The sequence below is a fragment of the Vigna radiata genome, chromosome 6 (genome assembly GCF_000741045.1).
Source record: "Vigna radiata var. radiata cultivar VC1973A chromosome 6, Vradiata_ver6, whole genome shotgun sequence".
NCBI classification, from domain to species: Eukaryota; Viridiplantae; Streptophyta; class Magnoliopsida; order Fabales; family Fabaceae; genus Vigna; species Vigna radiata.
The window spans coordinates 30,502,491-30,567,596 of NC_028356.1; the positions used below are offsets into that span (position 1 = coordinate 30,502,491).

The 65,106-nt window shown below is 30.4% G+C and overlaps 3 protein-coding genes across 3 annotated transcripts; all 3 read right to left on the reverse strand.

Annotated features, from left to right (window-relative positions):
- Positions 1-9,052: 9,052 nt before the first annotated feature.
- LOC106764471 (probable indole-3-pyruvate monooxygenase YUCCA4) lies at positions 9,053-12,013 on the reverse strand. The gene is made up of 4 exons (XM_014648752.2): positions 11,111-12,013; positions 10,476-10,724; positions 10,245-10,367; positions 9,053-9,530 (listed from the first exon to the last, which is right to left on the reverse strand). Exons 1-4 carry the CDS (start codon positions 11,726-11,728, stop codon positions 9,315-9,317), a joined length of 1,206 nt encoding a protein of 401 aa, XP_014504238.1. The 5' UTR covers positions 11,729-12,013; the 3' UTR covers positions 9,053-9,314.
- A 20,151-nt stretch (positions 12,014-32,164) lies between these two features.
- LOC106764010 (ABC transporter G family member 39) lies at positions 32,165-42,623 on the reverse strand. The gene is made up of 24 exons (XM_022782433.1): positions 41,834-42,623; positions 40,683-40,803; positions 40,513-40,601; positions 40,315-40,399; positions 40,017-40,176; positions 39,848-39,924; positions 39,687-39,740; positions 39,513-39,603; positions 39,120-39,421; positions 38,751-39,032; positions 38,257-38,573; positions 37,703-37,863; positions 37,518-37,621; positions 37,258-37,414; positions 37,068-37,172; positions 36,822-36,976; positions 36,207-36,539; positions 35,799-36,089; positions 35,595-35,678; positions 35,024-35,157; positions 34,372-34,599; positions 33,899-34,070; positions 32,821-33,075; positions 32,165-32,579 (listed from the first exon to the last, which is right to left on the reverse strand). The coding sequence occupies exons 1-24, from the start codon at positions 42,151-42,153 to the stop codon at positions 32,322-32,324; spliced, it is 4,335 nt and encodes a 1,444-aa protein (XP_022638154.1). The 5' UTR covers positions 42,154-42,623; the 3' UTR covers positions 32,165-32,321.
- Positions 42,624-45,676: 3,053 nt separating this feature from the next.
- Positions 45,677-53,979, reverse strand: LOC106764732 (pleiotropic drug resistance protein TUR2). The gene is made up of 24 exons (XM_014649090.2): positions 53,539-53,979; positions 53,121-53,241; positions 52,933-53,021; positions 52,739-52,823; positions 52,444-52,603; positions 52,243-52,319; positions 52,122-52,175; positions 51,948-52,038; positions 51,550-51,851; positions 51,174-51,455; positions 50,708-51,024; positions 50,473-50,633; positions 50,296-50,399; positions 50,040-50,196; positions 49,833-49,937; positions 49,581-49,741; positions 49,056-49,388; positions 48,353-48,643; positions 48,163-48,246; positions 47,928-48,061; positions 47,423-47,650; positions 47,134-47,305; positions 46,688-46,942; positions 45,677-46,115 (listed from the first exon to the last, which is right to left on the reverse strand). The coding sequence occupies exons 1-24, from the start codon at positions 53,856-53,858 to the stop codon at positions 45,858-45,860; spliced, it is 4,341 nt and encodes a 1,446-aa protein (XP_014504576.1). The 5' UTR covers positions 53,859-53,979; the 3' UTR covers positions 45,677-45,857.
- Positions 53,980-65,106: the final 11,127 nt, after the last annotated feature.

Sequence of the window (65,106 nt, forward strand, 5' to 3'; positions counted from 1 at the left end):
TCCTTTTCACAATAAATAACGGATAATATCATATTTTATTTTTATAAGAAAATATTTTAAATAATAAGAACATAACTATAAACATACCTTCTACTCAATGAAATTAAAAAAAAATATATAATTATGAGATGAAAATAAATTGAACTTTTACTTACAGATTTTCTTAAATAAGATTTTAAATTGAAATTTGTGGAGAAAGTAAATTTGTACTCTATCAATAGTAAGATAAATAGGAAACTATGATTTTCCTTCTTCCTTTGTTGGTTTATTTTATTTTTTGAACATTTTAATAATATATAGATAACAGATTGAAAAGAAAAGACATGAAAAAGCTTTAAATAACACAAACCAAGTTCAATCTTTATCATGTCCCAAACATTCTTCGTCATTATGAACAAATAATGACTGAAATATAGGCCAAAAATTATATATAAAACTACATATATAATAATGCATTTAAATTACATATTGAAATGAATATTATATAAGTAAAAATGTAAAAGAATTGAATTGAGAGAGAAGAAAAATAAAAAAAAGAATAATATATTAATTTTGGGTACAGAAAGGAGGTGCATTGATAAGTCTTTCTCCTTTGTGTGTTGTTTATGTCAGCCAGCTTAACACACATCTCTTCTGCAAAAACATCACTTTTCACTCTTTAGGGACCCTTCTGTCATCCCCACCTCATCCATCACTTTTCCATAAATTTAAATTATTATTTACAAATTTAAATTTATTTTTTACATATCTAAAAATAATATTCATAATTATTCTAGAGAGAGAGAGAGATTGGAGAAGGTGTTTGTTTGTTTGTGGGAGAAGTTGCAGAGAATGACAGAGTTGATAGAAGGGAGAAGAAGTAGGGTATAGGATGCACATGCATGCATGCTGCATCATACACACACAGAGTATAAGAGAATAGATTAATGGTTGATTATAGTTTCGCATGCATTAGGTTTCTGTCTGATTCTCATCTGATACCATCAGTGCCCATGCATGTCATCTCATGCCAATCTTTACTTTGCATAGATACGCTCCCTCTTCTTATATGCATCGAACTCTGCACCTATCTATCATTTTCTTTTCTCTCTATAATGATATATTTAGGTAACATTTTTTTAACAATATTTGAATATTATCAATATCATTTATATATCATTCTGTGATTGGTCCATGGTAGTATTTATGATTATTATTATTGATTGTGAAGTAATTTTGGACCAACCACAGAATGACATGTAGATTATGTTCAAATATTGTCAAAAAAATATTGTCTAAATACCATTATATCCTTCTTTGTATTATCATTTCACATTCAAAAATATTATTTAATTTAGGTACAAATATATATATAAGATATCACTACTAAAAACAAAATCTGTAAGAGGTTGATCTTAAGTGAATAATATCTTTACATAATGATATCACTACTATTTCACACCACAAACACTATTTCTTTTTTATTTTTTTCTCCTTCATTTTCAATAATATAATGTTTTCGTTAAGTTATCATTCTGTTTTAAACTTATAATTATGGACAAACGATCCTCTCAGATTATTTAAAATGAAAATACATGATACGAGATTTTGAATTTTTTTATAGTTCTTAATAAGTTAGACTATTTTGAATTTTTTTTTGACAACTTTTGTTTCAACTCAAAATTTTATTGAATTTATTAATAATTTGTTTTACTTGTTTATTTGAAAAAATTTATTTTAAAATAACAAAAAGAAAAATATTTTTATAAGAAAGAATATGAGGGATGTAAATAATATAGGAAGTTTCAATCAAATCAACGTGGAGTTGTTGAAGAAAGAAGACGCGAGGGAAATCGCGTGGAAGAGTTAGAAAAAAGATGATGTCATCAAAGCATGCATAGAAAGAGAGAGTTAAGAAATGAAGCTATCAAATCAAATCAACACATTGTCCTCGTCGGATATGTTGGAATCATTTTTTCTTTTCTTTTCAAGTTAGTTTTAACATTTTCGATTTTAGAATTCAAATACAAAAGTATGGTTGAAAGTTTAAATATACATCTGGGTGTTATATTAATTTTAATAAAAGTAAGAAAATTGAATAATATATTAGAAAAAGGTTTTATAAAATTTTTGTTTTAAAATTATATATTAAAGTAATGTTCAATTTTAATATAGATTAGTCTCATGTTTCATTGATTTTGTATCTTCTCATTTTTAGAATTTTAAAATGATGTGACACACTATAGTTAACAACCTCAACTTATAACGTTGTTAGTTTTGGAGGACGAAAAAATTATGATTTCTTTAAAGATAAGGATTAAAATGTAGTTTAATTTGAAAGGACTAAAATATAGTCTAGTTTGAAAAAAGGACTAAAATCAAATTTACTTGATAGTTTAGAAACTAAAAATATATTTAACCTTAATATTAATAATAATAATAATAATAATAATAATAATAATAATAATAAATATTTGAATGTGGATGAAATTTCACTTCTCAAAATCATCTTAAATCATGTTAATTTGTAGAGATTTCTTTTAACCTGCATAAAATAATCTTCATTAAATAAGTTTTTTTTTTATAATGAAAGTTGCATGTATGTAAAAATGAGCTTACATAAATTAATTTCTATTATACTAGCACAATACTATGCTTTTTTTCCAATTCCTTCTTCTCATCTTCTAAAACTCTTAGTAACAATATTAATTTTAATTAATCTAATGTTTTTTTTTCTCTTCCTTTATTCTAAACTAGTTCTAATATAATGTTGTCTTCAAATTTCTTATAGAATTCTCAGATGGTCCAGTGACACTTTGTTTTTTATTTATTTGTTTTTGTTTATTAATTGCTTATGCATTTATAAAAACAGACTTGCTTTTATCGTCCATGCCATCTTCACTTTTACTATGTCATTGTCATTCATAAAGAAAGTGAGGATCTCATAGGTTATTTTGTGGCTTTATGCTCACAAGGTTTTCATATCTTATAAAACTTATAATAATTATTATATTGTTCGATTAATCTTGGACCACACGAGGTCCAAGGTTTTATCTCTTAAAGATAGTGAAATTCTTTAATAGTATTTAAAGGAGAACTGAACATAGCTTAGTTGGAGTGAACTGTAACACCCCAATTTAGGATGCCACCTATAAGTAAAAGAACGCGTATTGATTTGAAAAATATAATTCTGATACCATAACGAACATAGTGAAAATTTTAAAACTTTATTACGTTGTCGTGAAATTTAATAAAGCTTGCGAAAATAATAATCAATCTCAATGCAATTTTAAATAACAATACTAAAAGTCATCAACATAATTTATTTAAAATAAAAACGTTTGAAAACCCTGAAAATAAATTTTCACTCGCCTCTCGATCTACGTAACATCAATATCATCAACAATATCCTTTATAACATCATCTGCTCCCGTATAAATACGATCATTGCAGGTGGAAACCATCACCACAAATACAAGGGTGAACTAACATCATCAACATAAAAAACACATATTATAATACAAATTTATTAAACTATACGCTCATAATATCAAATCAATTTCACAACACAATAACACATTGTTAATCCAAACTCTAGTCCAAACAAATCACGACATCACCACCAATCACTATCACTTTATGTCATCTTCCATACTCCAACACACGGAACCAGTTCACCAAAACCAAGCCTATACACCAATGCAGGACTTTCCCGTTCACCAAAACGAGGCTCACACACCAACACGGGTCTTGCCTGTTCACCAAAACAAGGCCTATGCACCAACATAGGACTTACTTGTTCACCCAAATAGGGTATGCTCACCAAAGCAAGAACTTTATCGTATCACGGCTAAAGAGTACTTAAGATGACATATACTCCATTGTCTCAACATAGGCAACGTAGCAACATGGCTTATCAGAAAACAGTAAGGTAAAACAAATCAACCAACACTGCAAACACTCTAAACAACTCGACACTAAATCACAACAACTCAGTCATACATGAAATCATTAAATCCCATCACACACTCTTCAATCCAGTCATAAAACATCAAGATAACAAGGTATGAAATATGGAAATCAACTATGGAAATACATACACATCCCGAATGCATACTGGAACAACTTGACCATGTTTTCAACTACATAATAATTATCCAAAACATGACTGTCTAGGCATATATCAACATCATTACATATACATAACCCGACAAGCCCATAACACGTGTTATACTAACCCTATAACGACCCAGCAAAACCAAAAACCACCCCTACACAACTTGGCACTTACCTAAGATTATACATTACACTAAAACACAACCCGGTCATAGAAAACAATAATCCACAAAAAATCATATAATACACAAAACCATGTCTCTTGTTCATGCAGCTCGTAAAAACCCTGAAACCCCAAGAACTATTCATATAAAATTACGAATACAAGGATGGTCATAACTCAATGAAACACATGCAATACAATGACATTTGGATAAAACAAACTCGACAATTATGAGTAGTATCATACAACCTTGTGGCACACACAAGGTAACATGGACATGAACACATTCACAAATCCCCAATTAAAATCATAGAAGGTTACAAACCTATTCTACTCAATGTAACACATGCAACATAATAATGTTTGGCTTGAGAAAAATAACTTGACAATCATGATGGTCATACCAAGCCTCACATCATACACAAAAAAAAAGAATGAACATATATTCACATGTAATTACTCAATCATAGGCATTAAATACTAACTCCCTTTATCTCTACTCCAAGCAAACCTTTATCCCTACTCAACCTCTAACCCTTTCAACTTCTAGACCTTGGGTACCTGAAAGCCCTCTCTTTTTCTCTAAAAATTTCATTAAGGTGGCTAGGTTTTAATTATGAGGCTAAACCTCATCAATTTATTATTTATACACTCAAACTAGGCCAAAATTGGTCACCCTTCTACCCATGAGTCTAAAAACATGTACTTAATGGTGATAACGTTTTGCACCTTTTAAAAATAGGCCCTTCTAGACAATTACATTGAGTTCCCATATAGCTCTGTGTGAACCAATATAAAAATAAGTTTTAATATTTTTTATCTTTTGTTGTGTTGTAAACGCTTTCTAAACTCCTTAAGTGCTCAACTTTGCAAACCGTCAAACTCTTACAAACAACGTCTAACACTAAATTGCAAAAAGTTTACAAATCGTCTAATTCTTACAAATAATGTCTAACACTAAATTGCAAAAAGAAAAAAAATTAAACTCATTCAATCCTCCTATTCTAAAGCTTATGTATCATTTTACATACAAATGAAGTACGTGTGAAAAATATGTATTTGAATATACATAGTACAGTTCTGAATATGTTTAAATTAAAGAATAGAAGAAAATGGAAGAAAAGAAAAAGTACATAATAATATTATTTGGATTGAGAAGAAAAAATATATAAAAAATGAGATAAATATTTGTAAAGATTTAATAACATATTTAAAAAGTAAGATAAAAGCGAAGAAAAAGGAAATCTCATGAATGTTATCGAGTATCATTTTAATAACAATGATTTCATTATATTATAAGAAAGTCATTTTTATTTTATAAAATATTTAATATCATGAAACATTGTAATAAAATAAGAAAGTGTAGAAAAAATGATATTATATAAGTATTGAGAATGATAATAGATTTAGGGGAATGTTAGAATGATTAAGAAAATGGAAAATTAAAAGTAAGAAAGAGCAATTAATATTAGGGAAATCCAGTTTCCGAAAGAAGCGATATATCTCTCCCACACGTTTTCCCAAAGTAATGGTTTTCACTGTTGAAAGTTTTCTTTGAAGCATTGAAAGTGTGACGAAAGGATTTGTATGGTCACAGTGAGAACACCAAAATCAGACCCTGCACCTCTCTGTCTCAAACTTGTCATCTTTGTGTGAAAATCAGCTGCCACGCACGTGCACCCCAAATTTATACACATTATTAATTATCTTTATTATTCTTCTTAAGCAGCTAAATAATCCATTTTGAAGGAAAAAAACCATATATATGAATATCTTGATTATTGGTAAGTCATATTTTTATTTATTTTTCTTGAAATTATAAGAATTAGAGCTAATTAATAATGTCATTACCCTGTATATACATCGAAAAAGAAGAATGGAGTAAGGGAAATCAAAAGTGTATGAATTTGAATAGTCTTAATTTATCCAAAATTTTGGAAACATTAAAGTACATATCTAATAATACTTACAAACATAGATGAGTGACTCACAAATACATACATACTTGACTTTATATATTGGTTGATTGGTTTTCAATACTAGTTTATTTTCTAGTTATTCTACTAATGCAACTAATTTTTTTTTGTCATTGTTTATAAGTCTCATTGATAGCTAATTGTCATTATATCTATAGATTATATTGTGTGATTTTGTTTGCTACACTAAAAAAATCCACCAATGAAATCATAAACTTATTATAAGGACAAATTTAATATTTCTTCAATTTATAAAGTTTAAATATATTATTTATAAACTTTCGAATAATGTGTTTTTTCTTTTCTCATTTTAGTATAATATAGGTAAGACGACTAGTTTAAATGTTTTTACTACATAATGTATTGGATAAGAGTTATTATATGTGAGGATATTATTATTTTTAATATGAGATAATCTATTGTAACATTTTTCTAAATTTATATTTAATTTTATGAGTAAAATGTTCCAACTATTTCAAGATGAAACTCCATTGTACCATGATAATATGTTGTAGAAAATATAATAAGGGGTATATTATTTTTTTTAACACATATAGTATAGTTGAGTTTATTATATTGTTTGAAAAATTAGACGAGTGAAGTTAAATTAGACATTTTATTAAAATATTAGGTGTAATTTTTTATTTATTTTATATTGTATATAAATATTAGTGAATGATTTTGTATTATATGGGTTTTATGTATTACAATATCAGACTCGATTGAAGGTCATTTAAATCAATCTTGATTTAATGTTAATTCTATTCGATCACGAATGACGATCGATCCAAGTTGGCCTTAGTTAAAGGTCTGTCCAAGTTGACCTTAGTCAATGGTTAACCTGAATCGATTCTAACCAAAGATTGGTTTGAGTCGATCTCGACAAAAGGTCGAACTGAGTCAGTCCTAATCAAAAGATGAATATAATCGATCTTATCTTAACTGAAGATCAAGCGAATAAGCCTAAATCATATAAACTTAATAGTAAAGTATACTAAATCAATATAATTGGAATTAATCTAATATACAAAATTATTTGATCTTAGATTTAATCCAATTTAAATTAAATTAAAAAAATCCAAAATTATTTGATTTAGTTAAAATGGATCTAAGTAATAAATCTAATATATATTTTTAATCTAGATTCGATATAGATTGCATTTTAAAATATCCATACCCAGTCTTAAGATGAATTTTATACTCCATTAGGAAAAGGAAAAAAAAAAAGTTGTTGAATTAATTCTTAATTCTTTTTATTATGTTTTGATAGAAGTATATGTTCCTAAGACAAACTACATGAATTTATGAGGAGCGGAAAAGATGAATGCTAACATTAACAAAAGACAAACTACATTATCATTATTCTTTCACTAAATTAATTAATTAATTAATTTCGCCAGTATTTTTCTTTCAATATTAACTACGTTTCATCTTTTGATAATTTTCTCCTTTTCAAGTAAATTTTGAATTGGTACGACTTTTTTCGTTTTTAAATAGCCTTGAGAATAATTTAAAACTTATTGAAACGTCTCACAAACCTTGTTATGCATTAAAATAAATGAAATTTAATATAAAAAATTAAAAAGATATTATAATAAGTAACATATATGGTATTATTTCACATTCACAACTTTTTTTTATACAACTACACACTTTGATAACCAAGGTACCCTTCCATTTATGAATTTTTTTTATAATGTTAGTAAAACTTTTGTAGTTAGAAAAGTGTATAATATTGCATGTAAAGGTAATTTGATATTTCTCTTTTTTTTCCATAATTTATAAAGAAGCTTAGTCATGAATTGAAGGTCTAGTTGAAGGTCAATCGAGAGAGTCTGATCGTAGGTTGATTGAGTCGTTTTGACAAAGATAGGCCGAGTCCGTTCGATCAAAGGTCGATCAAGTTGACCTTGTTGAAGGTCAATTGAGTAGATTCAATCGAAAGCTGACTAAGTGAAGTCCTACTAAAGGTCGATCGAGTCAAATCCAATTGAAAGTCATCAAAGTCAATTGTAATTGAATGTTAGCCCTATTCGCTCTTAGAAAGGTCGACCCAAGTTGGTCTTTATCAAAAATCGACATCCGTCAAAAATTGACTTGAGTGATTTCGAAAGAAGACTGGTCTAAATTGATTTAATATGAAAGTTAAAATGAATCGACAGTCGAATTAAATCAGAATGACTCATATTTAATAGACTAAATAATATGATATATTAAATCAATATCATCATTGGATATAATCTAATATTCAAAATAGATTCAATTTTAGATTAAATATAATTTTAATTAGATTGAAAGAAAAAATTGATTAATCTAACTAAAATAGATATGCATTTTGAAAAATCCATACCCAACCTTAAGATGAATTTAGTACACTAATAATAGTTTTATTAAAAAATGGTAAAACAAAGTTGTTGAATTAATAATTTTTGTTATGTTTTGATAGAAGTATATGTTCTACAATTAGTACTAAGGCAAACTACCTAAATTTGTTAGAACTCGTTAATCAATGCTAACAAGACAAACTACATTATCATTATTGTGTCACTAAATTAATTAATTAATGTTAACTATGTTTTGACCTTTTGAAAAATTTCCACCTTTTCAAGTAACTTTTCAATTACAATTTTGTTTTCAAATTACTCTTATAAATAATTCTACACTTTTTAAAACATCTCATAAACCTTCTTATGTAACATATATAATATTAAAACTGAATATAAAAAATTAAAAAGATATTATAATAAGAAACATATATAGTATTATTTCACATTCACAACCTTTTTTTATACAACTACACTTTGTTAACCAAGATACCATTCCATTTATGAAACTGTTTTGTACAAAGCAAGTAAAGCTTTTAGTAGTTAGAAAAGCGTATGCTCCTAAAGATACAAAATTGCATGTACATGCCAGCTAAAGAGAGGGGTAAAAAGGTAATAGCAAAAATAATTAAAATAAAACAAAAAATAAAAACTAGCCTAATTGCACAGGTAGTAATTCCTAACTTGTTATTTCTCCTTTCTCCAATTTTTTCTTTTTTTTTTCAATAAAAAAAAAGTCTGATTTTTTTTGGAGTCTTATGAAGTGAGAAGGATGATATGTGAATTGCATTGATTCTTGTTCTCTACGGTTCTCCACTGCGAGGCTATGTCTTCAGCGATCTTGATTGCATCACAAGATGTTCCTTGAATGCCTCTTCTGGTGAACCCCACCGTATACAATCCCTGCTCCCCTTTCCACCCATGGGGAAAGGGTGTTTTCGGCATTCCATCCTCAGTGAAAAAATCACAACCCTAAAGTAGTAAAAAAAAAGTTCAAGTTTTTCATACACATATATATAATCACCCACAAAACAAAAAAATAAATACAATAACTAAAAATAGAATCTTGCATAATAACTTTTAGGAATATGCATGCATACCCTTTACACTTTACCCATTACCCAAAAAGCAGAAAGAATTTGATTAGTGAATAATTAGAAGCAAAAGTTTCACCTTTTGAATAGAAAGATCAATTTTTTATAATATTTGGTTATGCATAATAACTTTTAGGAATATGCATGCATACCCTTGATCCTTTACCCATTACCCAAAACGCAGAAAGAATTTGATTAGTGAATAATTAGAAGCAAACCCTTTACCCTTTACCCATTACCCTTTACCCATTACCCAAAACGCAGAAAGAATTTGATTAGTGAATAATTAGAAGCAAAAGTTTCACCTTTTTGAACAGAAAGATGAATTTTTTATAATATTTGGTGATGATGTTTCACATCAAAAAAACGTCACTATGAGAGCAGAGTTATTTGTTTTTAGTAGAATGGTTTTGTGATGAAGAAAAAGGGAGAGGTAGAAGGAAGCAAAGACAGCGATTTGGAATGAAGAAAAGAAGAGATTTGTAGGTTTATGCAGTATGCATGTGTCCCAAATCCAGACAGCGACATGTCATGAGTGGTTCATGATAATAAGATAGCACTAAAAACGCAACACAACAGATAAAATTCTAACCTTAAGCCAAGCAGGCACGTTGCTCTTGTACCCTGTTGCCAATATTATAGCATCAAATTCCTTTTCTTGTCCATCCATAAATTTCGCACCTTTTCTAGTTATCTCCTTCACACCTTCCATCACCTGCACCCATCATCATCAATTCTCAAAATTTAACACTCACAAACATAATTCTCATCAATCAACAAAATGGGGTCATTTCATTTTGCACCAATTTTTCAAAGCAGATACCTTTATGTTGCCACATTTGATCTGTGCAACTTGACCCACATCAAGGACTGGGGTTTTCCCTGTGGCTAGTTTCAGCTCTATTGGGCCTGTTTTAGGCCTTTTGATGCCATAGTGATTTGTGTTTCCCAACATGAAGTTGGTCACAAGTAAGAGAATTTTGTCTACAACTTTGATGGGAAACCACTTGTAAAGAGCCATGGCTATGCCAAAAGTTGAGAAGCCAAACATCTCCCTAGGAAGGACATGCACCTTGCATCATTTAAACCATGCAACAAAGTGAGCAAAGACCACTCCCTCAAAGTTGATCACTAGTTACCCAAATGGGAAAAAAACATAAATGACGTCAATTTCAGACTGGAACAGTCACACACACACTCACTCATCATTAAAACTAAAAACCACCCATTTCTCCAAAAAAGTGATTTTTATCCATGTTTTTTAATCAAAACCCAAAATTTCACTTCAATAAACATTTACCGAGTCTCACAATACAACATAAGATTTATTTTTTCATAAACATTTACTGTCACAAAAATGAGCTGAGTTGTAGAAGGTTATGTTTTAAAGTTTGCAAAATGATTTGGTTGTCAGGTGCTGATTGAAAAGTTTATGAGTAGAAAGGAGGGTGAACTTACTGTGTTCCTTGCAACCATGTAAGGGGAGGCATTGTGTCTGCAAAGGTCTAAGCTAACTTCCATTCCTGAATTGCCACAGCCAATGACGAGAACCTTCTGGTTTGTGTACTCAGAGCCAGACTTGTAGACACTGGTGTGAGCAATGGAGCCAGAGAAATGGTCCATGCCATGAATTCTAGGAAGCACAGGCTCAGCATTCTCCCCGGTGGCCACGACGAGCCAAGGAGAGAGAAGCTGACAGTGCTGAGTCCTAACGAGCCAAAGCTGAGAGGCTTTATCAAAGTGAGCAGTTTCGACTGTTTGGTTGAACCTGGGGTGGATGTTGAAGTGTGAGGCGTAGGACTCCATGTAGGATATGAACTGGTACTTTGTGGGGTACTTGGGGAAGTTGTGGGGAAAACCTTTCAAGGGAAGCTCGCAGAACTGCTTTGGGAGGTGGAGTTTGAGACGGTCGTAGGTTTTGTGTTGCCAAAGAGAGGCTATGCAGTTGCTTCTCTCAAGAATCACGAAAGGGACTTTGTGCTCCGAGAGACACGCAGCCACGGCTAGGCCTGAAGGACCGGCACCTATGATGATAGGTCCATGAACATGTTCTTGTTGGGGTTTGCAAGAACCCATGTAGATAGATAGGTGTATTTGTGTGTTTGTGTGAGAGAAAAAGAGAAAGAACAAAACAAGAAGAAAAGGTGAGAGTTTTGAAGTGGTGACTGAAAAGTGAAGCCAAACCTCGTTCTTGTGGGAATTTAAAGAGTGTGAGGTGGGAAAGTGGAAAAAGTGAAAATTATAAAAAGATTTGAATGCATGGGAAAAAGAGAGAGAGAGAGAGTGTTTGATTTTTGTTTTTCTTTTCTCTTGTTGGTGTGTTATGGAGGCGTAAAGTTTAAGGAAAGGATTTGATTCTCTTTCTCTCCAGGCTCTTTCTTCTTGTTTCTAGGCAGAAGCCATAGGTGAAAAAATGGGTGCCAATGTCATACACTATAATATAATTGGTTGATGGTTTCTTGAATATGCAAAATAGAAATTATGATGAAGGATGCATGTTTCATTTTGAAAGTTTAATTTTACTATGGAATGATATATTGAAAGGGAGTTGCACATCGCTCACATCATTAGATTGAATTTTTGTCTTGTTTTTTAACTTTGTCACGCTTTGTCAGGACTCTGTAGTTTCTGTGGTCCCTTTTATTTTACAATTAAAACCTTGTATTCTATCTAGGACTATCATCAGAGGCACCCCTTTTCAATAAGGTAGGATTATCAAAAGTTACAACAAAGACATTAATGTTTTCATTTGTTCTTTACTGAGATGATGGTAAAAGGTTCAAGCTTTGGTAACTGTGTTTATATGACTGCTCAAGGTGGTAGTTCTATACTAATACTACTAATTAATATTGTGCATGTGTGTTCACTGGGTTTAAAATAATCTTAATGGTGAGATGATGCTATTAGTTTTCTTTAATATATTATAAAACATCAACATCAATCAACATAAAAGACAGAAAGAATAGGAAAAACTTAAAAAGAGAATCCAAATTCTTTGTATAGTCTGTAAAATGTGTACACATATATAGATTAAGAAAAGCATAGTTAGAAATAGTGGAAGGTGATGATAGTGTGACATATGGAGAATGGAGATGTTGGAGGGATTGAAGGTTCCAAAGTGGAAAAGAGAAAGAGAAAAGAAGGTGTTTATGTGTAGTGTTGTGGTAGATGAAGAGGAGATTCTAATGGTAGGCACAATCAAAGTTGCTGCTGCATGCTGGGAAACACCGTGGATACTTCCTTTGTGCGACAACCGTCTCCTTTTTCTACTTCACTTTTTATATATATATTTTTCATTCATCAATCCCTATAGTTTCACTATCAAATTTCTTCAAATTAACAATAACATGTTATACTAAAACTCCCACATCGGTACAAAACTTCATTCTTTGGATTCCATTTCTTTTCATATTCAGGAGTTAGGTAATTATTTAAATCCCTTTCATCTTTTATATTTATATACTTTTTCCTATGTTCTAATTTAGGTAAAAGTGTACCCTTCGTTAAGACTTTCAATTTTATTGCTTTTTCTCTTAAGTTTCTGTATTCAATATATGGTGGAATGTGGATGTAAGTGTTATATATTTATATTTATATTTATATTTTTGGTTGAGTTTTTATTAGATTTTATATATTTTTTTTAATTGAAAACATGTTAATATATAATAATTTGATGACTTTCATGTTATCATTTATAATGACTAAGGGATGGATGTTGTTACTATCTTCATGTAAGTAACCATAATTATTTCTTGTTATTTAATGCAAGTTATAAAAGTTATTTATTATTTTTATATTAATTACATGAAGATTAATAAGTAAGAGAAATTTTGATCAATAATTTTGGATTCAAAATAATATCTAAGTTCTATACAAAGGTATTATATTATAAAGTTCATTCTCTATGGATAGCAAAGTATTGAATGAGTTTCTGTTTTACCTTTATCTTACACACGAAAAAAAAAATATAGAATAATTTCATCCATTTTGATCACTAACAACACTAATCCGGATTTTTCTGTAAGAAAAATAACTTCAAAAAAAAATGGTGGATCTAGCTAAGGTGTTAAGGGTAATAATAACAAAATAAGATATCATTCATATTACATGGATAACAAAAAAGTTACACAACCTGAACTCAATTGGAAAACATAAAATTTTGTCTATCCAATAGATAAAAAAAGTTTTAATAAAAACTCGATTGAAAATTTCAATATTTGTAAAAGACTAAAACTTAATTAAGCTTTTTTTAAAAAAAAAACATAATTTTTTTTGTTGGATATCAAAATATCTTATTCTAGAATATTTTTAAGGATTTAATATATGAAAGATGCATATTTTTTAAGGTTGGATATCAAAAAGAACATACACATATAAAAAACAAAACATAATTGTATAAATCTTAAAATAGAGTACCACGTAACAATTTCCTAAATGTCTAGTAATTATACAACAACATATTCAAAATTTCATGACAATTGTAACATCTATTATTTTCATAAATATTGAAAGAGAAAATACATTACTTTCAAATAATGAAAGAGAAATTGTAAGGACCTGAAAAATATAAGGTTATTGGACCTTATGTTCAGGTCCATAAAACTAAGGATAGTCTTAGAAGAGACTTTTCTAAAGAGACTTTTCTAAGTCTGAATTCATTTTAGTTTAAACTTTTTCTTTCTCTAGAACTTGGAACTTCAGGTTCTCTACATTCTCTCTACCTTTTCTCTAAAAATATCACTTCGCTGAACCGTTCAATCTTTGAATAGGAGGTGTTCAAACGTCCACCGTGTCAAGGGCTTCGTAACGGACCGAACAATTTCTAGTTCTAGCGGTTCGTGATATGTAGGTCCTGTGAGTTCATCGTAGTGTAGGTTACTGTAGGGCATCTTCAGTGAGTTGTACGGTGCAACATAAAGGTAAGGGGAGCTGATTATATTTTTAAAATTGTTTGTTTGATATGTGTGTAGGTTAAATTTCTGAAACAGTATGTTGTTCGAATTAAATGTTATATTTTGTGCTTGAGTGGCATGTGTTATGACATTGTAATTGTGCATGTAAATTGTGATGTTTGTAAGCTATTTAGAATGGAATAGGTTGCTGAAAAGATTCTCTGTTTGGAGTAGTTATACATGTGAATGCTGCTGGATCAAATTCTAGTGAGAAAACCAAGTGCTTGGGCTGTGTTCTAGGTTAGTAAGGGGAGTAGGGTAATGACTTTGAGTAATTGTGGTCTGGAGTGCGTTTGGAGTATTGAGGCATTTTAGAGGGATTAATTGTAACTTGTTGAGGGCACTTTGTTGGTAGGATAGAGGAATCTTAAAAATCGAAGTTGGCACATCCCTGATCATAGAACAACCCTAGTCTGATCTAGTCAGTTGTGACTAGTCATATCTGCTGGCCTTCATGGTGAGTTTGATGCGTCAGACATTTGATTCTTCTCCGATGACCAATTAGGCTAGTAAGAAGTGTTTAGGGGTAAGGATTTTGTGGTGATAGTAATTAGATAGGTAGTCTAGCAAATAAGAGGCTATTTATGGTTGTTTGAAGGGAAGTGAGAGGGTAATTTTGAGAATTTGGGGTATGGGGCACATTTGGTTTGTTTGGGCAGTTTACACAAGTCAATTGTGACTTATTAAGAATATAAAACTAGACTAAAACACATTAGAAATGGTGGAATTGAATTAGAGCCCCTATGTCATGAGATTGGGTGCTTTAGAGTTGAATTCAAGCATAAACCACTTTAGAATCATTGTATAGTTGTTAAAATCCATCTAGACAAGTTTAAATAGGTCCATATCATGAATTAGGAGTGTTGGAAGTTAGGTTGGAGGGTTAGAATTTGTTGGAGGGGTGTGAGTTGCATGATTATGCAGAACTGGCGTTCTGCAGATCATGCAGACTCGCTATGCGAATGGTTTTGCATAGTGAGTCGCTCCAAGGAGGAGTTCTTTGTTTGGGGTCTCTCGTTATGCGAGTTGGTGCGCTATGCGAGAGACCAGAGGTTTGGAGCCTCTGCCAGACTAATTCGCAAGGCGGGCATGATGCGCTATGCGAATTACCTGAAGTTTGTCACCTCTGCGAAGTAATTCGCAAGGCAAAACTTAGGCGTGCGCTATGCGAATCATCTTGATTTCGCTGTGCACATCTGGTGCGCTTTGCGAAAAGCTTTATGTCTAGTTCACTTTCTTTTGTTCTGTTTGATGGGATGATTAGTGATTGTTGATTGGTTTGTGAAGTATGCTTTGATGTTTATAGTGTTGAGTCATGACATCTAAACAAGTATGTTGGTTGTAGTTAAAAGTGTTTGATTGTAAGGTAAATGAAGTACGATTCAAGTTGTATACCAAGTTTCAAAGTGTAAAATCTCTTGGTGAGATTCTTAGTGTTTTAGTATGAAAGTAGGAGCACAGTCTTGTGAGTCTTGTAGAATCTCTTGGTGAGACGCTCCAATGGTCTTTCTTCTCACGTAGAAAGGATTGAACCATGTGGTGAGGAGTAGCAGGAGTTCTTAGTCTTGTGGGCTTCCAGTATGTCTCAAGGGCCGAAATATAACATGTATAGGATGTATGTTTTAACCTGTTGTGACTGAATTTACTCTTGTATATTATATGTTGTTATTGCATGTTTTTTTATATAATTAGCTCACCCTTACTTGTTTATGTTGTGCCTTGTTTGTGTATGTCTTTCTTTTGCGATGATCATCCACTTAGATGGGAGCAAATGTCGAGGAGGTGCCCCTGGAATAGGCATTAGAGGAAGATGACACCGTAGCCTAGTCTCCTTAGGCTTCTTGGTCTTTTATGTTATTTTAAAATACTTTAGTACTCCAAGTTTTTAATTCTTAGCTTTTAAAGGATGACTGTAATCCTATTACTCTGTTGTACTTAAAGTTTAAAAATTATGGCGATGTTGGATGACTGTAAGCTTAATACTTCACTTACAAAGTCCTTAACTGCTTTATGATATAACCTATGGTGACGTCTTTATTTATATACATGTATGCTATATATTTGGGACGTCACATAAAGTACCTCGAGATATAAGTAAATTTGATAGATATCAAATAGTTTAAATAGTTGACAAAAAATAGAAAATAAAAATGTGTAGTAAAATAATTGTTGTTTAAATAAAACGAAACTAAAAAATGAATTTTTTTTTGTTATATTATCTAATAAGTTAGGACTTACATTATTAAACACTTAAAATTAATAATGAGACACTCTCACATGACAAGAAATAAGTAAAAATAAAAAAAGAAACATAACCGATATATATCTTAAAAATTATTTAATTTATTGAAATAAATGTTCAAATGTCGAATGAAATCACGTAAAAAAAAAGTGTAGCTGAGATTGTGACGAGAGATGAACTATTTTTAAGATATGAGTAACTTGGTGGGTATTATTAACGAGTCGATAAATTGAAAAACAAAATTGTGTAGTTAAAAATATTTTTTAATATATTTTATATTGTAATTTTTAATAAAGTTTAGTTCATAAAGAAAATGTTAAAAAATATGTTGGTAGCTCTCTTCTTTTAACTATGTTTTTTGCTTAATCTTAAAAGATGTATTTTTAAATAATTAGTGATTGGTAAGTTTAGTCACACTAAAAAAAATGTTTTAAGATGAACTTATTACACGCATTTGTATGACAGAAATTAATTGTTAATATGTAACACAGCTTATTAAATTTGAAGTCTTATAATACAAGTTGAATATCACTTACTTTATTTTCAGTCATATTACCAAATCTTTTAGTTCAATGGTAATTTTTTTTAAAATGGTGGATTCTAGTCATTGGTAGAAAACACATCAGCATCTTCCATTATTAACTTTGTTTTATGCGAAATTATATTTAAAGTACAAGGTTCCATGTACAATTTTTTAATGTTGAGTCTAAAATGAACCTTTTGGAGCTAAATCCAAGAAAAAACATTTTGTTTTCTTCCCGTGTTGCATTAATGCATTCAAAAGGTTCAAAAACTTCAAACCCCCATACGACAAAAGAAGGAAAAACAAATTGCTTTTAGGTATTTGTTGCATTTTAAACCTTCAATTTTAGCTAACTAGATTTGATATATATATTTAGATTATGTTTAATGATTTGGTAAGAAATAATTTTAGGATAAAATCTCAAATAGATTCTTATTTATTGGTTTCTTCAATTGAGAAATTAATTTTGAAAAATTGAAATAAATAAAGTCTTGTGGTTAAATTGGATAAACGTTGTTAAGTTAGCATATATATGACATGTTGACGGTAGTATTTTATTTTAAATGACGTAGTAAGGGTTTATATTTCCATGAATTTTAGTTTTTCTATAATTAAAGAAATTGAGAAAAGTTAATTAAATTAAATTGTTTCTGAAAATTAGGGATTAGGGATTTTGTTTGTTTTAATTACACTCAGTTCTTTTGTTCAAATTAAGATTTGTAAAAAGGAATTAGAAGAAAATGAGTGCTTTTTAAATTAAGATTCCTTTAGAATCGGAGTTCGTCTTTCTCGCCACCGATCTATCATAGAGAGAAACTAGAGTTAGAAAGAGACGGAGAAAGAGAAATAACGTAACTAGGGTTTTTATTTACGATCCTCGCCAAACTCCATTAAACCAAGTTCGCGTTTTCACCACGAATCCTTCATCGTCATCACGCAGCACTGCCTCGACATACCTACAACCATATTTGTTACCCAGAAAACCCAAAACATAATAAACCCAGAATCGCGCCAGCCTCCAAAATCGTGATTATCTTTTTCGTGCTTCATGGACGCAACCTGCAAGGAATTCAGAACACCTAAATTAGAAACCCTAAATGTGAGCCTTCATTGCGCCATCAACATTTGCATCCTCTTTAACGCAAAAGAACGATGAGCTTGGAAAGTGAGTCACGTCTTCTCCTCCAACAATTTTGTGAAACTTTTATCAGTCCATTCATTTCTCACTTTTAAACTAAATAATTTCAAAGTTGTTGACAAGTATGTAAAGTCGAAGCATCCTAGATAAAACTCTTTCTTTGAATCATTCTTAACAGAATCATATAAATGAGATCTTCCAAAATTTTCTTCACCATCATGTACCGTGTCATCTAAATGATCATTCATTCATTCGCCCACATAATTTGTTCCTCGTGACATTATATGCTAATGTAGTACTTCTCCATGCCAATGAAAAAAGGAACAAAATATGTCTTGTTCACAGAGCTTGAGTGTTTTTGAACACATTGCAAGAACTCAGAAACTTTCCTTTCATATTGTTCATTGATGCAATGCTCATCCATCTAGCTTCGATCTATACTATGTTTAAAAATTTAATCAAAAATAAAATGTCAAAAAAATTGTCTAACTTAAAAACAATTCAAGAATCATGACACATACAAGAATCAAGACATTGCAATGTATATCGAAACCAAGAAACTAACCTTGTTTAAGAGGAGTTGTTGCCAACAATGGAGAATGGAGAACTTGTTGTTGTCGTGGTTCGAAGGGGTGAAGATTCAATGTTGCACAAAAACACAAAATCAATCAGACAACAAAAAAAGAAATTAACCAGGGTAGTATATTACCCAAAACTGACATTTGTTCTTCCTTGCACTCATTAATGAAATTGTTGGTTCACCTCGAAGTAGTGGAGTTTTAACTCACGTTCAAAACGTTGATGCTAAACGAAAAAACGATATCAATCACTCAAAATTGAAGAAAAATCTTAACCAAGATAGCTAAAACACATACATTAGAGTTAAGTTACACGAAAGTAACATTTGTTCTTCCTCGCATTCGTCAACAAAGTTGTTGGTTTAAGTAGCAGAGAAAGCGTAAAGAAACAGTATGGTTGGCACTGTTTTACAAATTTTTATAGACCATATGATGTCGGAGCATGTAGACTTTGATGTCTTATACTCCTTTGATGTTTGTTTCTAGGTTATTTGATGTATTACATAGCTAAATTTTCACTTTCGTGCCTAACATTTTAATGAATTTACCACATTTAGTCATTGGATCACTAACCACCGATGTCTAAATTAGTACTTTAGCAACTCAAATGTCTTTTCAGTTCGGTTTTAAATAAATGCAACACAAACATATGACATTAAAGTGAGGAATTTTGACATCAAAGGGGTATATGACGTCACAGGGTTATGTATTCGACATCTAGAAGGCATTTTTTATTTATAATAATGCTACTAGTTATTTTTTACGTTGGTTGTTTTGTAGTCAGACATTGAATGTGTGACATTAAAGATGTATTTTGGACTAATAGTATAATTGCTATTTAACTTTTCATATAATTTTTTTTCTTGAATATCTAGTTTAAGTTGCTTTTGAAACATAATTCATGATAAATAAGATAATTGTATACATTATAGAACAATTAATGGACCATGTTTATTTGGTTTATCCATTTTGTCATACATTCCCATGACGTAAGTATGCAATATGAGAAGTAGCTTTCTTATTATATAATTGATTTATGGTATAAAAAGTAGGTTTCATTAGTGCAGTAAAGGGAAACAACAACGATTACTTTCGCCTATAGGCAGTGGTTCTGCAACAAAGACATATACAGGTGCGACAAAAATGGGTCGGATTTTCCCTTAATTCTTAGGTAATGAGGCATTAGGGTGTTTTTTTTTCAGACTTTAGGCCTTGGTTTATATTGAATTGAACAGTTCTCACTCTCGCCGAATGGTTCTCTCCCTCACCGAGCTCTAGCCGCGTCATCGCCATTCTTTTGTTGTCATCACAGTGCCCTTGTCGTGCCCTCACCTCACCATCAAGTGCCCTTGTCGCGCCTTCGCCTCACCACAGTCGCCTCTCCCAAGTTGGTTGTCTACGAGAAAGGAAGAAGAAAGAAGCTTAAAGCAAGTTTGTTGAGGAAGTCTTAAAAATGGTACAGAAAAGGTTAGGAATAAAACCGCTCGAGATAAATGGCAGAGAGAGATTGGAAATAGAACCTTTGAATAGGGTTTGTTGAGAGAAACCAACAATAGGAAAAAAAAATTGGTGTTTCCCCTCTCTGCAATACCAACCTAGAACTAGTGAGAAAGGGGGAAGAAGATAAATGGCAGAAATAATAGATTGGGAGTAGAACCAAACACCACCACTCCTGTAGAGAATCAATCAAACAAAAAACAACTTAATCGAAATCAGTAATAGGGGAGGGAAGGAAGCTTCCTCCTTTGCCACGAATTAGAACAGAGAGAAGAAGAGGAACAAGGACCCTAGGTTGGAGAGAATAACTTCTTTAGACCATGCGTGAGAAAATGTGTTCGCATTTTTTGAATTTGAACTTACGTAGGGGCTATTACCTCAGTTAAGTAAAAGACCAAGACCGAACCGTCCGGTTACCTAGGCTGAACGGTCCTATAAGCCTTGGTTCACGCCTAAACCGAGGCATATTAATGCCTTGGAACATTTAGTTCCAGAGAAGGTCACCTGTCTGACAGGACATACCGTTTTGGTTCATAGCAGAACCGAAGTTTAACGGTCTTATTGCCTTTGTCCCCAAACAACTAAGGCAGTATTAGTGGACAAAATGAACTTGGAATGTTCAGTTACTGCCTCGGTTCATAGCAGAACCGAAACCGAACGATTCTATTGCCTTTGTCCCCAGGCAATCGAGGCATATTAGTGTTAGGAATGTTCGGTTACTACCTCGATTCATAGCAAAACCAAAACTAAACAGTCATATTGCCCCTGTCCTTAGACAACTGAGGCATATTAGTCCTTGGAACATTCGATTACTGTCTCAGTTTATAGTAAAACCGAAGTCGAACGATCCTATTGTCTTTGTCCCCAAATAACTGAGCCTATAAATTTTCCACAACTATGAAAGTGCCATCACATTTTTATATTCTTCGATTTTTACAAAACAAAAATCACTAGTGCAAAAACTTTGTTTAAGGTCACCCCTTAGACGTCAGTTTCGTGAAAATCCGATGTTTATTACTGCACGGTGGCATTATCGTAAATAAATTGCAAAACTAGACGTCAATTTCGATGTCAGGCAACGTCTATGACATCATAGACGTTGCACCTGCCGCAAACTGACGTTCAATTGCCTGAGGTATGTGATAAGACAGTCCATTAACGTCGGTGTTTCAGGGGACCGACGTCTACTAGGTTGCAATTAATGCTGCCCATCAAATTCCCAGGAGCTTAGACGTCGGCTAGCAAGGGCACCGACGTCTACGTCACTGACAGGAAATCAAACGTCAATCGGTTCAGCTTTAGACGTCGAATAGACGTCGGATCCCGTGAAAAAGCAACGTCGATTGGGCTACAATTAATGTTGTTCACCTAATGCCCTAGGCAATTAGACGTCACGTAGTCAATTGCCGACGTCTAAGGCCTGTCTGGAAGGCGGGAAGACAAAAATTCTTCAATGTAGACGTCAGTTCTGAGGGGCACCGACGTCTACGTTCCTGTATTTTCACCAAATTCGAGGGTTTAAGATGTCGGCTGTGAGGGGCACTAACGTGAACTACCCTGACAGGAAACCAAAACGTTAATCTTTTCAGCTTCCTAGACGTCGGTTTCTGGAGCAACCGACGCCCCATTTCATTTTAAATAGACCGCGGACTCTTCTCATCATTCAGTTTTTGGTCGCGTCTTCATCTCTTCTCCTTTTTCTCTGCTTCTCCTCTTCTTTTACTCGCTTGCGCACCTCTACTTTTTATCTCTTGCGGCATTGCATTGTCGTTTCTCATAACGTCATTGTCTTCGTCCTCTCCTTTTTCTCTCTTGCATCCCAGGTGCGTGGTTTTTTTTTATGCTTACTGTTTAAACTTTCTTTAGTTTTTTATCGATTATCTTGTCGTTCAACTGATTAAAATTTGCTTTCTTTGTGTTGTGTTTTAGTGTAGTTTTGATCCTCTCTTTGGGTAACATAGTGCAACATTCTCCCTTTGCTGGTTTCCTCACAAGAAGAGTGGCGATCTTTTGAGTTTTCTAGTTCTTCCGACCCAAAATGGAACTTGGGTCCTTCTCTACTTCTAGACACCGTAATTTTTTTCTATTGCGGTTAAATAATGGGAAGTAGTCATGGACCCAGGTTCGGTTTTGGGTTGAAAGCACTAGAAGATTCAAAAGACGCAAGCTTTTTTTGTGGGAAAACTAGCGAGAGGAGAGTGTTACACAATGCTACCGAAAGCCTGAATCAAAACTGCATTAAAACACAAAATTGTTGTTAGACGTCGGTTAAAGCCATGTCCGACGTCTATAACAACATAGACGTTGGTTAGTGTCATTTTAAACCTCTTTATATATTCATGTTGACATCGGTTTAATCAAGGTGGACGTCTATATAGAGTAATTAGACGTCGGTGTGAGTATAAGCAGACATCTATATAGACATCGGTGGATATTGTTAACCGACGTTTTTATGGACGTCGGTTCTGAGGAATTGCGACGTCCCATAGACGTTACCCGTATAGAAGTTGGATGTGAAAGTGATGTTAAAAGCCCAAATTAATCGACGTTAAACAGCGTTTTTGCACTAGTGAATGTATGATAAGGTAGAAAAATATAGCCTATCAAACCTCGGTATTAAGCCATTCTTTCAAATTTAAATTAATATGTTATGATAAGAAGTAAATTTTATTTTTCATTCAATTCTACAAAATTTAGTTATAAAATAAAATTTATATTTATTTATATAATACGAATTGATATTATATTTAATCTATATAAATTTTTTAATATTTTATAAAATAGTAACAAAAAAAGTAAAATAAATTATATATGTTTTTTGATCTCTACCTAATCTCTTTAATGGAGACACATAGAAAGAATCTACATAGTCATAAATAGTAAAAGGAAGAAAAGAAGACAAACATGATAGATACACATATTCAGAACCTAGGATCCTAAACAACTTGCATGCACGTAAGATAGAGCATGGGAGCTAGAAGATAAGATCTAAATAATGAAAAAAGATGAAAAAGTATACATAAAAGGCAGAAACATGTGGCTATACATGTGTGACAATATAAAGCCTATTAATCTAAGCTAGTAGATGTTCAGAGCATGCAGATATAAATAACCAAACTATAATAATAAATGAAGAAATGAAATCCGTGTACCATTGCTAGCTTTCAATCTACCACCAAAATACCATATATCATATCATTTTGGATACGGGGATCTATAGGAACAGCTAATTGGATTCACTAGGTACAAAATCTACTTTTTAAATTATATCCACGTACTCCCAGGGTGGAATATATGTTGTTTTTTTATTATGAAATTATTATTATTTTTATATTTTATATTGATTTTAAGTATAACTGATTTATAAAGTTTTTTTTTTATTATAAAATTACATTCACATTCACTTTCTTTTTCTATATTCATTTCATTAATAACTTACATAAAAAATCTTACAATATTTATAGAATTATCTCTATTTCCTTGTTAAAATTTCAAAATTTACTTATAAGTATTTTAACTCTTTTGTTGATATACTATTAATTAGTTTTCTCTTACAATGTGTTTACTTTGAGGAAGAGGATTTAAGGGAGAGAAAGTAAATGGATTTGATAATAAATTGTGTGTTGTTTTATAAAAGAAACACAAACAAGTACACTTGATGTTCCACCCTAATTGGGTCAAAGTCATCCAAATAGCAAACCTTTGACTGACAAAAGAAAGTGGTGTTGTGATTTCACTTTCCCTCATTTTATATAATTATTTTATCAACCAAGTTATTTAAAAGGAAAGGGTTTAAATTGAAATTGTAATGAGGAGCATGAGACTTTAGAATCAAAGAGACATATATAATACAAGTTATATATAAAATTAATTTACATATAATATATTCAATTCAAAATCATAAATAAAAAACGAGACAAAAGAATTCTTAAGATATATTATAGTGTATCATGATCCTATCAATCATTGATAAGAATTTGAATGAGAGTTTGGTAATGGAAGAAAGCATAAAAAAAAAAGCAATTTGATGCATGCATGGACATGGAAAGAGGAGGTGTAGAAGAGATAAAATAAAATAATAAAAAAAAAAAAAAAACACGTGAAGGGAATTTACAAGGGGAATATATGCTGCGACACTGAACACATGAACGTAGTGTAGTTGTTAGCCATAGTTGATTCTGGCACGTTGATGCTAACAAGTCCTCATGTATTGAAAAGGGTCCCCCACTCTGTTTTTTTCCCATATCTCAAAGTAAGTAAGTTGTCCCTTCTTTCATAGATATATTTTATAATTTTATAATTTTATAATTTTAAATAAATTTTGATTAATGATTAAAAGATGTATGACGTATTATATTTTTGGGAAACGAGCTTTTTTGTTGACTCCCTCTCAGGCTTCTGCAAAACTATATAGGTAATCCATACAGTCACATCAACGTAATTGTTATGATTAAAACATCACACTTCCTCTGTGCCATAAGGACGCACGACTCGTTATACACACCAATCTATATCATCGTCATTTTTCACTTTTCAAAACTCATCACCATCCATTCCTACCATCATCAATGTTAATTTATTTTAATAAAAAATTTATTATTTGTTAATTATATCATATGATAGAATATACACGTTATATACCAACATTAAACCATTTAAAGAAAATGTAAAAAAAATCACTATTTGATATTATATATATATATTGGGAAACTTTCATTCTTTCTCGTAATTTCATGAATAGATTGTACTCTTCAAAGATAAATAAGAGTGACAAATTGAGGTTTCCGCGTGTGCAGATGAGAGGAAAAACATATATAAAATGCTGAAGTTGGATTTGTGGGATGGAGAGATTTTTCATCACCACAAAAATGAAGAGATCTCGAGGAATTATTGGTAAAAAGTCACGTGTATCTTTAATTTATTATATAATTCCATATGTGTATATGAGCTTAATATAGATAATCGATTCGCAGAAGGACAAAACTGATTCCAAGTTAATATTAAGATTTAAACTCTTTTTTGGTTCCTAAGTTAAGTTTTGATGTTCAGTTTAGTCTTCACTTTTAAAAATGTCAACCTTTAGTCTCTAAGATATGAAAAATGTATCAAATCAGTTCTCATGACAATACTTAATGAACGATAAATCACAAGTTTCCATACCTAGGTATCCAATATTTTGTGATCTGTTAACGGAAAGTGTTATGAACAACAAATCACTTAATGAAAAACTTGTGATTTGTTAACGAATAGGACTGATTTGATACATTTTTCATATCATGGGGACTAAAGGTTGACATTTTTAAAAGCGGAGACTAAACTGAACATCAGAACTTAACTTAGGAACCAAAAAAGGGTTTAAACCTAATATTAAAAAGACATGAAGACAAGTTTTTGAATAGTTGCAGAGATTCCCTGAGTTGATGAGGACGAATAAGGAGCTGATGGCATGAAAAAGAAATGGTTAAGTGGAATGGGCGTTTATCCAGGGTGAAGAATGTTGAAAGTCCCACATCGACTAGAAATAAGGCCAATTTAGTGTATATAAGTGGGTGAAATCTCATCCTACAAACCGGTTTTGTGGGGTTGAATTAGACTTAAAGTCCACTTCTAACATGGTATCAGAGTCATCTTTAAAAGCCTATCCTCGCGATATTTGTTGTTTGTTAGACATGATGGTATTTAGTTCCTTCTGTACAAAGCTGTGGAGGTGGAGATGGCCTGAAGTGTGATGTAGGAGAAGGCCATGCCGAAGTGGGTGTAGCCAGTACAGGCCTAGACCTTGCCTAAATTTACACATACCATAAATCGATAAATGTTTTTGAGAATACTAAATTTACACCAAACACAAAAAATTATAAGAAATATCGGTTTTTATTTTAGTAATTAGTTTTTGTCTAACAATTGTAATAACATCTTAAAAAAAAACTCCTAATTTGGTGATTATGTATATTGGTTTTAAATAAAAATGAATATTTATGTCTTGATTAACTATAATAAAGAGAATTGAAACTGATGTTAATTAGTAAAAGAGTTTAAATAATACGAACTTTTGTAGTTTATATAGTAGGTGAGTAAGTATGATTTTTTTTATTATTATTTGAAAGTTTGTACAAGTAAATTGGATTTATAACACATATTACCATCAATGAAGTAGAACTAAATCTAGATACGTTAAGATTTTAAGTTTTAGTTATTCTGAACTGAAAAAAAAAATGATTATAACAATTAAAAATTTTATAATTTTATAATTTGAAATAAATTTTGATTTTGATTAAAAGAATGTATTATATTTTTGGGAGACGAGCTTTTTGTTGACTCCCTCTGAGGCTTCTGCAAAACTATATAGGTAATCCATCCATACAGTCACATCAACCTAATTGTTATGATTACAACATCACACTTCCTCTGTGCCATAAGGACGCACGATTCGTTATACACACTAATCTATATCGTCATCATTTTTCACTTTTCAAAACTCATCCCCATCCATTCCTACCATCATTAACATCTCTTACATTAATTATACATCATCTTTCATATCAAATATACTTTTTATAAATAAAATCAAATATCCACAATATTAATCTAATTCTAGTCAAATGTTAACAAACTTTAATTTATACCCATAAAAGAATTCAGTGAAATGAAACTTTCTTTTATAACAAACTCTCATTCAAAAACTACAATTTAAAGATGCTTTTTATTATTCAATTAGACAACTACTTATTACTACATTAGACAATCCAAATCCTAGTGAATACTCAGAAATTAGACATTTACCAAGACCATCTACCTAATATAATATTAAACAACATAAATAAATAATGTAAACAAAAATTATTCTTTCATAATATATATATATATATATATATATATATATATATATATATTTATTTATTTATTTTGGAAAACATTCTTTTTCAACAAACAAATTGACAATGAAACATGTGACTTTGTCTCACGCATACATAAATTTTTAGCATGTATTACTCTATTGTACGACCTAGGTTCAAAGATCTTAATATCTTATGTATTTGTTTTACTTTCTGTTATCTTCTACTTTTCTCATATTTTCATCCTAGTTATTCAAAACTTTTAATGTATGATATTAAAAGTGGTTTTTAAATCTAATTCAATTTCACAAAATCGATTTCTAAAGTATGGTTTGCATCCCACTTATATATTATAATTTGACATTTTTTTTAGTCGATATGGAACTTCCAACACACCTCCTTCATGCTGAGATATAGACATCTCAAACGTGTTTAGAGATGAGAATAATGCAATTAATCACACAAACTACGAGGCTTTACCTACTACATCACACGTACTAACTTGGACCCTAATTAGCGTACTACGGTATTCTACGCTACGTATTTATTTATGTCAAAATAATAATTACTATTATTATAAGAATATATAATTATATATAGTATTAACTGGTGTTATGAACAAGTTTGACAAAATTAATTCGATTATTAAAATGAAATTTTATACAAATTAGAATCTTATGTTTTCATTTATTCCTAGAACGTAATGTCATTATAACTTTTATTTAATTTTCTCGATTAATGTTGATTTTGATAATGCATGGATTTACACAAAAAACAAAAAATTATAAGAAATAGGAGTTTCTGTTTTACTAATTAGTTTATATTTTTGACATTTTTTCCAATAATAATAATAACATCTTTAAAAAAAACCCCTTTGTTGATTATGTATATTGATTTCAAATAAATTGAGTATATGTATACAGGTAATCATGTAATAAGTAGTTGTTTATGTTTTGCAATATAGTATAATATAAGTTTGGATTACTAATTTCCTTCAAATAGAGCTTGATTAACTATAATAACTAGCATTAAAACTGATGTTAATTAGTGAAAGAGTTTAATGAGTTTAAATAATATGAACTTTTGTAGTTTATTTAGTAGGTGTGTAAGTATGAATTTTTTATTATTTAAAAGTTTGTATAAGTAAATTGGATTTAGAACATAGATTACCATCAATAAAGTAGAACCAAATCTAGATATACGTTTAAGTCTTCTGATTTTAAGCATTAAATTATATAGCTATAAATATTGTAGATTACTGAATTGTTTGTCATGCTAGAGTAGACCATGAAAATAAAAAGAAATGAATAATTTTATAATAATAATAATAAAATAAAAGAAAGAATTATAAAGAAGTGACGATGTATGTTAGAGTTGAAATAAGAAAAGTAAAGTGAAGGTGATGAATTAATGCAGTAAAAAGGAAAAAGGTTGATCTGGGAGTGTTCCGAGAATTAGCAAGAGTTGGAAAAAGTGTTGTTGACGTTGGTGACGATGATGATGATGATCATCATCATCACTCAATTTAATTCTTTCATCTTCCATAACTGACTCCTCTTGCTTTTCCTTGTTTCTGCCATTTCAGGCATGCATGCATGCATGCCACCTTTCTTAATGGGAGCATCCTTCAATTCCCATAAACATTTTTTTTTCTTCTAAACCATCAACATTTATGAGTTTTGTCCAAGAACTTCACCTAATTCACTCACAACATTTATTTACAAATCTTAGTAAATTTATAAATTTTTTATAATTCACATATATAAATAAATTTCACTCTCATGATCATGTGTTTAATTAGTTTTAAAAATAAAAAACTTAAATATTTTTTCAAACAAAAAAATGATAAATATTTTCTTATAAAATTAAAATTAAATTTTAATAAAATAAAATTAGGTAAGTGGGTGGTGGGCCAACCTGATCCATCACAGATTCAACTTGGATGATCAGGATTTAAATAAGTCAAATTGAAATCTGACCAGCATAAAAAGGGTGTTGCTCCCTCCACCTCCCAAATGTTCCCCCACCTTCGCACTATTTTCATTTATTTCAAAAATATTCTACACCTCCTCACTATTTTTTTTTATTCCAAAAATACCCCACATCTCTCCACTCTCATTAAGTATCTTTCTCTTTCTCTCTCTGCATTAATGAAACATTTACATGACTCATTAATGACTCAGATTTGAACTTGTGATATATTCCCTTAAAATAAGTTTGATTCAATCCTATTTTTGTTGTTCAATATATTTTTTTTCTTCAAATTACTTAATAAATGGTAAAATTTTATTCTAAATTTCTAGAAAAATGTTTATATATATATATATATATATATATATATATATATATATATATATATATATATATATATATATATATATATGTGTGTGTGTGTGTGTGTGTGTTTTTTTTTTTTTTTTACACTTAATATCTATAATTTTCAATATTATATTATGTTTTAACTTACCGACATGTTCAACTCAAATAACTTAAATAAAATATTTAATTTATTAGATAAATAATATAAAAATATTATTAAATACTTAAAATATAAAAGAAAAATTATTTGTTAAAAATTTGGAATTTATTTAGTTTTTTTTCATTATAAAGTTAGTATATAATAATAATAATATATTATTATTTACTATTAATATAAAATGGAAGTGGTAGAAACACTAATATTGAAGTTTCCTCTGCATTTTATATTTTGCAATATATCACAAATTCAAATCTGAACCATATTAATGTAAAGAGAGAAAAAAAAATTGTTAAGGATAGTGGAGAGGTATAGGGTATTTTTGGAATAAAAGAAAATAGTGAGAAAGTGTAGAATATTTTTGAAATAAATGAAAATAGTGGGGAGGTGGAGGAACACTTGGGGAGATGGAGGAAACAACACCTCATAAAAAAATATAATTTTTTCAAACCCAAGTCGATCCAAACTAGTGATAAGTTGGGTTAATCCATCCCATTTTGACAGCTCTAATTTTTGGATTGAATTTTTATTATTTCTTTAATCTATTAAGTATTTAATATTTTTATATTTGTTTAATTTTGTTTTAACTGAATGATGTTATTCTTATCTTGTTTCGTTGATTATTTTTATATGATTAATATAAAATGACATTATGATCAAAATAAAATAAGAAATTACTTTTATTATTTTTATTGAAAATGAACAAAGAATAGTGATAAAGATAGTTCATTAGTCCTTATAGATAATAAGGTGAAAGACATTGAAAAGTATTACGACTTGTTACCCAGCACGTTTTAAAAGTTATTAAAAGTTAAATTGACTTTATTTAATAAATTAGTAAAGTTTGGTTTTTTCTTGTAAATTATTTTCTTTTTTGGTTTCTTTAAATTTTCAAAATATCATTTTTATTTTTTAATATTATATAACTCTAATTAATTATTTATATGTTTTGAATAAAAGGATAAATAATCATTTTAAGAGAAGAATATTAATACTATTATTTAATGTGGGTATGACTACTTCGAAAGAAATTCTTGAGATTGGTAACCTAAATGTTATTCATCTTCTTTTTTTTTTAAATAAATATCATAGAATAAAATAATAATTTATATTTTTAAAGAGTTAACTTTGAAGAGAAATATTTTAGGGACTATCACCAAAATTTACATATTTCATATGGAGCAAAGAAGTAGTGATTTCGAATTTTATAAGGATGAAAAAGAAAGAAAACTTTTCATAGGCACTAAACTCAAAAACTCTTTAATTTTATAAATAAAAAAAATTATTAAGCCTTTTTCTGAAATTCTATTAATATAAATTAATTTAAAATTCATTTTAATTTCAATATTAACTATTCCACCATTAAAATAGACCCATAGATTAGAAGGTTAAAGAGTGACAATCCAATTCCACACTGTTTGCACTTCTTTATCTTCTAAACGCAGGCAGCTTCTTCTTGCACCTCCGCAAATTTTACCCTACACCCTTATATAAAGAGAATTCTGTTTATGCCCTTTTTACTGTGTAATTCAAAAGTAAAAGATAACTTTTGTATTCTGTTTTTGACCCATTAGTTGTTGTCTTGAATATACTTTTTATTTGTATTTTAAATTAATTTATAATTACAGTTGTCTAATATTTTTTCTAATTAATCTAGTATCATCATCTTTTAATTGTTAAAATTATTTTTAATTATTATTATAATTATTTCTTTTCATACGCATTTCTACCAAAAATTTTAAATTCTCGTTTTTATCAACAAAACATGGATGATCTAAATTTATTAATTTGCTTTAAATTTCCCTAATCAGAAGTCATCAATAAAAAAGTATAACAAAATAGTTATGTGAATTTTCAATCTGTCTGATTGAACCTTTTAGAGATTTAATTATGCAAATCTTTTTTATTGATATAATTTGAGATAATATCTTTTAGAATCTTCCTAATTAGAGAAAACAGATACATAATTTTTTATTTTATTTTATTTTTTCAAGATTTTTAGTTTTTTTATTTTCCTTTTTAGGAGAATTAGATTATTATAAATAAAGAGTATCAGAATATATTTTTTATGATTTGAATAATAAATCAGTATTATTTTTCACATTTATTTTTCATTTCAGCATCAATGCAGCTATCTTTTTGTTTACTAATGTACTAAATAATAAGTAATTTGTTATCTGTAATGTAACTGAAGTTGATCAATTAGTTTAACATGATATGTTGAGAGATTAAAATGGTGGCTTACCTAAAAGGACAACTTAGGATTTGAAACAATGTACATGTTTTATTTTTCAAACTAAAATGTTTTAAAATTTGAATACAAATGGGCCAATCTACATACTATGACAGAATCTTACAAATGAATTGCAAAATTCAGTTCAGCCATATCCAGAATGCTTCAAATGGATGCATAAAACCTCTAGAGTGATTTCATCTTTTTTGGAAGTTGAATACTTTGATTCCAAAGGCAAAGATGAGTGCAAACAAAAGGGAGAAACCAGCCACTACAATTGCAACCACTCCAAGAAAATCATGTTCAAACCCAAAATAACTCTTCACAAATTCTTCAACCCTTTGGCCATTCTCAAGCTTCTGCATGTCATCTCCATATTGGGATGCCACCAATCCATACAAGGTCCATGCAACAGGGCAAATCCAATAGTACCATTTCCACCATATTGGTATTCTCTGCATTATAGTTTTGATCCTATAATGAGTTTCATGTTATGTAAAAAATGTTACGTAAGTTGTAAAATTTGATCAAAATGCATAAAATTATATCCATTTTTTTTTAAATTGTCATCATCAAAGCAATGGAATATCACTTGTTCTGTTGTTATAACCAATATTCCTGGTGCACTAAATAACTAACATATACCTATCAACTATCTTGATAAATATCAGAGTTAGAGGGAAAGTTGTAACAAACCGATAAAGGAATGATGAAGCCTGAGAAAAGGCACCATACTGCATAGAATGAGGTGGACAATATACCAGCAATGTGTGGATTAGGAGTTATGGCCATGGTCATCATACCATAGAAAGTATAGTATAAGAAACTGAAGTAGGTGTAATAGAGGTTCCAAAACACCTTTGGTGCTGTCCATTCAAATCCCATCATGGCATATACTATGATACCATATATCAGAGCCTGAGCCAATATGTGAGGAAGCTCTATAATAACCTGCCATTGATCATATACAAATTGTGTCATGATGTGTACCACAAATTGTGTCAAGTCAGAAAGTATGATCTACTTTAGATTTAAAGTAAGTTTACATGTTACTTTAATTCAAAGTTAAACATATAATTTACTTTCTATCAGATTCTCAATTTAGTTTTTATAAGTAAAAACTTATCACATCAGTTATTATGAACTCATTCTGCGTGTTGGAGTTAACACCTTGCTTATTTTTAATGTGTTCTTTTAATTTGTTTCTTATATGTGTGATGCTTTTTAATTTAATTTCTTTATGTAAAGACCAAACTAAGAATGTGTTACATGTGTATGAACTAAATTAATGTTGAAAAATCTATGTGTGGGTCTAAGTTTTATGTTGAGTAAAGAGAGTAAAATTGAACAACATACAAGGAAGAAGACTATAATATCATTGTCTTAAGATTTTAGGTTATTAGTGGTGTCAATCCCTTATGTACGATCTAGGTTCATATTTCATTGTTTTTGTGTTTTCCAAGTCATCCTCTATCGAAAAATCTAAAAGTGGTATTAGAGTCGATGATTACTTTTGATAATACCATAAGAAAGAGACTTATAAATTCATTACCTTAAGGTTTTAGACTGATATCTTATATGTGGAATGGGCTCATGTCTCAAAGTTTTAGATTTGAGGCAGTATCAATATCTTATGTGTAGGTTAGGCTTAGGTGTCATTGGTATTATGTCACTCTGGTTATCCTTCCTCTTGAAAGACTCATCAATTAAGAATGTGAAAGTTGTCATGGTTAATTAAGACTATTTATTATTTTGAGAGATTGTGATATAATACCTGTGAAATAGCATATGGTAAAGCTGAATACATTCCTGCAGCTCTCTCTCTGTAGAAGACTGTTCTCTCAATTGCTACTATAGGCTGCACTGAGGCACCATTCACAACCCCAATGAAGGTAACAGCAGCATACATTGAACCCATTGCATCAAAAAGATCTTGCTCCTTTCTCCTGCAAATTTTTATTTCAACAAATTTTTCTTTTGAAATTCATTTTCACTCTCTAGTTTTACATTTAGTAGGAATAGAACGAATCAATAATAGTTAATTAGTTTTTGAAAGTACTACTCTGCATTTCTTGGCATCAATTTAAAAGGGGTCTACAAAGAACAAAAGTTAACTAGTTTTGGATATTATCTTTCTCAAACTCGATTCAAAATCAATCGTGAACACCCATGTGAGATCTTTGAACCAATATTATATCAGAATTAAACTACTTAGTCATTGTGATGTGCTTTTCGTTTTCCAAATACCTTTTGAAACCAACGTTCCAAAATATCACCCCAAACAATAAGCCTGAAGTTGTGGTAAATAGGAGTCTAACTGCAGTATATGATGTGTTCCGCCAATATGACAAATGTTGCTTCCATAGGCACGCTATGAGTTGTGCCATGAAACTCTGTGAATGCTGACTATGAAAGTATAGATCTCTTGAACCTTGACATGGTACACTGAGCTCCTGAATCAGTTGTTTGTTTCTCCTGATTAACAAATGGGAAGCATCAGTACCTATTCATGATCTGTCAGAACTTTTTGCATTGACATCCTAAGCCGAGGAATATGTAACTTTTAAAAGGACAATTTGGTTGCAGAAAACGATTTTGTTTTTATTTCCTGTCTTCACAATCACTGACAAACGTGTCACTTATTGTAAGGAGACAGTGAAAACAAGACCAGCATGTTTCTTGTACAAAACCTTAGATTCAAAGAAGTTAAAATAAGATGACATTTTGTAATAATTTGAGAGAAAAAAAAAACCCTTATGTTTTCATCAGTATGGAACAATGGATTATGAAGCTTTGGCTCAAGACATCTAAAGAAACAAAATTATTGCTTATTTCCACCCAAATATTTGTTGTTCATATACTTGTTATCAGTTATAGTGGTGCAACTAAGGAGTCTAACCTGTGTAGCTCTGAATTTTTGTACACATCTGTGAAGTCAATCTTAAGACTCGCCTCTTTTGCTGCTGATGTGACTTCCAACATCCAAGTTGCTGGATTATAACCATCTTTGATCTGAGGCACTCCTTGAACAGCCTATAGTAATCAATTTGTGAATATGTTTATGTTATAGAAGCAACTAGTATGCTCAATCTCATTTACACTAAAAGGTATACTACTCGTTCATGTGTCTGACATGTAACGGACACCGACACACATACCTACATACGACATGTATCAGTTTAGTGAACAATTTAAAAGACTTTTTTTGTTATCTCTGACATAATTTTGACATGACTCCAACATAATAAGGATAATTACATTGACTTTCTATAAGCTCATAAACTTATAGTATAAGTATCTATTATGATTATAGAAATAAGAAAGAAATCCTATATGATCACAGATATGCTAAATAATATGTCTTATTGAGAATGTTTTTATTAAATCTCCTATCATGTCTTTATAATGTGAAATTTTTTAAAGTTTTGTCTTTAAAAGTTTACATATTGAAATTATTGACATGGACTCACCTCAAAGTACTGGATCAGATGGCAAGAGTTTCTGCCAATTGGACCAGAATATATCTGCTCCCCTCCCAATTTCAGAAGTAACAGCTGCAAAGGTGGATAATAAAAAGTACTTAATTCTTATTTCATATATGTAACATGGTAAGAACCTTTGAAGAATCAAATCACATTTAGAATGCAATTGATCCAAAAAGTAAGGCTTCTTACTTCATCAAAGGCGTCAAATATATCAATGCTTGGCTGGTGGATGGTGCAGACCACAGTTCGACCTGTGTCAACAGTGTTCCTTACAGTTCTCATCACAATTGCAGCTGCTCTAGCATCAAGGCCTGAGGTTGGCTCATCCATGAAAATTATTGATGGGTTGGCTACAAGTTCAACAGCAATTGTAAGCCTCTTGCGCTGTTCAGTTGACAATCCAGTCTGTCCTGGCAATCCAACAAGTGCTTCTCTTAATGAATTAAGTTCTACAAGTTCCATAACTTCCTCAATGAACATCTGCATAAGTGAAACAAGACCTTCTGTTGTTATTATTGAACAATATTATGATATTTGAATCAGTTTTAAATCATGAAACTCGTGCCTCTTTTGAAAAGAAAATTGTCTTAAAGCTACCTTTCTAGTTTCTTTATCAACTTCTGGAGATAAACGAAGCCATGCTGAGTATAGCAAGGACTCAAAAACTGTAACATTGGGTGAGTGGATATCAAGTTGTTCACAATATCCTGATATGCGAGCAAATGTTTCTTGCTTCTTCGGGTATCCAGATATTGTGATGCTTCCTTCGATGTATCCACTTGTTTTCCTTCCAGATAGAACATCAAGTAGAGTAGTCTTGCCAGCACCACTTACACCCATCAGAGCTGTTAGCACCCCTGGCCTAAAAGCACCATTAATACCTTTCAGAAGTTCAAGACGATTCTCACTGATTCCTTGACTTTTCATTTCCTACAAAAAAGGTTCTGTTTTAGGTCCTCATACAGCCTTACCAGTACTCCTAAAGATATTATGTTCTATTACTATGCTTCTTAAGTTTTACCTGAAAAAGTTTTATCTTAAAAAGTTCAGTTTCAACCTTATACACCCTTATAGGAACTAAAACTTAAGCTTTTTTGTACATTTCTAAATGAGTGTTACCTACAAGGACTAAATGAATAGTTTAACCTCTTAAATGTAACTAATTACGTATAAAAAGAAAAGTCAATTGAAACATATATCAAACAAAGGTACCTGTGGCATGTCTACAGAATATCTTATCTCGTCAAAAGCCAGGAATAGAGGTTGAAAAGGAAGAACCATGCCTCTCTTTCCACTGTCACTGGCTATGCTCTTTTTACCAAATTCTCCAGAGGATGGTGGACTTGCTTCTTTGTCCATCTTTGTATCTGTTTATAGTCATGTTTTGTTATTTATGGCTTGAATTCCAAACTTCAAGTTACAAGCACAGAACATATAGCTTAGAACTTAAGGACTCACCAGAAGAATTCTTTCTAGTTGGTAACTGAATGAGCTCTTCAGCCATTGAAGCATTTCTCTCAAGCAACTTCTCTTGGGATAGCCCTGCTTGATCTTTTCTGAATGCTAAGCAACACATTCAATTATCAGAATGCATTTGTTATCAGAAAAGAAGTCCAACTAAAAATCACAGCTCAAAGATGGCACTTACGACTGAGATATTGCAAAGCCAGGGTGAAGAGAAAGTTGAAGAGAAAAACATAACCAATCAAAGCTCCAATTCCAATCCAATACCAATACGCTTGTGGGAAAAATCCACGAGATTTCAGTATCAGTACTCCCAATGTTTCACTGGAATTAAGACTAACCTGAAAAATATCTCAGACAATTATCATATATAAATATTATTTTCCTAAGCTCATTCTTCTTCATAGGACTCCTTCACCATTAAAAACAAAGGGTATTCCTTACCTTTCTCCAACTATTCCCAAGAAACTCATTCACAGCTATAGCATTCTGTCCATACATCAATGGTGAGGACCAGTAACCCCACAGAAACCATTTGTGCACATCCTCTGATGCAAAAGATAAAAGTTTTATGATAAGAAACGTTAATTAGATTAGCCAACTTTTAGGTTACACTGCCACTTTCTCACCTCTGGAAATCACAAATCCTCCCAAAACTGTAACTGCAAGCAGTGCAAATGTGCCAGCAGTGTTTGCCACCACAATATCCCTTCCTAGTGCAGCCATCAACCGAAACAGTGCTGATGCCATCTGGTTAATGCAAAAGACTACCAAGTACTGTTTTAGAAGCCTGCAATAAGATTTCTCATTAGATTCCAAAAGTGAGTGAGTAATAGCATAGTAGAAGAGTGAGGACAAATGGTTTAGGCCTTAATTGTTCATTGTTTTCAAAAGCAATTTTCTATTTTCTAAAATTTATTTGTCCCTCGAGCACATGAAAATGTTTATCTTCTAAGGACACATCTGTTTTCTAGAAGATTGTTTCTCGAGTACATGAACAAAACTTTTGGAGAGAAAAAAAAAAGGATGAGAAAATATCTTCCAACTGTTCCTTTTTTGGTTTCCAAAACGCTTGTTTTAGGAAAAAAATTCAAGACTTGATTTGCTAAATAATTTCCAATTGTCTTATTTCTCAAACAAAAATTTAATAAGAGAAACAGACAAGTCCTTAGTTTCTTCTTGCCTGAGAATATTTGGATCAAAGCCAATGGCATAATAAGAGATACATTCCCAGATGGAAACCTCTACAAGGGTTAATGGTATTTTGAGGATCCATGGTGGAAGAGAATAAGCCCATGAAGGATAAAGGAGGTGGTCTCTTTGCTTGTAAAAGACAGGAAGTTTCATGATTGTCATATTCAGTTCTGATATTCCATTGAACATTGCAACAGTGACAGTGAAGAACAGAGCACCCATGTAAGCTTCTGCATCTTCCTTGGTATAGTGACTCATCTTGGTTCGGAGAAATAATGTTGTTGTCAAGATAGCTAAATAAGTAAGCTGAAAAGCCAGAACAAGGCATGCTTAAGGGCACATAAAACACAAATATAAAAGAAGAAAAGGACAGTGTATTTAACCTTTTATTCATGAACAAATAAATTGAACAGCATTTTTGGACTCCAAATATAGCTTGAAATCAGATTATGTAAATGATATCAGTGATTGAATGTTACTCACTTGTGTGGCTTTGAATATGTAGACAAAGGAATTTCGCTTCATAAGCAAAAATTCTCTGCTAGCACAAGCCCTCAACAGCTCTTTCTTGTTAACACCATACTTCTTTGTGCTCAATGCATTTGGATGGCACTTAGATTTGTCAAAAGGATTTTCCATTTCATCTCCAAGTTGCTTACCTATGTGAAATGACTGGAAGGCTTCAGCAAAATCCTTGACAGTGACAAAGCTATACGGTTCATCTTTATGTGCCCAATATTGCCATTGATCTTTCCTTGATGTCACCTATTGCACATGAAGAGAACAAAATTTACTCTATCTATATGAAAGCAAAGGAAATTTTTGAAAAGATTAAGTGAATCAAACTCATACTTCTTGTAAGAAGTCAGCAACTCCTTTTCTTTCAGGACACTTGAAACCCATTGATTCGAAAAACTCGAGTACATTTTCTCTTGGTCCTTGGTACACAATTTGCCCATCTGTTAATAGTATTATATCATCAAATAGTTCATAAGTTTCTGGTGCTGGCTGTAATAAGCTCACAAGTGCAGTTCCATTCAAAATATGGATGGATTGCCGGATAGAGTTGACAATCTGAAAAGTTGTGGAACTGTCCAAACCAGTTGATATCTCATCCATGAACAACACCCTTATAGGTCCAACCATCATCTCCCCTAAGCATTATTCATCAAGTAATTTTATTCAATGAACATCATTTCATAAGTTTCATTTTGTCATTGTTTTTTCTTGCCAAATAGAGTCTACCTGTTGTGAGTCTCTTTTTCTGCCCTCCTGAGATACCCCTTATCATTTCATCTCCTACCATAATGTCAGCACACACTTCAAGTCCCAAAATCTGCAATATTCCATAAGAGAATATGTGAACCTTTTCTTGTTTCACTAACTAGTCTTTTATATCTGATGAGTATGTACTTTTACCTTAAGAATGTAGTCAATGACCACACTGTTCTGCTGCCCTTCTAGTGCTGCTGCCTGCAATGAACAACAAGTAATGAAACAGTGAAGCTTCTTCAAAATTCAGTGCGCTCTCCATTTCAAACATAAAGATTCAAGGCTTTCTTTTTTATCTTATTTCTCACCTTCATATATGCATCAACATCAGGATCTGGTTCAATGTTTGCTCCCTTCTCTCTTCTAAGGAGGTCAGTCAACATTTCTGTAAAGTAGTAAATTTCAAAATTCTGATTAAGAACACTGTATTTTTTAGATATATTTAAAAGGTTTATTCATTCTTTTGTTCACAATTACCATAATTCTTTCCAATCCCTTGACATCTTGCTGAGAAAGCCAGTGTTTCTCTCACAGTCATTTCTCCAATGTGATTATCATGTTGACTTATGTACGCTGATGTCCTTTGTGGCACAAACTCCTCAAGACCATGTCCATTGTATGTTACTCTCCCAGAATGCTGAGGTTTCATCTCCAATGACATTAATTAATATAATTCAGGAATTACTAAACTAAAACTAAGGTTACTTACTATATAATTAGAGAGATATAACAGCTATTCTCTCAAAAGTTTTAGTACTAAAATTGGTTTCCTTACTTTCAAATCTTTACCAAGTCTTCCAGCCAATGCCAACAGCAATGTGGTCTTTCCAGATCCTGGTGGTCCTAAAAGCAATGCCATTCTGCAGAAAGCTCATCATCAGAACCAAAAATTATCTAGCTGTTCATTTCCATGAGTTTTTTCAGCAAGGTAAAAAAAAGTGCAAAATAACAAAGGAGATTTTTTTGAATTCACCTTTTAGGCTTTATGATTCCACTAACATTCTGAAGGATGTGTAACGGTTTCTTTGGACTTTTAATTATTTGAAGAGAATTTAAGAACCCCTGAACAAAAGAAAGACCGAAAAAATAAATAGGTAAAACCCATTATATGAGTAAAGTAACCATGTGCGAGATTTGAATTACCTCAAGCACATTCACAAAGAAGTTGAGTACTGTGGGCAATGCTCTGCTTCCAACATAAACTTGTGCTTCAACATTTAAATGCTCAAATCGAACTTCAATTGTTGGAATTTCAAGCCCAACTCTGTGAGTTTAGTTTAACATAGAAAACATATATTAATCAAATCTTCCCATTCATTACTTTAGGATTTGGGTGCTTTCCAAAGAAGTATGCTTCAGCTCCCAAGTTACCCACAAAAACAATTTAGTTCTTTTGAGGTAACTTTCTCTAGAGTTTGAGAAAATGTTTTCTGATTTTAGCTTATGTTTCAATTTTAATACAAAATTATCACCTAGTTTCCAAAACTTTACATAAGAAACTGTGAAAATGGAAAAATAAGCCTGTTTTTTTTTTTTATTGTTTTATATAAAAAAATGTGAAAACAGAAAATAAAGTAAAAAGTCTTTTGATAAACTTCACAAATAAATACACACAAAAAAGAAAACAATCCTTCACGTCGAGACATATATATTTTGAATGTGATAATATAAATTAGAGTGATCCAATAGTGTGGCCCTATAGTTCGTGAAACAAAGTCAATGAACAACAAATTTCACTAGGATCCATGGTTATGATATCTTAAGAAATGAATTTTAAGTCTAACTCAACTATATAAAATCAGTTTGTAAGTAAAAGAAAATAAACCCTCACGTCTTGAGCCTAAGATTAGAAATTAATAAGTGATCCGAGAGTGAGTGAAATAATAAATTTAAGATAGACTCTTATCTATGACTATGATTCTATATTAAGAAGTGGATTTTAAGCAAACTCAACCTTGGGATTTGCATCTGCTTATATTGTAAATTGATCTTTATTTCTAGCTAATCAGTAAAGTGAGACTTGTACCTACTTATATTATAAATTGATCTTTATTTCTAGTTGACGTGAGACTTCTAACATGTAAACTTCTCAAATAAGTACACACTTGGAAAGAAAATAAAACTGTAAAATGAATCAAGTTGAAGTTTATTTCCTTAGTTAAAATGAGTTAATTCATTTTGGTTTCTTCTCCTTCTCTTGAATAACTTTGTAATCGAAAGAAATAAAAACAGACAGAAAACATTTTCATCTGATCCAATTGGTAGTGTCAATCATGAATCCTGCAGAGACTCACCTGTCCATCCTTTCCCTGAGCTTCAGCAAGAACCTCTCATTATCTTCTTCTGCTATCTTCACAAGTCTATCTAGAAGGCTCTTTCTCTCTGATAACTCCAATTGCTTGGTGTCAAACTCTTCTGCTTTCCCTCCCACTTGGTTGACCACACTTCTCTTGGTGCATGCCCTTGCAAGGAGTCTCTCTATTGCCACACACTTGAGAGTTTCCTCATCTTCTTCTCGTTGAGAAGTTGAGAAAACCCCCATGCAATGGTTCCTCCACATGTCAAACCCTCTCACTCGTTGACCCTCTACTCTCTGTGTCTCACTACCCTCCATTGATCTCACACAAAGCAACCCCAATGATACAAAACTAAACCTTACACCATAATGTTGCTCCCACTTTTCAGGACACAATAAGATTGCCCTTTTGAATCTTATATGAAATACTTTTGAAGAATGAATCCATGCTTGTTGGAATTTATAGAGGGATCTAAAGATGAGTTGACACTTAATGATTGAATGGATAAAGGAAAAGAGAGATGAAAACAAAGCATGGCATCTGTAGCAGCTGCACTAAACAGTAAAATTACGTGACTGTCAAAGACTTCATCTGTCATTTTGTGTTTGGCCATAACACAAGCTGTTGGTGGACAAAGATACAAAATTATAGTAGTAAACTATGGTTTATATTTTTGCACACTCAAACTCAGTTTTCTCAAACTCTTTCAGCTTTAAGAAATTTGCATGATTATCTCGTGGAACGTCATCAGAATTTTGATAACTCTATATTGTTTCTTTTAATCACAGTTCAAATTATGGAAGAGAACTCAACGGATTCAACAATGATATGTCGTCTTATGCTGTTGGATTTACTTACACAGTGCCGATCAAAGACGTCATAGAATCAAATTAAATATTCATGCTTTCATTGATTTCAAATCAAATGCTAATTTCTAAACTAAATTAGGGGGCACTTTTCTGGCTTAAGACTAGTCAATGAAAAACTTTTGAGTATTTCAACCAGATCCTACTAACACTTCATTCTACATCTCCAACTTTTTTAAAAAATCCTTTTATTTTTTAACTTTTTCTCTTTCTTATTAAAATAACTCTCCACCCCTTTAACTCTACACTCTTTTAATAAAAAAATTGAAAACTTTGTTTCTTATTTAGAATTTAATAAATATGTAATTTAATTTAAAAATCTAATTTTAATATATTTTCATATTTTAATAATTATTAAAATATAATTTGTATTATTATAATAGTTATATTAAAAATAATAAAATTAAAATAATTAAAATAATTAAAATAAAAGTAATAAAAATAAAAAAACAAAAATAATAATATAAAATCTGATTTAATATATATAAATATATTAAATTATATTAAAATATTAAATTAATGAAATAAAATTTTGAAATTTTTAGATTTCTTAATTACTATTGCTTTAAATTTAATTTTTTAATAATAATATTATAATAATATAAATTATATTTTAATAGTTATTTAAATATAAAATTTATTAAATAATATTAAATTTTTAAATTAAGTTAAATAATTAATAAATTATAAATGAAAAACAAATTTTTAAAAACTTTCTTATCGGAATGGAAATCCGATCACTATAGTATCAGATACCAATATCCGATGATTATTTTTTAAAAATTTTAGTTTCTATTTAAAAATTAATGATAATTTAATTTACTTTATTATTTTAATATAATTTAATATTTATATATATTAAATGAGATTTTATTATTATTTTTATTACTTTTATTTTAATTATTTTAATTTTAATTTTTTTAATATAATTATTATAATAATACAAATTATATTTTAATAATTATTAAAATGTGAAAATTATTAAATTATATTATATTTTTAAATTAAATTAAATAATTATTAAATTATAAATAAAAAATAAAGTTTTAAAAATTTGTTAGAAAGTGTTAAAGAGGTGTATGGTTACTTTTTTTAATAAAAAAGAGAAAAAGTTAAAAAAATATTTATTGAGATTAAAAAACAATTTAAAAAGAAAAAATTAAAAGTATAGAATGAAGTATTGGAGGTGCAGGATAAAACATGTAAAGTAAAAATTTTGGAAAAGTTAGAAGTGTAGAATGAGATGTTAGAAGGTTAAAATTGTAATTTTTGAAAGTATAGGATGAAATTACAATTTTTTTCATTATTTATAATAAGAACCAATAATTAGGTTAACTCTATTTGTTAATAAAATTGAAAATAAAAATGAAAAAACTAAAAATGTTAATAAATAATTTATTGTAATAAATTATATAACAAAATGGAAAATTTGTAGGGAGGTTCAACACACATAAGTCTCTATACTAGTAAGATATTATCTTAATAGGACAAGAGCTCACAAATTTATTTTTGGTTCCACTTTAAAAAACTTCTTACCAATGGAAGTATCTTACTTTATGTGTATATAAATTCATGTTCATCTCTTCTTTTATCCAATGTAAGACTTTATTTATATTCAATAAATGTATTGTAAATAAATAACTTAGAATTTTGTTTATCATAAAGTATTATTACGTGATGACTCACATCGAAACACACAACCAAGAAAAGTTTGAGGATATCTCTTTAAAATTAAAGTTTATGTTTGGTTAAATAAATTTTCTATATTAAAATTTTTTCTATTATTTTTATTCATGGAAGTGGGAACATATGAATATTAAAATTTAAAAATAATTGGTTAAACTTCTTAAACTTGTACTCATCTCCATATAATTTTGTTTCATAACTTTGTTTCTTAGTGTCTCAAGCCACCTCAATCTCCCACTAATAGTTTTCAGCCTTTTTTTATCAAAATTTTTCAAACCTCCCAACAAGGAATAAAGTAGGTCATATATTGATTAATTTGTTTAATATTATTTGGTTTCATATGGCTGTCAATAGTATTTTCTCGTGTTGAATTTCCAACATAAAACCATGTTTTATAATAATGTGAAAGAAATACAAACATTAAAGTTCTATTTCAAAAGTGATTTTATGATATATTATTTTAACAACTTCAAAAGTGTTAAATATTGCATTATTTAATTTAATTAATTTAAATTCAAAAAAATGTTCATTTTTTCAATTATCCTAGTTATCATGAATATTTTAAGAATAATACCATTAAATATGGTTATTCATATTTAAATCTAGGGTTAAATATGTTTTTAGTCCCTATACTTTGGGGCGATTTTTGTTTTAATCTCTCTTTCAAACTAAGGTTCAATTTAGTCCTTCAACTTTAGAAAATTCTGGTTTTAGTCCTTTTTACCAAATTTTTTTAACTTTATTTGTTGTTTCAAGCATGTTTCATTGTAGCATTTGGATTGTTGATACTGTTTGACACATTTTTGATTCAATGTTAACTGAGAAACGCGCTTGAAACAACAAATAAAGTTAAAAAAGATTGGTAAAAAAAGACTAAAACCAGAGTTTTCTCAAGTTGAGGGATTAAATTGTACTTTAGTTTGAAGGAGGAACTAAAACTAAAATTGTCCCAAATTATAAGGACTAAAAACATATTTAACCTGAAATCTATTATGCATAACTTATTTTTCTTATATTTAAATTCACCTATAAGAAAATGAAGTTATTAAGAAAAAAGTATTGGGTGTATCGATTCCCACTTCCTTTTCAACAAAACCAACATAAAATGTTAGGTTAATTAAATAAATAAAAGAAGTTATTAAGACGAGAATATTATTTTAAACTATATCTTCGAAAGTGATATGTCATAAAAATTAAAATTAAATGCTTTCATGTCAATATTCATGACATATGATACAATAATGGTTCTTTATAACCAATATGCTAAATATTACAAGATGATGATAAAAATTAATAACAACTCATTATATAAAATCATGTAATACTATTAATTTAGGGCAAATTCTAGAGGAAAATATGATCTAGGATTTTGACAAATGTACATAAATACCTTTTCTTTGACAAACTAAAATGTTCTTAAAAATTGGGTATGATTGTATGATCTAGAGTGAGAAGCATTTGTGATGATTTCATCTTTTTTGAAAGTTGAATACTTTGATTCCAAAGGCAAAGATGAGTGCAAACAAAAGTGAGAAACCAGCCACTACAATTGCAACCACTCCAAGAAAATCATGTTCAAACCCAAAATAACTCTTCACAAATTCTTCAACCCTTTGGCCATTCTCAAGCTTCTGCATGTCATTTCCATATTGGGATGCCACCAATCCATTCAAGGTCCATGCAACAGGGCAAATCCAATAGTACCACTTCCACCATATTGGTATTCTCTGTAATTGTGTTCATTTTCAAAGTTAGTTGCAAATGAAAAAAATAAATAAGAAAAATGTTCACCATTGACTCATTTCTCTTCATGCAGAATCTCTTACTGGTTGAAACTTATCAGAAATCACAAAAGCTGTGGATTTCTCATGTTTTTAAATGACTCTAGGCAATTTTGTAGTGACATTAGAGGTTGGATCTATCGAGAAGGAGGAGAAGGAGGTTCACTGGAAAAACACAATATCAACAAGATGTGAACCTAACCATATAAGAGATTGATACTATTTTTTACTAAAAACTTTAAGACAATGGATTAGCAGGTCTTCACTTTTATATAATGTTTTTACTTTCTCTTTTCTACCTATGGATTCACTTAGAATTCTAACATTGGATTGTGTATACCAGTAGAATTGCATGTTAATATGCTTCAAATTCTTACTTTAAATTCACAACTTCTATGCGGACAGGGTGTTTGATAAAAGAAAGCAAACCCAAGGAAATCATTAGGAAGTGGCATTTTGTTTTAGAGTGAGCAGTGACATGTAAGAAAAAAAATTGTAAACAAGGTTGTGTGACTCACAGATAAGGGAATGATGAAGCCTGAGAAAAGACTCCATATTGCAAAGAATGAACTGGACAATATGGCAGCAACATGTGGATTGGGGGTGATGGCCATGGTCATCATACCATATAAGGTGTAGTATAAGAAAGTGAAGAACATGAAGAAAAGAAACCACAAGAACTTTGATGTGGTCCAATCGAATCCCATCATGGCATATACTATAATCCCATACATCAGGGTTTGAACCAAGATGTGGGGAAGTTCAATAACAACCTGCAAGTACAAAACAATTGTTAGAGTTCAACGTTTACTATTCAATAATCAATCAATTGTTGTTGCTTTGGAGTTTGGAGTAAGACAGATGTGTATACATAAAAGAAAAGTAGTTTAGAATAGAAGATCAAAGATAATTTATGAACACTCATTTTACTAAATTCAAAATATTTATCAAGTTAGTACTTTACCTGTGCAATTGCATATGGCAAAGCTGAATACATTCCAGCAGCTCTCTCTCTGTAAAAAACTGTTCTCTCTACAGCTATTATAGGCTGCACTGTGGCAGCATTTTGTACTCCAATGAAGGTAACTGCAGCATACATTGAGCCCATAGCATTGAAAAGATCTTGCTCTTTTCTCCTGTGATTTTCATTATCATGCCGTTATTAACCAACTAGGTGATATTATTTGTTTTGAAATTCATTTTCGCATCACTTTGTTTATTTTATCTCAATGCATTGTTTGCTTTTCACATACCTTTTCAGGCCAATGTCCCAAAATATGATCCCAAATAACAATGCTATTAGCATTGTGAATAGGATTCTAACTGCTGTATATGATGTATTCCTCCAGTATGATAAATGTTGTTTCCATAGACAAGCTTTACATTGTGCCACCAAAGTCTGTGAATACTGACTATCAAAATGTAGATCCTTTGAACCTTGAGGTGGTATACTAAGCTCTTGGATCAATTCTTTGTTTCTCCTATACAATCGGAAGCATGAGTGATGATTGATCAAAATCTTGAAAAACAACAACATTAAAATCATCAACAATTGAATCCATTTGGTTTGAGAACAGATCTGTGTTCACTTTCTAACCAAAGGTTTGGAAAGAGGAACCACAATAAAAAAAAAGTGACAGTAATGTATATAAAATTGAGAAGAGAAGATTAGAACAGATCGTGAGAGTTAGAAACACAAAAGGAAAAGTGAAAAGAAACCAAACAACTACTGATTACAATATGAGTTAGAAGTCTAACCGATATAGTTCTGAGTTTCTGTACACATTGGTGAAGTTGACCTTAAGAGTTGCTTCTGTTCCTGCTGATGTAACTTCCAACATCCAGGTTGCAGGGTTATAACCATCCTTGATCTTAGGAACTCCTTCAATAGCCTATATCAATCATGAACTACAGTAAATATGCTAGATTTATATGCTACAGAAGCAATTTATGTTTTTATGTTTGTTGGATCTCATTTACACCAGAGATTCACCTCAAAGTACTGAATCAGATGGGAACAGTGGCTGCCTAATGGACCAGCATATATTTGCTCCCCTCCCATTTTCAAAAGTAGCAGCTGAAAAAATGGAGATGGCAATACTTTATTCTTTGATTTGAAACATAGTTTCCAAAAAGGTGGCTTACACAACTTTACCTCAATGTGAAGACTAGTTAGTACTTACCTCATCAAACGCATCAAATATATCAATACTTGGCTGGTGGATGGTGCAAACCACAGTTCGTCCTGTGTTCACAGTGTTCCTCACAGTTCTCATTACAATTGCAGCTGCTCTAGCATCAAGGCCTGAGGTTGGCTCATCCATGAAAATTATTGATGGGTTGGCTACAAGTTCAACTGCAATTGTAAGCCTCTTGCGCTGCTCAGTTGAAAGACCAGTCTCTCCTGGCAAGCCAACAAGTGCTCCTCTTATTGAGTTAAGCTCAACTAGCTCCATGACTTCCTCCAAGAACATCTACAGCTCATTGAATTGAGTTCAAGTTTACAAGATGTTATGTCCTCATGCATGATGTGATGCAACAAGTGTTCCAAACCATTGCAAGTAATAAGATACGGTGAAGAGAGAAGGTCAATATTGAGGAAACTTCTTCACAAAAGCTTCTAAAAGAGAAAAGTAAGAAGAAAAACTAAGATTAGTTTCTCCGTTAGCTTATAACTTCTACACATCAGTTTATACATGAATTGATTTATAGAAGTTATAAGCTAATTTTAGCATTCTGAAACTAATTGTAGTTTATGGAGAAGTTGATTTCATTTTTCTTTCTTCTTTTCTCTATACTTAGAAGTTTTCCTGAGAGAACCTGATCATTCTTTCAGGTCTTAAGTAATGAGTTTCATGTTTCAATTTAGATAGAAGAAAGTTGTACCTTTCTAGTTGCGCCATCAACTTCACCAGGTAAACGAAGCCAGGCCGAATATAGCAAAGATTCATAAACTGTAACATTAGGTGAGTGGATATCAAATTGTTCACAGTATCCTGAGATGCGTGCAAACGTTTCTTGCCTCTTTATGTATCCAGATATTGTGATGCTCCCTTCAATATATCCACCAGTTTTCCTTCCAGCAAGAACATCCATCAAAGTAGTCTTACCAGCACCACTTACACCCATCAGAGCTGTTAGTACTCCTGGCCTAAAGACACCACTAACACCCTTCAAAAGTTCTAGACGTTCCTCAAAAACTCCTTGCTTTTTCATTTCCTACAATCAATATAACAGTCAAAATGTACAACAGTTCTAATTATTTTCCACAATGATCAGACTAAGTTCAGTGCTATAGCAGTTCCTTGTCCACTTGGAGCAAAAAAAATAAAATCGAAGTATGCTCTAAAATATATTTTAAATAGAAACAATACCATATAAATGGGAAGATTACACATAAAAATAAAGTACCTGTGGCATGTCTATAGAATATTTGATCTCATCAAAAGTGAGGGATAAAGGTTGAAAAGGAAGAACCATACCCCTCCTTCCACTTCTGTTAGCTTTGTCATCACTTACTCTTCCAGAAAATGACCTGGATGACATACTTCTTTCATCTACCGTCTTTATTTCTGACTTGTCATCACATTCAACAGGTTATGGCCTCATTACCAAAGAACAAGCTGAAAATGAAGAAACTGTAACTTGTGCTCAAGTACTCACCAGAGGAGCTCTTTCCATTTGTTAATTGAATTAACTCTTCAGTTGTTGAGGCATTTCTCTCCAGCAATGTCTCTTGGGATAGCCCTGCTTGATCCTTTGCAAATGCTGCAGAAGAAACATATTCAACGAGAACAAATTTAGTCTCTGGTTATTTAAAAGGATCCAAGTAAATTTCTCAGTTAAAAGATGCATGAATATAGTACTTACGACTTAGATATTGCAAAGCCAAGGTGAACAGAAAATTAAACAGAAATACATAACCAAGCAATGCTCCTACTCCAATCCAATACCAATAAGCTTCTGGGAAAAGTCCACGAGTTTTCAGTATCAAAACTCCTAACGATTCGTTGGAATTAGGAGTAACCTACAGCATCAATAAATCATCTCATAAATATATATCTAACTTTCCAATGCTCAGTGTTTCTCATGAAATATGCTAACCATTGCAAACAAAGAGTGTTACCTTTCTCCAACTATGACCAAGAAATTCATTCACAGCTATGGCATTCTGTCCATACATCAGAGGTGAGGACCAGTAACCCCACACAAACCATTTGTGCACATCCTCTGCCACAAAGAACAAACTTATCATAAAAAGTTTTCATTACAAAAACCAAATTTCAAGTTACAATTTTCTTACCTCTCGAAATCACAAATCCTCCCAAAACCAGAACTACAAGTAATGCAAATCCTCCAACGGTGTTTGCAACTATAACATCCCTTCCTAATGCGGCCATCAACCGAAACAGTGAAGATGCCATCATATTAATGCACAGAAGTATCAAGTATTGCTTCAAAAGCCTGCCAGTAGAACTTCTCATTAGATTCCAAAATGAATAACCAGAAGCTTAATTGATGATGTTGCAGCTTCTTGCCTTAAAAAATTTGGATCAAAGCCAATGGCATAGTAAGTGATTCCTTCCCAAATAGCTACTTCTATAAGGGTTACAGGTATTTTGAGAATCCATGGTGGAATAGAATAAGCCCATGCAGGATAGAAAAGAAGGTCCCTTTGCTTGTAAAAGACAGGAAGTTTCATAATGGCCATATTTAGCTCTGATATTCCATTGAACATCGCTACCATGACTGCGAAAAAAAGAGCACCCAAGTAAGTTCCTCCATCCTCCACGGTCTCGTGATGCATCTTAGTTCGTAGAAATAATGTTGTTGTCATGACAGCTAAATAGACGAGCTGAAAACAAGGATTCAGACATGCATAAGGTTCCAAGAGGAAAAGACAAGAAGAAAAGGATACATCAAAGTTGAAGCAGTGTATTTTGTGCTTGAATTTAGTTTCAAATCAGATAATATGAAAGAAATTAGTGATTGAATGTTTCTCACTTGTGTGACTTTGAATATGTAGACAAACGAATTTCTCTTCATAAGCAAAAACTCTCTGCTAGCACAAGCCCTCAGCAGCTCCTTCTTGTTAACACCATACTTCTTTGTGGTCAATGCATTTGGATGGCATTTAGACTTATCAAATGGAGTGGCTAGCTCCTCTCCTAGTTTTTGACCTATGTGAAATAATTGGAATGCTTCAGCGAAATCCTTGACAGTGACAAAGCTGTGAGGTTCATCTTTACGTGCCCAATATTGCCACTGATCCTTTTTTGATGTAACCTGTTGCATCCCACAAGAACAAAGTTAACCTTCAATTCATAAAATACGAACAAGAAAATCTTTAAAACCAACACCAAGTGAATCACGCTCATACTTCTTGTAGGAAGTCAGCTACTCCTTTTCTTTCTGGACACTTGAAACCCATAGATTCAAAAAACTCAAGTACATTTTCTCTTGGTCCTTGATACACAATTTGCCCATCTGTTAACAGTATTATATCGTCAAATAGTTCATAAGTTTCTGGTGCAGGCTGTAGAAGAGCAACAAGTGCAGTTCCATTCAGAATATGGATAGATTGTTGGATGGAGTTGACTATCTGAAAAGTTGTGGAACTGTCCAAACCAGTTGATATCTCATCCATGAACAACACCTTTACAGGTCCAACCAGCATCTCCCCTTCATTATTACGCAGAAACTTTTAGTAATCAAACTCTTTATAGGTTCCCAATTCTTGTTTTATTTTTCATGCTGTTATTAATAAACATAAACTACCTGTTGTGACTCTCTTTTTCTGCCCTCCTGAGATACCTCTTATCATTCCATCTCCTACCATAATGTCAGCACACACTTCAAGTCCCAAAATCTACATCATTTAATGAAAACATATTATGCTGTTTCTTCAGAAACCATCATTATTTTCTTTATTTGATGAATCTGAACTCTTACCTTAAGAATGTAATCAGTGACTACCCTCGTTCTCTGTCTTCCTAATGCTGCAGCCTACACAATATGATCCTATGTGTTCAGAATTTCAAACAAAGTTTTGTCAAACTTTTTTTTTTCTCACCTTCATATATGCATCGATATCAGGATCTGGTTTAATCTTTGCTTGTTTCTCTCTTCTTAGTAGCTCAGCCAACATCTCTGCAAATGAAGTTAAATTCAAAACTCTGATTTAGAGAATTTAAGATTGTTGAGATTCGGTTAAAAGGTATTTTGCATTGCTTTTGTTATCTATGATTTTATTCCTGAAAATGAAGCAACAAACCATAATTCTGTCCAACCCCTTGACATCTAGCTGAGAAAGCCAGTGTTTCTCTCACAGTCATTTCTCCAATGTGGTTATCATGTTGACTTATATAAGCTGATGTCCTTTGTGGCACAAACTCTTCAAGCCCATGTCCGTTGTATGTGACTCTCCCATAATGCTGAGGTTCCATCACCAATTATATCAGTTACTCAAATGCAATGTATAGTTATAATAATTAGTGAATTATGTGAATTATTCTCTTATAATTATCATAATTAGTGCAAGATTATTCTCTCAAAGTTGGTTTTCTTACTTTCAAATCTTTACCAAGTTTTCCAGCCAATGCCAACAGCAATGTGGTCTTTCCAGAACCTGGTGGTCCCAAAAGCAATGTCATTCTGCAAAAGGCTCATCATCAAAACACTAAAACATCTGGTTGAAAGGTGCTATTTGAGTAAAATCACTACATAATTATACAATGAAAAAAACAGTGAGTGATGAGTTCACCTTCGAGGCTTTATGATTCCACTGATATTCTGAAGTATATGTAACGGTTTCTTTGGACTTGGAATTATGTGAAGACAATGTAAGAATCCCTTGGCAAAAGGAAGAGGTGATTTCATGGTTAAACGACCTGAGGTAAAACCAAGAAAGAAAAAAACACTACAGAAACAGCATGTGCTATATCGAAATACCTCAATTACATTAACGAAGAAGTTCAGCATTGAAGGCAAGGATCGTCCTCCAACATAAACCTGTGCTTCCACATTAACATGCTCAAATCTAACTTCTATTGTTGGAATATCAAGCCCTGCTCTGCATATTCAGTCCAACAGATCAGTCAGAAATTCACAATCACAAGCATCTAAAATCTCAACCACCATATAGTCTCAAATCCACCCAGAACTAAGGCTTTAAATTATAGTTACTGACACAGTTTTGTAGCAATCCTTGATACTAAAGGAAAGTTACAAACAAATATTGTGACCCTTTTGAGATATTTTCAAAACGAAACTATGCTTCAATAGGCCATGTTTTCAGCTTTTGTTTGAACGCATGCTGCAAAAAAAAAAAAAAAAAAGTGGTGCTTTGATTCACAAAACAAGCTCTAACCTGTCCATTCTCTCCCTGAGTTTCAGCAAGAACCTTTCATTGTCCTCTTCTGCTATCTTCACGAGCCTCTCCACAATAATCTTCCTCTCTGTGAGGCCTAGTTGCTTGATGTCAACTTCTCTCCCTTTGCCATCTTCACTGTTGAGAATACTTCTCTGAATGCGAAGATACGTGGGAAGTCTCTCTATTGCTGCCCATTTGAGAGCTTCCTCATCATCTTCACGTTCAGAAGTTGAAAAAACATCCATGCTGTTGTTCCTCCATATCTTAGAACCACTGTCTCTTCCACTGTCAACTCTCGATATGCCACTGCCCTCCATTGATCTCAGACAAACCAGAACTTAGCTTTCAGATATACCAAACCTTCACCATGTTCTTCTTCTTCAATCTCATGTCACAAGATCATTCCTGTTCCCTATGAACAATGTATTTACCTTAGTATTAAACTATCTGATAATGTTTTTCTAGGAGCCCTTTGACAACCTATTTTAAGGGATATTTCATTGAAAAAGTTAAGTTTTTCTTTTTTTTTTTAAATAATATTGTAACACACTTTTCAAAAATAAAAGAATAAAAAATAAGAAAAAATAATATCAAATAAATATAAAATATTTAAGTATGTAATTTTTTTTTATTTGTAAAAATATTTATAATATTAAAGGGGAAAATAATAGATGTAAAGTGGGTGCAAAAATTTTGTTGTTGAGTGTAGAAGTAAGAGTGTGCCGACTCTTTATGCTGAAATATACACATTTTATATTTGCTTTCCAAAAGTCACATTAATTTTGCTAAATATGAAATTCCTCCTATTTCACATATAAAAAGGTCACCAATAATTAGTAATACTATTTTTATTTTAAAATAAATATTTTTCTTTAACATTTAATATAAAAATAGAAGAGCTTCATCTACAAGAAAATGCCAATTGAATAAATAACATTTTATATGATTTTGTTAAATAAGACCAATTTAGTCTGAATTCGTTAATATTTATGATAAATACCTAAAATATTTTTTAAAATAATTAAGGACATTATGTCATACCAAAATAGTAGCTCATAAGAAATAAAGTATTAACAACTGCTATTAATCACTATCTACCTTTCTAATTGTGATTTTCTTTAAATTTTTCTTTTATTTATTACATTATATTCAGCATACCACTAACTATTTTTTTTTATTAATTATATAGTTACCTTTTTATCTAATTTTTCTACATATTATACTTATGCATTTATTATTATTGTTAAGATTTAAATAATTATTACATTTCTTTAGATGAAAATTTGTTATATTTCTTGACTCTTAATTTCAATTTTATGATGAATATTGTCAATTTAAAAGTTAATATATTATCAATCAATTATGATTTATTTTCAGCATAACTTTTGAAATAATTATATTAATTAATAATTAATAAAGCTAACATACATATTGTATTTGAATAACAGGTATAAACAATTGTAAACTTGGCATTTGTATATATTTATGTGAGAAAATAGGGTAAGCATTACTACCTCCATTCTATATTATTTTAGGAGAAAGTTTGGTCTTACCTAATAGAAGGCACTAAAAATTGACTTTTATTATTATTTGATTTTTATAAAAGCAAATTTAAGTTTAAATAATTATTAGAGATAACAATTTCACGGGTAAGGATAGGATTTTTTTATTTAATCTCATTTTAAAGTAAAATATTATTTTCATTAGTATACAATTTTTTTTCTTATCTCCATTGTCAATTTAAAGCATATAGGGGAGACTAATTTAATGGATTTGAAAAAATTTGAAGATAAAATTTTTTGTTGTTTAAGTTCGGAGGTAGGCGAGAGTAGATTTTGAAGTAAATTTTTTTAATCTCTCACATAAATTAAATCATACACTGATTCTGATAAATTTTACTTCCAAATTCACTCTCACTTAGAGGTAAATGAGAGTGGATTTAGAAGTAAATTTTTTTAATCTGTCACATAAATTAAATCATATACTAACTTTTTAATCTGTCGCATAAATTTACTAATTCTCATAAACTTTACTTCCAAATCCACTTTCAGTTACCTTTAAATCCACTCAAATAAACAATAACAAAAAAAAATTATTTTCAAATCCTCTCAAATCTCTTCAATCACTCTCCTCCAAATCCCTTCAAATCAACAAAGCCTTAATAATTAGTAATAACTTAGTAATAAATATGTATGACATTCACTTTTGTTTTATAAAAAACTAAAAATCATAATAAAATACATTATGTTATCAAATATTTTTTAAAAATTATAATTATATAAATTTCAAACCTAACAAATAATAATTTAATAAAAATAAAATAATTGTATAAAATATTGTTACACAATTGTACATAAATAAAATTATGACAATCAAAACATATTTTAATTTTGTTAATTTTAATGAAATAAAATTAATAAAATTAAAAATATTTTTTTAAAAAATTTTAAATTTAATAATATTTAAAAAAAAATCAAACTTAAAAAAATTTAGTCATCCAAATAATAGCTCTCATCTTTATACACTGTGTATTAATCACATCTAAACAATTTAATGTGTGTATAATACTGAAATTAGAAATAAATGCATGTTGAATTTATGAACTTTGGTATAAAATCAAATTGGTCAAAACTAAAAAAAAAAATGTCAATGGATATTTTCCATCAATTTTTTATACAATTGACATAAATTTAATGATGTAAGTGACACAACAATATTTCTCTAACTCCATTTTAACCTATATTCTTAAGAAAATATATTAAATGAAATAATTATTTCAACTCCTTCAAAATCCTAGACTTAAAAAAAAAAATTATCTCCATCCACTATTATACGAAGAGAAATTTTATCTATTAACGTTTTTCTCTTTAAATCTTTTTAAGATGTTTTCCTTCATTAAAAATATTTTTATTGTATTTTATTAAAAATATTTTTATTATATTTGACTTTCAGATTAATATTTTATTTACAAAAAATTATAAACTAATTATAAAATATATTTTTATTTACAAAATGCTAGAAATTATTAAAACAAAGTCAACTTCTTTTGAATCTAATTAACTTGAATACTTCAATAAAAATAAACTCAGACTACAACCTTTATAATTCATAACAAAATTCAGACTAAATAAATAACTACTCTATAACTTCACACACATTTTTGTTTAAAATCAATAAAATATTTACTTTCTAACTTTTAAACTATTATTTATATAAATAAATTAATTACTGCAAATCTAAGATATTAGAATTTGAATTTTAACTTTTACTCAACTTCACACACTCAGTTAGGAGAAGCTTATATTTACATTATATAATATAGTTTAATCTTCATTTAATCAATAAAAAAACTCTAACACATTTATTCACACCAAATACTAAATATGTTAAATGTGAAACTTTATATTTGGGATGTAATACAATCAATTCAATGATTAATTTTATAAATTATATATAATAAAATTGATTTTAAGTTATCTTAACAAAAAATAATTATAAATTTATAAGAAGTTGTCTCAGAGATTATCCTTCATAATTATTTAGCAACTATATACTTTAATTAAAATATGCATCCTGACATGTTAACAAATTCTTTTTGAACAATTTTTTAACAATAGAACACGTGTCACCACTTTATTAGTCTTTTTGAATTTATTTTTAAAAAAAATATTTGAAACGGATAATCACAATCCACCACGTATTGTAAAAAAATTGTCAAAAACAATTGTTAAAAAAAAAAATTCTTAAAATATTGTATATTTTGAAATATGAAATTTGACATAATTTTGTTTATATCTCAAAAAATGGTTGAGAAAAGAATATATAAATTATTTTATACCTTAATTCTTAATCAATGGAAAACTATAAAACATGATAAAAACACTCAATAATAACTAAATATTAAGCATAACTCATGGTCAAACATAAAAAATAATTTGATAGAGCTAGTTGCACATAAAAAAAGCAACAAAGATGTTGTACCATTTTTTTTCCTTGTTTGTTTTAGGACCTCACATACTCATTTGTAGTATTTTTCTGATTTTTCTTTCTCTTTTAGTCAAAGAAAAAAAGAAGAAGAAAGGAAATGTGTGACAATAAGTATCTTTAATCCAGTAGTGATCTTCACCCATTTGTTCTGTTTCTTTAATTTTGGCTAAAATTAATTTTTCTTAGAGAAAGAAAGGCATTTTGAAACATATGAAAGAGAATTTGAAAAGGCAAATCCATGAAGTGTGAAGGTTGTTAGAGGAATAGACAATGAAGAAAAGAATGAATTCTTAATCATCATTACAAGCAAGAAAAAGGGTTTCATGGAGGTTGGTACACCTTACAGATAAAGAAAATCAAAACTCCATGAGAAAGTTAAAAGCTCCAAAAGCTTTTAGGAGACATAAGACGAACACTTGGTGTGCATTATTCATCGCAATTGTGTTACGTGGATTCACACTGCACATACAAATTCTAGTTGTTATAATAGTGAATGTTCCATAAAAAGTGCACCTTTCATCTTTTGATTCCAAAACCATTGTTCTCATGTGAAAGGCAATTATTCCATCAAAAGCATTGTTAGAAAATAAACATCATCAAGAACCCCACATGAATGCACTATGTATATTATTCACATTATCTTATGCAAGCAATGCGTAATGTGTATGTGAGCCTTCAACTGAGGAACAAGTTATATATTTGGTTTTGTAAATCCATCATCAGAGTTGAAGTTGGTTTTATTCTTAAAATGCGTCTCAGTTAGTTAAGAAAAAAAGTATATAAATAAAGATTTATTTTAAGGAAAAAGTTTCTTTAATAATTTTTTTTTCACAATTTTTTGATAACACATACGTCATAGTTTGTGATTGGTCCGTTTCAAATATTATTTTTAAAATAAGTTCAAACAAACCAATAAAGTACTGATACATAATCAAAAAAATTGTTAAAAAAAAATTGTTAAAATATCATTATCTTTATTTTAATTCCTAATAGATGAAACGTTTAGAAACTTCGATTAAGAGTTATCAAATTAATTGTTACTCCAAATGAAAACTACTTCTCTTTGAAAATTTTACAAAATTATAGGTTTTAGTTGCAAAACAACATAAGCATATAGTATTTTTAACATCAGTTAATCGAGATCTAAGATTCTAAAATTTTCAAAATTTATGGTATTTTTTTATTTATTTTTTTCTGAATAGGATCGATAGTTTCAATTGTTTAAAAAACCATTTTCATATCTATTTTCTACTGTGGTTTCTTATAAGATTGATGAAAATTTTAAAATTGTCATTTGTTTTTTTGGTTAAAACTACTTTGGCGTCCCTGTTTTCGTAAGGTCTTCCCATTTTGGTCCCGTTCTTATGAAACTTCCCAATTTGGTCCTTAAAAGTGTCAATTTGGTTGAAATTAACCCCTCCCGTTAAAATTGAGTAACGGTGTTAAATCTGGACAGAGTTGGATGGAGGACGTGTCCAAACTTAAAAACATGGTAGGAATCTGAGTGATACGTGGCGTGATTAAGTGGTAAATTGAAATTAAAAAGAGGATTATGGTTACTTAATTAAAAAAGGGAATTAGGATTGAGTGAAATAAAAAAGGAAAATTAGGGTTCTAGTAAATCGAAAAGCAATTAGGATTAAAACTGTGAGAAGAATCTGAGAAGAATCATCTAAAGTTCATTACCAATCGTCAGTGGAGACGATCCAGACTTGATTCGGTCTTTAGAGCTTCATGAACAAAAAAACCTTTCAGAGGAGGATCTCTTCTCTCTTGACCCTTCTTCATGGAAAGAAAAACTTCACTTCTAGTTTCCTTCTCTTCATTGTTTTTTCTTTTCCTTTCTTCTTAGACAAAGCTGAAGCGGTTTAACTGTTTTTTTTTTTTTTCTTTTCTTTCTGTGTATTCTATTACAATACAAGTTTCATCTAAGCGGCAGCAACCGTCCCTGCACGAAAGGAGTAGTTCTGGGCCTTGATTGGGGAGACATATTTTCTTTGTTCCTTTTTTCTCAAAGCCTTCATAGAAGAAATGTTCTTATTCTTCTCCTTGGCTTCGTCTCTCTCTATTTGCTCTTGTCTACACTCTTCGCTACAAAAAGGAGTGTCCCCTCTGTAGTACAAACAATTCCCACCGTCAGAGCCATTGCATAAAAACCCAACAACTTTCACATTCAAATGGAAACCACAATCAAATTACAAATCAAAATCAAACCTAATAATCAACCGAATTGAAGAAAAAAAAAAAGGGGGAAAACAGCATTGAAGAAAAAAAAAGGGGGGAAACAACATTGAAGAAAAAAAAAAAGGGGAAAAACTTCACTTTTATTCCTGCCACGTTTTTAAGTTTTGACACGTCCTCATTCAACTCTGTCCAGATTTAACACCGTTACTCAATTTTAACGGAGGGGTTAATTTCAACCAAATTGACACTTTTAAGAACCAAATTGGGAAGTTTCATAAGAACGGAACCACAATGGAGAAAACCTTACGAAAACAGGAACGCCAGAATGGTTTTAACCTTTTTTTTAGACAGAATTTTTATAAATAACTTTGATGGAACTAAAATAATATATTTAAAATTTATATATATTATTATTATATTTTATTATTGGTGTTTTCATTTGTAAGTTTAATATATGTATATATTAATTTTGTCAAAATTATTCAATGTCATTTTTCAATTTTTTTTATCTTATTAATTTTCATTTTTATTAAAAAGAATCAATATAATTTGTTAAATTTGTTAAATTGATAATTTGATAATATAAACAACAATATGAAACCAAGGTGGTTGGACTTATCTAATATAACCTAATTATACAATGTTACATTACATGTCATCTATAAATTATATAATCTTATTGTTACCTTTCAAATGGTGTTAGGACCAATTTATTTACTAAAATTTATAAAATTTTAGTAAATATATATGTGGAAGAGCACGCACCTACTCGTGTAAATCTTCTGTCACTTATTATTATACACTATTTTTATTAATATATAATTATCATACGTAATAGGATTAAGTGAGATTGGTGAGGTTTATTTAATTTAAAACTTATAAAGTTATTACCTAATACACTAAAAATATAATTCAACTTGAATTAGGAGGAATTTAGAAGGGTGAAAGTTATTTAAAGTGAAGTACACCCACGTAGTTGATGTGATATGTTTTGGATTGTTATTGATTTGGACATCAAGTATTGGTGCTTGTACAACTACATGTGACCAACATTTCATGCATGCATACATATGCTGTCTCTGTCTAACCATACATCACTTTTTTTTGTTCCTGAATTGTGTTTTTTAACTTTATACGTACATATGGATGGATACGATGAAAAGAGCAACAAAATTAAATTTTCAAATAATATAATTTCTCCAAATTTATAAAAATACATGAGGACAAACTATAAAAAAAAAACAATAAAAATAAATTATCAAAATCATAAAGGATATAAGATTTTTAACATGAAAAACCACGGATAAAAATTACGAGTCATTCATGTTAAAAAAATATAACTATGTTCTAATCAATAAAAAGTAGCAATGAGTTTTAATTAACTATACACCTAGTGTTAACATATTATCAAACAATAAAGTAACAAGCTTACAAATAGAAAATAACAAAAATAAAGAAAACTTAAATATGCAACTATAGTTCAAATTGGATTTTTCCTAAGACCTCGTATCAACAATCTGAACGATTAGAAAGAAATAATGTTCTTAATCTGCTATTAAATTTTCAGCACAAACTGATGGTGAAGGAATCTTCAATGTCGATTTTACAATGGTTGCTTAGTGAAAAACGTGAATAAATTTTTCCTTCTTCCTCTCTCTCAATATGTTAGGGTTCTAAGTGGATTCTCACTCTATCTTTTCTGTCTCTTACTTACTTTCGAGTCCCATTTCCATTAGGTTATGTGAAACACAAACTTCTCAAATTTTGGGCCTTTTTTCTACATAGGAAGGGAGTCTAATACCCAATACTCAACAAATTTCTTCCTCACAAGTATGGGGAGATAACCGCTAAATCGACAATCTCACAACAAACTTAAAATTTCTCTTTTGGCAATGCTTTAGTCATCATATCGACATCATTGTCATCTGTATGAACTTTTTTCAACTCTAATAACTCAATATCTAAAGCATCATGTATCCAATGATATCTCACATCAATATCTTTGAGTCTAGAATGGAAATTTGGACTCTTACCAAGATGGATAACACTCTAACTATCAATAAACAAAGGATAGTTGATAACGTCTATTTTTACCTATTTTTATGTATCTGTTGTCATGAATAAATCAACTTTTTCCTAGTTTTAATCTTGTTTTATCTTCAAGTTTAGTGTGTTTTGTGTTGTTTTAGTTGTTTTATGCTTGTTTTATCTCTAATATCTTTGTTTGAGAGTAATTATAGTGGAGGAAAACAAGTAGGAACTCAAGGGGGCAAGTTTTGACAAGAAAATATCAATTTGAATTAAACACCCTAATTAAGAACCATTGGGATCATGCCTAGTATTTCAATTACAAAGTGTTGTCAAACTGCCTAGGGTTGAGGCAACATTTGTAAGGCTAAGTGCCACCAGCCTCCTTCACAAGTAGCGTTAAACGGTGGAAAAGTGGTATGAGCACCAAGCGGTGGAAAAGTGACGTTGAATGCCAATTAATGCAAAAGAAATAACATTGAGCGGTGGGAAATAATGTTGAGCAGTGGTTTAATAAAGAACTCCTTTCACATTTAACAGATGGTGCTCAATGGTGTTAAGATGGCGTTGAGCGATGACGTCGTTGACATGTCAAAATTGAGTATTAAAACATGTTTGTTAAAGTAGTGCAACAAAATGGTTAATGCGTGTACAACAAATCAAGATAGGGGTGAATTGATTTCTTATCACAAATCATTCTTTTAATAAATTTTATCATAAATAAAAATTCCTTTAAACAATTTAAACAAATTTAAGGAGTAAGGAAGAGAGAAAATTGCACGTTAATTTTTGTATTGGTTTGGATCACAAAGGTCCTACATTCAGTTGTTAATCTCAACTGAGAATTAACGTTCCACTAGCACAAACCAACAAATTGTTACAATCACAAGAAAATAAAACAGTTTAAGGTTAGAACACCTCTCTTGTTACCCCCAAGAGATGAAAATCACTTCCCCTGTAACCCATTCTTGTTAGTTGATCTAAGAGCCCTTGAAACTCGTTTAAATGATCTAAAATGGAAGAATTCTCCCTATACCTCAAATTCATTAAGCAATTTAATAAATATAGTTTATTATTGCCTGACTTAGAAGCATACAAAGAATCAATCTTCTTTGTGAAATTTTAGCATGCGTCTCATTTACAATGTTATTATAAACATTGTCTACAACATATTACCGAATAAAACTACACACCTATTGATGCTCAAAGTCTCATTATTCATTAGACATAAAATTCGGCTTTTATGTAGCAAATTTTGGAAGATGCAATTTCTTCACAAATAACAAGTCCTTTATCTCACCCTTCCACAAGTGATAATTTGAACCAGTAAAAGCAATCATCTTTTGCATTAGTGTCCATTATTCAATCAAGTAAATATAACACTTAACCAAGAGCTTTGATGTCACTCTAATGGGAAAACAACATAATTAAATTTCCAAACAATGTAGCGATATAATTTCCTCTAACTTGCAATAATCTATGAGGAACAACTATCAAATAATGACAACAATAAATCACCAAAATCACAAACAAACTCACTAAGATTTTTAACATGAAAAACCCCTTAAAGTAAGGGTAAAATCCACGAGTCATCCAAACCAAAGAGATAGCTCCACTATGATCCACAAAGAGTACAAATGAGTCTTAATCAACTATATCAAGTACAACAAGATAAAGAAACCTAAATTCACAGCTGCAGTGCAACTGAATTTCTCCTAATTCAAACTTCCTATCAACGATCTTAACGGTCAACATGAAGAACAAGATGTTTTGAACCTACTGTCAAATTTTCAACAAATCCAACAATTAACAAATAATGTTAATTTTATAGTGCCTCTTCTCCAGTAAGTAAAAAATGAATTTTTGAACATTTTTTCCACATGGGAAGGGACATCAATATCCAATACCAACACATAAAAACAATTCTTTTAATTTAACATTTTTATCTTTTTTTTAATTAAATTCAGTATTTTAGGGAAGAAATATTTATAATTAAGATTAACTTTGTCTCACCAAATAAATAGTCTATCGTAAATCTAAAATTTAATTTGTGTTAGTATATTGAACCGTATACTTAAGTCAATTTGCTAAAATTATTAAGTAATATTAATTGTTACAGTAACAGTGCTTATTTCCGTTTACTTTATTATTTTATTAATCGGATTTTTAAAATTTTAAAGTCTTCAAACTTTTAAACATTAAATGATATATTCTGAAAGCTCTAACAAAAAAATGTTTTTAAAATAATAAAATTTTTCAAAAATAAAATAAAATTAAAAAATTGATCACTATGAGAAAATTATTAAAATAATTACTTTTGGAGACTAAAATAATTAATCATCAGATTCACTAAGTTAGAATTTAACTAAATATAGTCTCTACTTAACAGCTAATGTCACACACCAAATCTAATTGACCAATCAATTATAATTTTTTTTTTTCATTTATAATAGAAATTGTTTTAAATACTGATAATTTTACTTTATATAACAATATTTAAATTAGTTAATACAGTAACAATTTTATTTTCTATAATTGATTTTTATTTGATAACTTTATTGTAGTATATAACTTAATAGACCAAACTTAAGGAAAACTGATCAGTAATGAGTTTGGTTAAATTGACTTCAATAGAAAAAAACAAAAATACAAAATCTAAGTTAAGTTACTGACGTTCTTTTTATTAGATTGGATGATGTTTTATTCAAACCCTAGATGCAATAAATATTAGTAAATACAATGACACATTATCACTTAATGGCAATAACTGCAACAATATATTAAATCTGATAATTATTAGTCAAATTTTACCTAATAAGGCACTATACACAAAAAGTCGTAAAAAAATTCTACTAGAAACTAAAATTTGCAAAGATCTAATGTACGGAAAATGACATTCTAAATAAATAGTTTGGCAAGTGACTTTAATTATCTAAGTAATTAAGAATCTACATAAAAGAATTGTTGTATTCAAGATGAACAAATTTCAATGTTCCAAGCTAATATTTGTAGAATTTTATTTGCAGAAAACTATTAAAATAAACGTGACATAATTAATAATTATAAAGTATATTAATACAGTCATCTAAAAATTAAAACGATAATAATATACCATTTATACATTCCTAGATCAACTAAATTATATTCTAAAATAATATAACTCATACTATCGTATAAAAAAACAATTTATAGAGTTGACTCCTCATCTGTCAGATGTATATATACTTGCATTTTTATCTACTCACACTAATAAAGTGATCATTAAAAAAAAATCACACAAAATACAAACGGTAAGCTAGCTAAAAGAAATTCAAATAACTAAAATATACTAAGTCATTTAATTTACACATTATATATATATATATA

Coding starts and splice junctions, on each gene's coding strand:
- LOC106764471 (XM_014648752.2), bottom strand. CDS start 11,728: ATGGGTTCTTGCAAACCCCAACAAGAACATGTTCATGGACCTATCATC. Junction 10,725..11,110: donor ACATGGTTGCAAGGAACACA/GTAAGTTCACCC, acceptor AAATGATGCAAG/GTGCATGTCCTTCCTAGGGA. Junction 10,368..10,475: donor TCAAATGTGGCAACATAAAG/GTATCTGCTTTG, acceptor TGATGGGTGCAG/GTGATGGAAGGTGTGAAGGA.
- LOC106764010 (XM_022782433.1), bottom strand. CDS start 42,153: ATGGAGGGTAGTGAGACACAGAGAGTAGAGGGTCAACGAGTGAGAGGG. Junction 39,033..39,119: donor TTGCTGACTTCTTACAAGAA/GTATGAGTTTGA, acceptor CATGTGCAATAG/GTGACATCAAGGAAAGATCA. Junction 37,622..37,702: donor AGGATTTGTGATTTCCAGAG/GTGAGAAAGTGG, acceptor CTTTTGCATCAG/AGGATGTGCACAAATGGTTT.
- LOC106764732 (XM_014649090.2), bottom strand. CDS start 53,858: ATGGAGGGCAGTGGCATATCGAGAGTTGACAGTGGAAGAGACAGTGGT. Junction 52,176..52,242: donor ATATCGATGCATATATGAAG/GTGAGAAAAAAA, acceptor CATATTGTGTAG/GCTGCAGCATTAGGAAGACA. Junction 51,852..51,947: donor GAAAAAGAGAGTCACAACAG/GTAGTTTATGTT, acceptor GTAATAATGAAG/GGGAGATGCTGGTTGGACCT.